Source organism: Lactuca saligna, chromosome 9 (assembly GCF_052625555.1).
Source record: "Lactuca saligna cultivar CGN05327 chromosome 9, ASM5262555v1, whole genome shotgun sequence".
NCBI lineage: Eukaryota > Viridiplantae > Streptophyta > Magnoliopsida > Asterales > Asteraceae > Lactuca > Lactuca saligna.
This window is the reverse complement of record NC_136425.1, coordinates 58,921,557-58,993,645: the sequence shown is the minus strand read 5'-3', so window position 1 is coordinate 58,993,645 and position 72,089 is coordinate 58,921,557. Positions and strand designations below refer to the sequence as shown.

Here is a 72,089-nt window from a genome sequence, read left to right as displayed (position 1 = left end):
TTTGATGAAAATGTTTATCTAATTATTGATGGGGAACGAAAATTGGTGAGGACGGAGGTAGATTGCGAAGTGGGGATACATTGTTTACCTATCTAGTCATTATTTTTTATTTTTTATTTTTTGTCAATTAAGTCATTTTCCCCGATTTTAAACGGTTTCCTGGTTAACTTTGTCTAGGTGTAAACAACTTTGATTTAATATTTAGTTTATGTAGTAAGTGGATTACACATAGGATTTGCTACGTCAATTAATAATATAAGACTCGATACTTAAACTCACTTGCTTCACCCGTCGGCGTGTGTTCTTCATTTATCACCAAAACACAAAACTGAGCTAGGGTTTTTCAAGGATATTTGTTGTTGAGCTGAAGAATCAAAGCATTTAGTGGAATGACACAACTGGACCCTAATGGACTGTTTGTGATAGTGGAACTCAACTATCAGAGAGTATTTACTCGAAATCCTTTCATCTTTGAACTATGCATGGTAACTCATATTTGTGTTTTAACGACTGTTTGTTTTCATGTTGCTTTAAACCCATATTTCAAAATCCAAATCTTCCAGAACATTGGTGGTATAAATTGATGTGGGGAAGACGGGAACAAATCCATATATTTCAAGAACAAATGATCCCAGATTTGAAATGTTGTTTCCAAAAATCTTGTTTGAGTTATTAGTTCTTTGAATGTATGTGTATGTGTTTTTCAAGAACAGATCCAAATCTTATTTGAAATATTATTGTTTGAGTTATGAATTTAGTTCTAAATCTGAAATCCTTTCCTTGTTCGAGTTTGTTTTTGAAATCTTGATTTTGTTTTGAAATCTTCTTTGAGTTCTGAAGTGTTGCTTGAATGTGTGTGAGTTCTCACATAAACCTTCTTAAAACTCTTGATGAAATTCGTGTGTTTTGGTTTAAAACGTAATGGGTCGGTGTTGGATTTGCTCAAATTGTTTTTATTCAGTCGGTGGGGGGAAGAAGAAGAAGGTTTGGGGAGATTGTTAGTGGGTTTGCATAGCGTTGAGGAAAGAGGAAAAAGTAATCAGTTAAGGGTTGGAAACCTGATAAAAGGGCTTAAGCACAAAACTTATAACGAATATCCGGTATTAGTAGACACAAATGTTCACCATAGGAAAAACCGAATATTTTTGGAAAATTTAAAGGTTTTTATAACATTAGCCCTTAAGCTTTCTCCAAATAATGGATGTTTGGTATTGCTTATTAACTTATTGTAACGACAAAAAATTTCAACAAAATTTAAACTTTTCAAAAACATCCCAATTCATTAAGTTATTACAAAAAGGTTTTCAATACATTTATTATCAGAGTATTCCCAGGTCCATATCATAAAACATAAACACGAGGAGTGGTACGATCACGCCTTTGCCTTGCCACAGTCTCCTGAAGAACCTGAAAAACATTAAACCACAACTGTAAGCCCGAAAGTTTAGTGAGATACCCCCAAAATACCAACCACATAAACCATACACGTAACATGCCATATCATATTGAATCACAGAACAACCATGCATATCGGGTCTACTGTAGGACTGGTCCGCCGTGTCGGGCCTTCAGTCCACTTGGTCCACCCTCCGAGTCCAGTCATGTCCCTCGAGTCTGCAGTGTGGTTGGTCCGCCCGCACCGGGCCTTCAACCCACCCGGTCCACTCTCTGAGTCTACAGTATGACTGGTCTGCCCGCATCGGGCCTTCAGTCGGCCTGATCCACTCTCCGAGCCTCGGCACGTCTGGTCCGCCCTCGTGGGGCCTACAGCCTATCCGGACTGCTCGCTGGGTCTTCGTAACAACCGGTCTGCCCTGGGTATCTTGGCCTACAGCACGAAGCAGGACCCGCCTCAACCCAACTCCAGTCCAAACAACCATGTGCACATAAACATACAATCACATAACAATTCATATTCAATCAAACCGATCTAGCAGATCATGTAACAAAATATACTCTAAGCAGGATACCGACCTAACCGGTCACTAGCATAGCATCATCCTATATACCAGGATACCGACCTTAACCAGGTCTCTAATGAATACCATCCTAACTACCAGGATGCAAACATATCAAAGCAATAACATAACAACAGATACCCGGATCTCAATCCGATAAAGGGCCGGCCTTGGTGCCTTAGACCATGTTGATATAGTGAGGATAACTCACCTCGAAACTGCTGGTTGAACGGATAACTCAAGCTGCTCCGACTACTGGTAGGATCTCCACCACTCGCCAACCACTAATACACTGAACTAAAAACAATATTCAATAATTACCAAAATGCCCCTGGAAATCAACTGGTCAACCCTTGGTCAAAGTCAAAGTCAAAGTCTACCCCTGACTGACTCTACTCGTCGAGTCAACCCGATGACTCGTCGAGTCCCCATACGCAGAACCTCCTTCAATTCGCGACCCAACTCGCCGAGTCATCCCTTGACTCACCGAGTCACAGCCCTTCCAAAAGAAACTTGGACCCTACGACCAGACTCGCCGAGTCCAAGAACAGACTCGCCGAATCTACGACTATCTTCAACCTACTCGCCGAGTTGTTCTTACAACTCGCCGAGTTCCAGGCCATCTTCATCCAACTCGCCGAGTGGTTCTTCCAACTCGCCGAGTCCACCCATGTGACTCGCCGAGTACCACGGGGTCTGAATCCGTACAGAGGCTTTCCAAGCCATGCAGATGATCCAAACCATAGATCTACCCCTCCTAAGGCCATCCATCACGTAAAGTGGTAATCTTTACGTGAATCCAAGGAGATCTAGGCATTTTCACTCTAGGGTTTGGGTTTTGGGACAAGATAGCTCCATCAATCACTCAAAAACAGGGACCTTTATGCATTCTAACCCTCCTCCATTCCAGATCTGAGGTAGCAACCTCAGATCTAACCTCTAAACTCCAATACATCAAAAGATATGATCTCTAACACCTCCAAAAATGATGAATCTAGATAATAGCAGCTCAAACAATGAAGTAATACCTCAAAAGGATGCTCCAAGAGAAGGTTAATCCGAATCCTTGCAAAGCCCTTTGATCCAAGTCTCTTCTCCTTCAAGATTGCTTCAACAATCACTTCCCCAAGCTCCAAATGCACTCAAATCCTCCACAATCACGTATCTAGGGTTTCTGGACTTCAAGGGAGATCAAAGAGGCTGGGGAGAGGGTATAATGTCCTTTAAATAGGGCTCATCCTCCGGATTTAGGGTTTTCTCCACTCAGCGCCTACTCGCCGAGTCCAGCCTTGGACTCGCCGAGTTGGCCACTTAATATGCGACCTGAGTCGCAACCCTACTCGCCGACTCCACCCATGGACTCGCCGAGTTGCCCTTTCAAAACACTTTTAACCCTTCAATTCTACTCTTGATATTCCGAGATGTTACACTTATAATATTGGTTTGATACAATAAGTTTTCAATAATATTACATAGTTTAAGTTTAATTTTAGTGCTTGGATGGATAAAAAATTACGAGCATTTATTGATTGTTTAACAATGAGTTTTTACTTTTTAATATTGGTTTCTTTTTTACCTTATCTTCAACCAAATACTCCTTATAATCATCGACGGCTTTTTTTGTTTCACAATTTTTTCCTTAACGAAAAGAAGGCAACGTCAACTTGCATCATCAATCGTAAAATACAGATTCCAACTTCATTCTCCTTCCTTTTTTTTTTTCAGGATCCTACTTCCTAATTCTTGATATTTTGTTAAGTTATCGATTCTTGGTTATTGGGTCACTTGCAAAAATTAATAATAGACAAAATTGCAAGAATATCCTTGTGGTATGTCAAAACTAGCAACTTTGGTCCAAAATGGGTTTGACTCGCAAGGATGATCCAATAGTTTCATTTCCTTGCAAGTTTGTCTAATTTGGTTTAAATTTTTTTGTAAAGACGATTTAGCCTTTATTGTTTAATTTTTTATTTTTGTTTTATTACATGTAATTAAAAAACAATTAAAAATATAACAAAAATAAAATACCTCTCTCTCTTTCTCTCTCTCTCTCTCTCTCTCTCTCTCTCTCCAAGAATCGACCTATTCATCTTCTTCATACACTTCCATTTTCTCTCGGATGTGATCAATCTTTATTCACCGGAAAATTGCACATCCACCGGAGACACGTCTCTTACCCTCAAATCTGACATCTCCGTCTTCTTAGTTGACTACCAAGCACTCATTACCCCCAAATTTGTCATCTCTATCGAAGCTTTCCTAAATGATCAAGGTGAAATCCATATTTGTTCATCCGACGAAAATGATGGCGCTGTCCACTACTAAAGACATCCATCCGCCTTCTCCGACGAAGGGTTTTCTGATTGCGCCATATTTGTTCGATCTACGTTTATGAAGGGTTGTAGCTCCAATATCCGATCTACGTTTCTGTCTCTTTTCATCTGCTCTTGTGTCTCTTTAAATCCCTCTACTAACTTCAGGTGGTGGTGATTATGCTTCAGGCGGCGGTTTCTAGATCCATAGCTCTCCTTATCGATTTCATTGATTGTTCATCTCTCTCCCAAGCTTTCTCATTCTCAGAGGGTCGGAAATCCCCAACTTTATTCGTCCAGTGGCTATCTTGAGTGAATGTGCCCGCAGAAAACAACTGAAATCGTGATCTAGGGTTGAGATTTGTTATTGCTATGTTTGTTATATTTCTTTCCTTCTTCTTTTTCTATCTAGATTGTTGTTGTTGGGTTTGTTTGAAAATTTTCTTGATTTCGATTCAGGTGGTGGTAAAGGGCAGTTCATCAGATCAAGAAAAATGATTTATGGGTTTGTGAATGTGATGTTCTTGTTCTTGAACTCAGAAAAAATGAGTGTTCTTGAGATCCATATTCATATTTGTGTGTGTATGTTTTTAGTTCTAATCGACTTCATAGCTAATGATATTGAGCTTTGTTTCCGTTGTTTAAATCAAATTAATCTTGATGTATGTGTAACTATGTATGTGTGTGTTTAGAGTCTGGAACATTTGTAAACTTAATCTAATAAATTGAACAAAATCGATAAAGTGAAGGTTCTTCGTTTTGCAAATCCACTTCCAGACATGTGTTAAATTTGTTTGTGTTTTATTTCAGATCCAAAATCAAGAACGAAGAACACCCATTGTGGATTTGGATTTGGTATGTTGGATGGTGGTGGGTCACGACAGGGGGAGGAGGAGGAGCTGCCACAGTCGACTGTGGTGACTCTCTTCGCCGGAGAAGTGAGAAACGAGGGAGATAGACGAGTTGGAGATGAGAGAGAGAGAGAGAGAGAGAGAGAGAGATTTTCTTTCTTTTTTTGATTTCTATAATAAAAAATTTGAAAAGGAGAAAATACCAAGGGCAAATTCATCATTATAAAATGTTTTAAAACTTTTAGATTAAACTCACAACAAAGTGAAACTATTAAACCATCTTTACAAGTCAAACTCATTTTGGACCAAAATTACTAGTTTTGATATACCGCAAGGACTATTCTTGCAATTTTATGTTAATAATATGAGAAACAATGAGCGGACCACCATTTAATTTACAATAACTAATTTCACCGACAAAATCTTTCAAGAATATTATTTTTCGTTGGCAAATTTTCTTCCTAAGTATGTGTGGGCAAGCGAGGGTACCACATAGTGGTTGTTTGCAACAATTAAACTCTTACAAAAGCTGCTTTGGGTATTACAAAAACACATTTTTTTTTCTATTATGCTTATCTATATTTGTTTCCACTATGTATAATTTTTCAAATTCTTTTTTAATAAGCATTTGTTCTTCCACCGTTTGATGATAGTATAACATTTGGAATATTTGTTGTTCTATATTTGTATATTTGTGTCCATGGTTTGAACTGGAAATTTTCAGTTTAACAATTTGACAACTTTACACCATACATTGTTTTTTAGCTTTGGGTAGTATTTGCCATGTGGTCGATTATAAATATTCATTAATGCTTTAAAATTGATGAGCACGCTATAGTGATGGGGATGGATTGTGATGGAAAAATATATGTAAATCTCATAAAACTTTGTTTTTTTGGGCATTTAAGGTTGTATATTTTGTCTTATAAAAATAGTCGTGTAGTTGCAAAATGTATTTTCTAAATATTCTTGGTAATAACTTCTATAAATAATATTATTATAAATGATAAATAAAAAAATAAAAAAATAAAAAAAAACTCTTATTAAAAAAAAAAGAGTCAATAATATGCAAGATGCTTTTTTCGATTATTTTACACCTATAAATCTACTTTGTCAAACACTTATGTTAATAATGTTATGACCTATAAATAGATTGATTATTTGTGTTTTTTTGATAACATTTAGATGTTTTATCATAATTCATCAAATAATTGTACACATCATTTTCTTATCTTATATCAATTATTTATATCCATTAACTTAATGAGCGTTAAACCAAAAAAAAATACAAATAATTTGATCATAAAGGTATTTTGATGATGCATATAGATTGTCAATATGTATACAACTTGTGATATTAGGAAAGAGGGAAAGAAGAATCTTCTTATCACTTGACCCAAACCGACCAAACCACCCCATGACAATTTTCTGCATTTCATTTTCAATTACAAGTTACGATAAATAAAAAATACATAGAAAACAATCATATATAGAGATTCTTTCCAAACATGTTTACTCTTATGATACGTCATACCCGTTATGGAAATTTTATCCGGACAATAATTGTTTGCAACAAAATACTAAGGGAAGTGATTCGTACACAACAATTTTTTGTCGTACACAACAATTTATGCATTATAGAGTTGTACAATATAACACTTTAAAGCACAAATTGTTGTGTGCGGAAAAAAAGTGTTGTGTACAAATCAGTTCCCAAATACTAAACATATTGTGTAAATTGAGTTTTAGTTAATTCGTTATCACATTTGATCATTTTAAATATTGTGTATATCGTGTATTTTTAAAACTTTAAATCTGTTTCCAATACAACATTATAAATTATAAACAGCTACAATATGTGGTTTGATATTCATAATGATATAAGTTGTATTGTCAATGTATATAGATGATATTTGTATAGATAGGTATAGGCCCACAATTGTATAGCTCATCTTGTATTTATTTGTATTAATATGCATATATTCATTACCGAAAAAAGTCAATAAGCAACATCGTATCGTATATGAATATATCTTTTAAACGTTACACCCTCCTAGTTTAATTCTAGACAAAGAAACGAAAACTAACTTACTAGAGAATAAATGATGAATGTTTAGAAACTAGAGAGAACCCAAAAATCGTACCTTTATGTATCTTGACAAAAAATGTGGTTATATATACTTGAATTAAATGTAGTTATTTAATGGTTTTAATGCAGTCACCCCTAGGCCCTTTAATTTATCTTTTCGGGACCAAATCAATCTTATCTAAATGTACACTCTACACCATCTAACTTATATTAGAATACAAATAATAATCTAATTTAACATAGGTATTAATTTCTATTTCGCCTAAATGTCTTGTGACATGAAATCACAACAACATTGTTAATTTAGATTCTTTTTATCCATCAATCATCCATAAACTCTTTTTCTTGTAATGATTCTATCATTATGATCGACTAACAAACAAACAAACATTATATAATTATATAATCAATCGTGAATGTGTATTTGAAATGACCAAATATCATATTAGCTTGATTGCAAATTTCAACATCAATCCGGTTTAAAGATTGTTCACCCACAAATCTTGAATCCTACGAATGTGTAAACATCTTGAAAGAATGGCAAACCATATTTGACATGTAGTACACGTACTACCAACAATGCACAAAGTACAAATCTTGGAAACGTAGACTTGTGTATATCGACGTGACTAGATACGTTGCACGCTTGTAATCACACGCATACCATCAATATTATAAATAAAACACCAAAGAAAAAAAATGATGAAGTCATATTTCACTTTGTTTCTTTTGTTCACACTTTCTTGTTTCTTCTCCACCACCTCCTCACATGGCTCAGGTAATGATCTCTAATTTCTTCATTTTCGATCGGAATTTCTTGGATTTTTGTTTAAAGTTTTTGTTTTTCTGCATGTTTGTTGAGTAAACAGAAGGTGGTGCTCAAGGTTCTTACGATGACGGATGATAAAACGAAGCAGAAAGCCATTGAAGCTGCTGCTGATATCTATGGTAAATTATCTAAATCTCTCGCTTTTTCTCGATCAAATTGAAATCGGAAATGGGATTCGATTGATAAGAACGATGAATTGAATGATGAATGTTAACAGGGGTGGATTCGATTGCGGCTGATCTGAAAGATCAGAAGCTGACGGTGATCGGAGAGATGGACACGGTGGCGGTGGTGAAGAAGCTGAAGAAGGTAGGGAAGGTGGACATAATTTCAGTTGGACCGGCGAAAGAACCCGAAAAGAAAGAAGAAAAGAAAGAGGAAAAGAAAGAAGAGAAGAAAGAAGAAAAGAAAGAAGAGAAAAAGGAAGAAGTTAAAGAAGAGAAGAAGTAATCCAACCTTTTTTAATTAATCCTTTCGATTCATATTCATAATCTTTATCTAAATCAAATAAATTCGATCCTTCAAAAAAAATGATCGTTTTCTAGAATTGGTTAAACGGGTGGAATGACTCAGAACTGAGTCATGAGCAGATGATGAACTCGATCCATATGAATGCACATTTACTTAGCTTCATTTGCAAGCACTGAAACTACTGTATCTTTAAATGTTATTTTATAATTATTTCTTTGTTATTTTCTGTGTTTTAATCTTTGTGGGGTTTCGAAGTCTTTAACTTTCTTCATCTTTCTTTATTTGATAGCCACCAACCTTCAACAGACAAAACAACATTTGTTACTTTTGTCTGAGGTATAGTAAACCCACAAAAGTTTCAGCAGGGTATATATATGTCGATTTAACATGATCAAAAAGAATTAAAGATTCTATTTGAAGTCATTTTTCTTATGTTATGCATGTGTTCTTGTCGAGAATATACAGTGAAAATGGACAAAGTAAGCGAGCCTTTTGTCAACTTTCAATATCCAAGATTGAGATTCTTGTAGTTTAACTCTTAACCCTAGCATACAACAACCTTTGATACAATGTCATTTGGAATATATTGACATTGTTAGTTTGTTACTCCCCCAAGTGAATTTGACTATCATCATTGATACAAAAATTGTAATTTTGTTGACATGACTTGCTATAGATTTGTTTATGTTCAAAAGACGTGAGCTAGCTCTTCTTATATGTATCATCAAGATTTTTTTTAAAAGAAAATTTGTTTAATTCGGTAGAAGCCGGTGTCTGATTATGTCCTGTATAACAAACACAATCTAGGTGACCTACTTAAAATGAAATCGACCTATATTGGTATCCTACATAAGAAGAAAAGAAGAAAAAAACAAAGAAGGAAGCATGAGTCATGAGATGATCATGAAGGTGTCTATTCTTTAACTAATCCCAAACACCAAAGGCCAAATAGATCTAATATAACCTAGAGAAGTAATAAGAAAAAAATATAAACAAATACCCATATCCATTGATTCCTCCACTCGATTTCTTTTGATAGTGACTTATCTACGCAAACCATAACGACATGCTCCACGCAATAAGTCAAAATATAGTATAATAGTGCATCTATTGCAATAAAAAATTTCCACAAACAGTTAAATAAAAATGAGTTAAATATTAATCAAACGTCTAAAACAAATTTGAATATCCAAAAGTCCATATTTCCTTTCGTAATCCGAATTTAGAAATATCTAAATCTGGACTTTTTTTCTGTAGAATATAATAATATATAACTAATAATATATTTTTAATAAATGATAGAATTATTAAAAAAAAATTTAGACCAGTATGTTCAATTATTTGTAAATAGATAATGCTTTGACAATCAAACAATATCATTTAAAGATGTGAAAAGGCAGAGACAGATAGAATTGATATTTAATTTAGTAAAATGTCTTTAGCATGAGTTACCATTTAACAACCACAATATCTCTATATTAATATATGAACAAGTTAATAATGTTTTCTCGAAGATTCATTGATCAACAACCAATTGGCATCAACCTTTGACATCTGATTATCACCCATAAAAAGAATATATTAAAAATATAGATTAAATTTTGTAGAGATGGAAAAATATAGTTGAGCAGAAATACAAAATAGAGAGAAGGCATGAATGTTACTGTTTTTTTTTTTTTTTTTTTTTTTTTGTCTCTTCTTGTGCAAATGTTAGAATATGTATAAAAATTGAAAAACAGCCAAAATCAAATTTTATAGTTTTAAACCTAATATATAATTTTTTTTAAAAGTTATGGACTAATTTTATTAAAAAAAAAAAAAAAGAGGGGAAGCGGGGCGGCCCCACCTGACCCTATACAAGCCCAATGATCGAGTCTCTAGTCAAGCATCATCTTGAATTTATGGAAGATGATAAGTATTAACTATGTTTAATTATAGGTTCATTATAAGCATTCGATATGTCTTTATAGATAAAGTATTCTAGAACTAGAGCATGAATCATTTCCACATGATACGGGTGTTTGACACAAAGTTTTTGATAGATTTTAATTTATAGCTTTTAAGAAAAAGCTCCAAAAAAGCTTTGTTCGATAGTATAAACTTCTTTTATTTTAGACAAAATCTTATAATCCAAAAGCTACTTCAAGTAGCTTTTCAGAGCTTTTACCTTTGGGTTTTTAATTTTACACATTTAAAAACTAACATCTACTTTTATCATACAATTCAACACAAATAAAACATACAACTTCTGGCTATCAACTAATTTTGTCAAGCACGCCTGATATATAACATAGTAACGTGTATTACACAAGTTTTGCGTATAATAGCAGCTTACTTATAATCCTTTACTCAAATAGCAATGTACTTATATTTGTTTAACTTGTTGAAATGCTCATAATACATATGCCAATATTATCAATAGGGAAACCATTTAGAAAGTATGACAATATTAATTATCAGTCGGCCGAAAAATTCCATGTCTACCCAACAAATATTCACACGACTACACTTAATAGCTAATTAAAAACTTGCTAAATATTTTGATTTCAACTATGAACGAGTAACATCCGAAATCTTGAAGATAAATTGTTGAGAATAACCCTATTTCTAGGTCAACTCGACGAGTTGGAGGGACTAACTCGATGTATTGAAGATGGAAGAATCGCAAGAATTAATTGAACCAACTCAACGAGTTGGCAACTGAGAAGGAAACCATAATTTTTAGGGTCTGCACCATATTTAAAGGCCTTAAGTCTTTTTTTCTGGCCTCCCTATCAGCCTCCATTGTTATCAAAACCCTAAAACAAGTTGTAGCCTCCATTATTAAGTTTTTGAGCCTTGAAAAGAAGTTTGGTGTTTATTTTGTGCATTGTGGAGGAATTAAGAAGATCTTGAAGTTTCTAGCTTGGAGAATGAAGTCTTGGATCCAGAAACACTTCATTTCTTGCAGTCACTTTAAGGTATAAGTTCATACCTTGATTTGTAGATTATTATATCTCCTCATTTTGGGTTTTGTTATGCTTTGGCCTCTTTTGGGGGATGATGATGGAGTGAAGTCATTTAAGGGGTTGTTCTTTCATATTTGAATTGGTTTTGGACTTTTGGTACCCTTGAGCTTAAAGGTGCAAACTTTATGAGGATTTTGGTGGCATGCATGCATTAAGTCAATTCTAAGCTTAATAGCTTCATTTAGACATGCATTAGTGTAAAATTGGCAACTTTACGTGGTTTTCCAGCTCAAGGAAGTCATGCCTATGTTTTGGAGTCATGTCTTTATAGATTAAGTGTTTAATGTATTAAGATGTGGGTTTTGAGCGAACTCGGCGAGTGTAACGCCCGTAGATCCGGGCTAGTTAATTTAGAGACGATAAGCATCAAAAATGACTTTTTGATGGAAGATTATTTAGAAGGATTAATCTTAACCAAGTTGTAGTATATGTCACAAGGTTTCCGTGCATATAAAGAACGCCAAAATCCGAGTTATAACGAAGAAGTTATGACATGTCGAAGTTTCGCGACAGAACCGGCACGACACAACGTAACGTAAATAGTGAATTTATTTTAAGAGTGATATTTATCCAAAACAATCTAAATGAGAATTGAAGATCTCATCGATAGTAGTCCAACGATAAAAAGACAGACGTAAACGGAGTTCAGATGAAGGAGTTATGAGTTTATAACGGAGTTTTCCTGTCCCGACCTACTAAAAATAATATATAAGTAATATAATTATAATATATTAAAAATAAAGTCAAAATTAGCCAATGGAGTCTAAACGAGAGTTGTAGAGCATAATCTCACCTTCGCGTCAATATAAAGAACGTCGAAAACGGAGTTCGTATGCGAAAGTTATGAATTTCTGAAGTTCGGGGCGCGAAACCCCAAAACTGTCAGAGACCACGACGTGGCAAGTCTCCTGACACCTCCGGGAGTCCCCCAGATGCAACTTGGGATGATGCATGCAGTGACGATCAAGCCCACGACGTGGCAAGGGCCAGTTTTGCCCTATAAATAGATTTGAAGGGCCAGCTGAGTTTGGTTGCTCATTCTCTCATCTCTCTCCCATATTACATCGATTTATGTGCAAAGAAGTACCACCCAAAAGGGCTGTAAACGAACCAAACGAACACGAACAAGGTCTTGTTCATGTTCGTTCGTTTAAGTTAGCCGAACAACAAACGAACACGAACGGATAAACGAACGAGATTTTCTTATTCATGTTCGTTCGTTTAACAAATTACTTTGTTCATGTTCGTTCATTTATGTTCGTGAACATCCTAAACGAACATAAATGAACAAACATAGACGAACAAAGAAAAAAAACACAATTAAACATATATGAACATATAATATAGCAATATAATAAAAAATAAATGAATATAGACGAATATAAATAACCTTAAACGAACGAACATAAACGAACGTAAACAAACATTATAAACGAACGTTCACGAACATAAATGAACGAACGAGACCATTGTTCATGTTCGTTCATTTAACTAAACGAACGATAATTTTTGTTCATGTTCGTTCATTTATTAAATAAACGAACATAAACGAACTTCCCGCCGAACAGTTCACGAACGGTTCACCGAACGTTCAGTTCGTTTACAGCCCTACCCCCGAAGCCCCGGTATCAATCCCGAGACCCGAAGCAAGTTCCGAAACCCGAAGATCCCAAGAAGAAAAGAGTTTCCGAGCCGAAGCTCTGCCTGCGAGAAACCCGGTGTGTGAAGTGATCCCGGTTTCACCGAAGAATATCTACTTGAAGAGCCGTAGTGTTGTCTGATCATCTTCTGATCAAGTGAGTGTGTAGTCACTTTCATCTTACACATTGATATGAAGTATTTTATAAAATACGTGCTATGTGTATATATATTGTTGTTTATACGTGTGAGTGTGTGGTCACTTTCTTCTAACATATATATATATATATATATATATATATATATATATATATATAAAGTATTTGCTATGAAATACGTGCTATATGTTTATATATTGTTGTTTATTTGAGATGAGTGTGGAATGGATGTTTTATATAGGTGTTAAATGAGTTAATATGTATATGTATCTTATATCTACAAATATGTTGGGTAGAACATGGGTAGATGAATTAGAGGATGTGTGATGATAATTAGGTGATGAGGAATATGTGATAATAATTAGGTGATGATAAATAGGTGATGTGAGATGAGAGGAGATACCATAACTTCGACCGGCGATGTGGCAATTTGGAGATGTAGTCATCTACCAAAGTATAGATGGCGACCACGGACTATTCTAGATGACCCTGTGGAAACACCAGCAGACTCATAACCTGTGGGTGATGGATTACGAGTCCAAGCGATGTTGTGGCTACGTATTCATGCGATTATACTCTAACCCTTACTATGATTTACGAGTCCAGGTGATGTTGTGGCTACGTATTCATGTGATGATAGACTAACCCTTACTATGAATTACGAGTCCAGGCGATGTTGTGGCTACGTATTCATGCGATGATAGTCTAACCCTTATTATGATTTACGAGTCCAGGCGATGTTGTGGCTGCGTAATCATGCGATGATACCCTAACCCTTACTAGACATATATTGAGGGAGTGATCCCCTAATTAGTATTGTCTATGCAATGTAGGCGATGATCCTTAGGAAAAGTTCTTAGGAACAAGCATATAAGGATATAAGATGTAAGGAGTGTTGGATTAATGTCTAAGTCCATAACTATAATTGGTAAAACTTGACCCGACCCGGCATGGTCCATTTGGGTTGCATGGCATCATGCACTTGGATAGACTAAAATGAGAGAAATAACACTTAAGGTTTATTAATATATTATAAGTTCTAATATATTAATAAGGTTATTTAATTAGTATTGATCAAGAATTAATTAAGTGATCAAAAGGAGACTAGTTAAATATATGGGTTGATTGTGTAAATCATTCATTCTTATATATGTGGGTTTGTGATCCAAGATTCCTTATGTTGGACTAAGTCCATGGGGTGACCCATGGATACTCCATGGAGGTTAAAATCCATGGAGCATAAGGAATGGGTAAAGTCATGAATTACATGGTGTAACCCTAATAGCCACCATATAAAAGAAACCCATGGCTCAAGAAATCGACACTATGTGTGAGGGTGAGGGCAAAACGATTTCATGAAGTGTTCTAATTTCTCTCTAAGTTATTCCAAGTGCTTATGGTGTTGTGTGAACCATTTGAGGTGTCACACTTGGGGCACTAGGCACTCAAGCTTCATGAAGACAAGCACCAACAAAAGGTATGTTATTCTAACTTGTGTTATTCAAAGTTTTGTATGCTAGAATAGTACAATACCTTGGAAAGTTGATATTTGCATGTATAATAGAAAAAACATAGATCCAAGGTATTTAGGGTTGCATGTACACTTAGGAGTGTTAGATTGCTCAAAATCCAACAGTGGTATCAGAGCCTAGGCTTGTTTTCTTGTTGTACTTGCTTAAACTGCTTAAAAATCGACTTTTGGTGCTATCTGCCCAGCAGACTCGCCGAATCCATGAAGTGACTCGACGAGTCCAAGGCAAAATGCATCCAACTCGCCGAGTTTGTTCATGCACTCGACGAGTTGGACCCCCAGACAGCATATTTTCGAGTTTTGGTGCTGGAATTGGTCTAGAATCATTACCTTTGACTGTTTTGGGCTTATAAAACTTGTTTTGAATGTGGTAATGATTATGTTAAACCAATTTCAATGCCATAATAGAAGTTTCAAGTTTATATGTGTTCATGTTATTCTTGAAAATTGTTGATTATGAATAATCATGCTTATAAGTTTTGCTAGATCATAGGAATTGTGTGCAAATAGTTTGTTGATATAATTCATGATCTTGTTGAAAATTGTATGGAGTTCATAACTTGTCCTCAAGTTATGAATTTTTCAAGAATTTTATGTTTCCTTGATTTATGAGTTAGTTTAGATTGATAATGAAAAAAGTTTATGTTTTAGTTGTTTTCAATCCATATTAGTCTAAAAGAAGTTCATAAAATATGTTTTTGTAACTTGTCTTCAAGTTATGTGAAAAGTCATATTTATGAATCTTAAAAACTCATAAAAGTTTTGTAGGTTACATAAAATGTAAGAGTTTTTTCCATTAAATAGTTTAATGACTCCATAACTTGTCCTCAAGTTATGGATGTTGAAGAGACACTTCTTTAAAGTGTTTTTAAAGAATAAGGGGTTACATTAAAAATGAAGAGTCTTCATTTTAATGAACCATTAATCTCATAAGTTATGATTTAAAGAGTCTTGAAATAGTTTCAAAACTTGCCCTCAAGTTTTGGAATTTGAAAAGTTACTCTTCATGTATACTTTAATTCCAAATTGAACATTGAAATTTTAAAAGGTTTAAAATTCAACCCTTATACTATTATTATAATTTTAATTATATAGATATGTATAAGAGGAAGTCAATCTTACCGTTAATAGACCTCATTCACGAAGCCGGTTTATAAGGGGGGTATAAGGTTACTGCCTATAAAATGGTAGTTTAATGGGTGTCCACTCTCACCCACCGCTTCCTTGACTGGTGGAGGGTCGTTAGCCGAACGGGTAGGATACGACTTTAAATATTCATTAAAAGTATAATGAAAAATACTAAGTAACTAAACACTTATAAATTCCCAATCTTAGTTACTTAGGAAAATGTGAAAAGGTGCTAGCCCATAAAATTACACTTTGTACCTTACCAAGTCGTTAGTGGAGCGTGTGTGGTTAACCGGCACACTAATATGGACTACTAAGAATGGCAAAGGGTAACTTGACTTTATTATAGATCGGTGGAGCGTGTGTGGTTAACCGGCACATCGATTAGGTGATATTGTTAAGGGTACCAAGTCAATTTGTATGGTTATTCACACCTTGTTTTTGATCCTCGGCATCCCAGTCACAAACTTGAGAGGGCACAATCGAGATTCAAACATGCCATTGAAAAGTTCAATGTATCTCAAAAGATCTAGGAGTTTCAAAACCAATAAAACCTAATAATAAAATATTTCGTTTTCATGGTGGAAATTGGTAAATCGTCATTTGCCTACCTTTAACTATTTTATAACTTGGATTACGGCATCCCTCTTCCAGTTATAAATAGGTTATTGGGTCCTAGCCTTAATATTTCATATTGGGTGTTGTATTAAGGACTTTAAATCAACTAACTTGAATTTCTCCCATTATAGATGTCTAGTTTAGACAGCTATGGTCTTCCCAAATCTTTAGGAACATGCTTCCTAATGAAGATGATATCCCTAATGGCAATGAAGGTGAAAGATCAATCCCTTTGTTCGGCATTTGTGGGACCAGAAATCATACTTCACTTAATCCACCTCCTCCAATAAATCTCCCTATCCTACTAGTTTTAAGACTTGATAAGTTCTAAGTCACTCAATCCCTATTGGCAAGCAAAGTTTATATGTGCTTAGATCTTGGGGATTAAGCCACATATTGACAAGTCGGGAGAGTCGGGTGTCGAAGTCTCGAGGTAGCTGGCTGCTGACTTGGTTCTTCAGTCACTCCCTGATGACAGGTCGCGACAAGACCCTTAATGATCTTACCTATTTGCTCGATGATGCTAAATCAGCAATGATTTGGAGCATTAGTAAAGCAAATTGGACTGGAAGATCTACTTTCCAAATCTATTTGGACATTGAAAATGGTGACATTGGAGGTCTAGGAAAAACTTTCTCTTCCCAATGGAAAGGGATCGGCCATAGTCAACTTGGTTGACCAAATGGTAAAGAGAAAGGTTAAGTCTGTGATAGTTCCATGTACGTTTCCAAAGAGTCCATATGATTCTGTTGCCAAAGGAAAGATTTTGGTTGCGAAACTGCTAAATTTACCTGAAACATCTTAAGGATGGTAAAGTCAATAGGTTTGACTCTACTTCAGGTAAAGTCCATTGTCTAACTCTATTAAGTTTCTATTCTGAGATTCTTATTGCATAATGTGACGAGGTCACATGTTGATGTTTTAAGAATCAAAGAAAAAGTGAAGAAACTTAAAGGAAGTATATGTTGATTCTGATCGCGAAGATGGATTTCGATCGCATGGTTCGGTGATCAGAATTTTGAGCTGTTACTTAAGAGTTATGATATATTGCTTAGGAATAGATAACAACAAGTTTTCCATATGGATTGTAAGGATTAATTTTTCCGCGAAGTTTTAAAATAAAAGAAAATGGTTTTGATTTTATTTATTTTAAGTATCCTTACAATGTCATTTGTGAAAAATTGTTGATTATATGTTTCCATTGATAAGCAATATAGGAAATGGATTTGATTCTTTCATTTGTGGTAGTGTCATAGTTTACCAAATAAGGAAAGATTTTCATTACTCAAGTTTCAGTTGGATAGAAACTTGGAATCATGCAAGTTGTATTGTGTGATGAATGAGAATTTTCATCTTTGGTAAATTAAGACTAATTCCTTGTTCACATTCGCATGTGAGTCAAGTGAAGGACTAAAGGATTGGGTACACTTGGTTGTGTGAAGGTCAGGTCCACCACAAAGGTTGATAAGATTTACTAAAGTTTAGTAAATATGATTATGCTTACAAGTTTAAGTGTAATTCTGAAACATTGGAAAAGTTTCAATGTATGGCAGAATGAAAAAGAAGAATCAAATAAGGCAGAAAGATAAAAGTTTCTCCAATTTGAAGAGATGGGAGAGTACTTGTGTATTTTGTGTTATGATTATCTTAGTGATTATGAAACCATGTCACAATTGATCCTCTGAGGACACCTTAGTTCATTTTGTTTGACTAAGGAGAGGAATCGTGAATTGTTGAAATGGTTAGATCAAAAGATAAATTATACTTCGTTCCAAAATTAAATCTTAGAGTCATACTCCAAGATTAAGCCTTGAGTGACATAATCTTAAGAAAGGTTTATAAGACTTGTTGAATGTAGAGTAAAATGTGTTCTTACTCTTGTACATTTGAAATTGGTAAGTTGTGATGTTTTGGATAAAACAAAGACCAACTAAGACCAATTGTGAGAAGTGTTTAACTTGATAAGAATCTACACTAACTCTTGAATATTCGTTTTTGTCAAGGAATTGTTCTTGACAAAGAGAGTCTTATATGTCAAGAGGTCAGTGGGAGCCTTAAAAGGATCTTAAGATAGATTCAAGAACTAATCAAGAGTTTTGTTAATCACTAGACCACGACTTGAGGTTGTAACCTATCGTGTTGACATATTTTGTGCCCATTCCAGTTAAAGTTGGTTTTGCATTGGAGTTCTAAGAGTTTTCAACTGGTTGCATAACAACTTGGAAGCAATGGCAGGCCCTTGAGCTGCCAGGTGGCAAGAAATTAAGACTGCTCAAGTTCAGTCCATATGAATTTGGATTTGTCATTAACCTTGTAATGTGATTATAGTTATGTCAAATTCACATGGATAGGAACACATACACCATCAAAATCTAAGTGTCATAAGGTTTCTCTCCGATTCATGATAATGATAGTGAGGAAACTCTTTCGTTAAGTAGATTTAAGTGGATAGCAAGTGTGAAGTTTGCATTCTCATGTCGTTAGTGGAGCGTGTGTGGTTAACCGGCACACTAACTAATGAGAATGGAAAAAGGTTTAGACTCACATGTGAGCTATCTAAGGAAGGGATTAGACTCCAGGTGTATGATTTGATAAAGTCTTATCAAGGCAATCTAGTATCAGAAATCTGACTGATTTCTAGGTTCATGTCAAAGCTAGTGGGAGCATAAAGTGTTATGCTAGTTAGATAATAATCATTATGTTAGTGGGAGCTTGATGATTATGTTGCAAGTTAGCAATGTTAATTATAGAAAACAAAAGTTTCAACTCGCTTTGAAAAAGATGTTTTACTATAATTAAGGGAGAGAAATTTATACTTCATTTCAATTCTACAAGCTTAGATTGAGATTTTAATCAACTTTAGTCAAGAATATATATGAATGTTATGTTGGAATGGTTCAACATAAGGAATTTCTATATATGTTGCTTTCTCAAAATTCGATTATGATTACGGCATCCCTCTTCATAGTTCAAATTATGATAACATGGCAAATAAAAATATTATAGCATGAATCGTATCCCATATGCTTCGGATATAGGATCGATTGCATGTGTTATAATATTCATCCATTCTAAATTTTCCTAATGCTTAGGGCGTTAAGAAGGGAAAAGGGATTAGAACTGGATATGACTAAGATGATTAAGCAATTGTCGAGAACAATTTGCGGTTTTCCAAAGTTTGGTTACTCATGGACAATTGGAAGTATAGAGTAAGGATCTTATTGACATATTTTGGAAAGAGGCAACTCTTGTTCAAAAGTGATGGTCAAGATGGGAATATGGAATTGTTTCCATAGGTGGAAGTTATTCTTTGAATCTATGCAAAGAAGGATGTTCAAAGGAATGTACTTTGGATTTGAGACTTCATCTCCATGGAATTGCCTTCCATTGGAATACTTTGTAATGTTTGTTGCCAAGTCTTCGTGACTTGTGTGAATATCATTACAAGAGGATCATTGCGTAGATTACGGTAAATGACAAGAACTTGGTATTCTTACATTTACAATAAGGATTGGGATTGTGAAATGAGAATCATAGAAGTCATGTTCAATTGATATACATTTCACAAAGAGATGACCATATGTAAACATAGTGTGCATACTTGGAGTATGGCATAGCTATTGTTTAGAGAAACATAGTATGCATGCTTGGAGCATGGCATCACTACTGTTTCAATTCAAGTATTAAGTTGATTAATCGAAACATGAATAATGAGTGATCAATATGGTGCTTAGATAAAAGGTGTTTTATTTACGCTCAAAGTGTTGAGGCCATATAGGACTAGTATTATTTATGTTTCACTTTGCATGTTTTGACTTCCAGAATAACTAGGTCATTCTCCCGATTGACCAAGTTATTCAAACCATCCACAGTCGGTCATATGTTGGAAGTAGATATGAATCAAGACTGTCGTGAATTTGGCTTGTATGATTTGTCTAAAGTGCTTTAGACAATGCAATAGTTGCTACAACATTCATGAGTACTCATAAGGGCTGAGTATTGGATTCAACCCACGCTCATTTGGATTCACTTCATGGATTTTATCACGAGTGAATCATGAGACGATAATATCTTATATTCTTCAAACCTAGAGATATGAGTTGTTGACTATGAGTTGGTTATACATTGATTGCACGTAAACGCATTGGTAACTCGATGTTATAAAATGTGCCTTTGTGTATGATTCAATAAATAGTTAGTACAAGCATATGAGTCGAAGTTTATCCATTCCTTTTACCTTCGGGATAAAAGTGATATCTGTGGGCCCCTCGATGATTTGATGATGACAAATGGAAGTGCTCGGTCGGGCCAGGATTGATTTGATTTGTTCAATTAGTTAGTCGTCATAAATCAGAAATCGGGAAACAACAAATGGACAGAGAGAATGATTATAATCCATGTCTCAGTTCATATGATATCTAGAATGGAGGAATATATGATCCCTTATCTAATGGACAAGTCATTGACAAAGGTCAGAGTTCATCTACAAGGTCAGAGTTCGACAGAAGCTTTTGAGAGCTACGATTGCTAGTCGGGTTTTTGAAGTCATACTTGCAATAATAGTTTTAGACTTATCCAAGTGGGAGACTGTTGGATTAATGTCTAAGTCCATAACTATAATTGGTAAAACTTGACCCGACCCGGCATGGTCCATTTGGGTTGCATGGCATCATGCACTTGGATAGACTAAAATGAGAGAAATAACACTTAAGGTTTATTAATATATTATAAGTTCTAATATATTAATAAAATTATTTAATTAGTATTGATCAAGAATTAATTAAGTGATCAAAAGGAGACTAATTAAATATATGGGTTGATTGTGTAAATCATTCATTCTTATATATGTGGGCTTGTGATCCAAGATTCCTTATGTTAGACTAAGTCCATGGGGTGACCCATGGATACTCCATGGAGGTTAAAATCCATGGAGCATAAGGAATGGGTAAAGTCATGAGTTACATGGTGTAACCCTAATAGCCACCATATAAAAGAAACCCATGGCTCAAGAAATCGACACTATGTGTGAGGGTGAGGGCAAAACGATTTCATGAAGTGTTCTAATTTCTCTCTAAGTTATTCCAAGTGCTTATGGTGTTGTGTGAACCATTTGAGGTGTCACACTTGGGGCACTAGGCACTCAAGCTTCATGAAGACAAGCACCAACAAAAGGTTGTTGGGTTATGAGCATTCTAACACTCTTAAGTGTACATGCAACCCTAAATACCTTGGATCTATGTTTTCTCTATTATACATGCAAATATGAACATCCAAGGTATTATCCTAATCTAACATACAAAACAATGGATATAACAAGATAGAATACATACCTTTAAGTTAGTGCTTGTCTTCATGAAGCTTGAGTGCCTAGTGCCCCAAGTGTGACACCTCAAATGGTTCACAATCATCAAAACACTTAGAATAACTTAGAGAGAATTCTACACTTCATGAAATCGGCTAGCCCTCTTCAAGAATAATACTAGTCTCTCTAGTGGCCGATTTTCCTCAAGAATAAGATGCTTATATAGTTATACAATTAGGGTAAACCCTAATTGTCATGACTTTCCATTTCCTTAGATCCATGGGTTCAAATACACCATGGAGCATCCGTGGAGCATCATATGGGTTTTGGCCCAACTAGATAATCCATGGAGCATTATCCCACTATACAAGTATGGGTGATTTACACAATCAACCCATATATTTAATTAGTCTTCTTTTGATCACTCAATTAATTCTAGATTAATTCTTGATCAATACTAATTAAATAATCTCATTATTCTTATTATTAATATACTAGAACTTATAATATATTAATAACCATAAGTGTCTTATTTCTCTCATTTAGTCTATCCAAGTGCATGATGGTATGCAACCCAAATGGACCATGCCGGGTCGGGTCAAGTCTTACCAATTATAGTTATGGACTTAGACATTAATCCAATAGTCTCCCACTTGGATAAGTCTAAAACTATTATTGCGTATGACTTCAGGAACCAACTGGCAATCGTAGCTCTCAAAAGCTTCTGTCGAACTCTGACCTTGTAGATGAACTTTGACCTTTGTCAATGACTTGTCCATTAGATAAGGGATCATATATTCCTCCATTCTAGATATCGTATGGACTGAGACATGGATTATAATCATTCTGTCTGTCCATTTGTTGTTTCCCGATTTCTGATTTATGACGACTGACTAATTGAACAAATCAAATCAGTCATGGCCCGGCCGAGCACTTCCATTTGTCATCATCAAATCATCTAGGGGCCCACAGATATCGCTTTTATCCCGAAGGTAAAAGGAATGGATAAACTTCGACTCATATGGCTTGTTCTACTACTTGTTGAATCATACACTAGAGACGTTTTATAGCACCGAGTTACCAAATGCGGTTTCGTGCAATCAATGTACTATCAACTCATAGTAACAACTCATATCTCTAGGTTTGAAGAATATAAGATATTATCGTCTCATGATCACTTGTGATAAAATCCATGAAGTGATTCCAATGAGCGCGGGTTGAATCCAATACTCAGAACTTATGAGCACTCATGAGTGTTGTAGCCATTTGTCCAACACCTTAGACCTCTACAAGACAACCCATGACAGTCTTAATTCATATCTACTTCCAACATATGACCGACTGTGGATGGTTTGAATAACTTAGTCATTCCGGAAGAATAACCTAGTTTATTCGGGAAGTTAAAACATGCAAAGTGAAACACAAGAATAATTGAATCCAATATGGTATCAAAACCTATGATCATAAATAAAACACCTTTTATTTATCACCATATGATTACACATTATTCATTGTATATTGTTTCAGCTATCAACTTTATTCTTGAATTTAAAACAGTAGTTGTCCCATGCTCCAAGCACGTACACTATGTTTTCTAAACACTAGTCATGCCATACACCAAGTATGCATACTATGTTTGTCTATGATCTTTACTTTGTGAACTAGATCAATTGAACATAACTTCAATGATTCTCTTTTCACACTCCCAAAATCCTTACTGCAAATGCAAGAATTCCAAATTCATGCCATTTACTGAAAACTGTTAGATTCTAAACTTATATGCATTAATCCTCTTGTAATGATTATGCACAAAGTCAGAAAGACTTGACAACAATCATTACAGAGCATTCCAAAGGAGATCAACTCCTTGGAACCATCCTTCTTGCATTAAGTTTCCTTAATCTTACACAGATTGAAAATTCTAACTTTGAAACCTTTCCATATTCCATTTTGACTTATCACTTCTGAACAAGAGTTGCCTCCTTACAGATTATGTCAATATGGTCCTTCCAGAATTATCACTATACTTCCAACTATCCTTGAGCAACCAATCTTTGGTAAACCTTAGATTGTCCTCGACAATTGTTTAATCCTTTTAGTCATATCCAGTTCTAAACCTTTTCCCTTCTTAATGCCCCAGGCATTTGGAAACTTTTAGAAAGGATGAATATAGCACATGTAATCGATCCTATATCCGAAGCATATGGGGCACGATTCATGATGTCTCACATAAAGACTAAACCAGTCTTTTGCTATAACATTTCCATTTCTATTTGCCAAGTTCTCATAATTCAGATTATGAAAAGGGATGCCGTAATCATGATCAAATTTAAGAACGCAAATAATGGACTCATATACAGAATTTCCTTATGTTGAGCCATTCCAACATGAAATTCATATATATTTCCTTGACTAAATGATTAAAACCTCACGATCTAAGCTTATAGATTTGAGATGAAGTATAATTTCCTCTCCCTTAATTATAGCAAAACAACTTTTTCCCAATTGAAACCTTTTGTTTTCTATAATTAACATTGCTAACTTGCAATACTTATCATAATTATCATGCTCCCACTAACATGATGATTATTAGCATAACACTTATGCTCCCACTAGCTTTGACATGTACTCAGAAATCAGCTGACTTTCTTACCAAAGTTCAGATTTCTAATACTAGATTGTTTTGATAAAACTTTATCAAAATCATACACCTTCCTTTAGATAGCACACTCGTGTGTCTACACAATTATGAAGAGGTATGCCGTAATCATAATGGTTAGACCTTTTTGCCACTTCTCACAAGTCCATGTTAGTGTGTCGGTAAACCACACACGCTCCACTAACGACTTTGAGAATGCAAATATCACAATTGCTATCTGGCTAAAATCTACTTAGTGAAAGTGTTTCCTCACCAACATTTTCATGAATCGGAGAGAAACCTTATGACACTTAGATTTAATGGTGTATGTGTTCTTATCCATGTGAATTGTCAAAACCATAGTCACAAGACAAGGATAATGACAAATCCAAACTCATATGGACTGAACTCAATCTTAACTTCTTGCCACCTGGCAGCTCAAGGGCCTGCCATTGCTTCCAAGTTGTTGTGCAACACATTGAGAACTCTAAGAACTCATATGCAAAGCCAACTTTAACTGGAATGGGCACAGAATATGTCAACACGATAGGTTATAAACCTCAAGTTGTGTGCTAGTGAGGAACTTCAGGTTTCATTCTTGATTAGTTCTTGAGATTTTCAAGACCTTTAAGACTCCCACTGTCCTCTTGACCTATAAGACTCCCTTGTCAAACATCCAAGAGATAGTGCGGATTCTAATCAAGACAAACACTTCACACAATTGGCCTAAGTTGGTCTTTGTTTTATCCAAAACATCACAACTTACCAATTTCAAATGTACAAGAGTAGGAAACTTTTACTCTTACATTTGATAAGTGTTTTAAACCTTCTTAAAGACATGTCACTCAAATTACAATCTAGGAGTATGACTCTAAGACTTGTATTGGAACGAAGTATGACTCATCTTCTTGATTTAACCATTTCAACAATTCAAGATCCCTTCTTCTTAGTCATAAGAATGCACTAAGACTTCCTTAGAGAACTAATTTTGATATGGTTTCTTAATCATTAAGATGATCACAAAACTGATACTAAAGTACTCTCCCATCTTTTCAGATTTGAGGAACTTCTATCCTTCTACCTAATTTGATTCTTCTTATTCGCTCTGCCATGCATTGGAACCTTTTCCAATGTCTCAGAGTTACATTTAAGCTTGTAAGTATAATCATATTTACTGAGCTTTAGTAAACTATGACAAATAGCCTTATATCTTTTGTGGTGGACTTAATCAGTGCACATGACTATGTACTTGATCCCTTAGTCCATTACTTGACTCACACATCCATGTGAACAAGTAATTAGTCTTAATTTTTCCAATACTTGAAAGTTCTCATTCATCATGCTATACAACTTGCATGATCCAAGTTCCGGTCCAATTGATACTTGGGTGATGAGAATCTTTCCTTATTTGGTAAATTTAGACATTACCACAAATGAAGGAATCAATTTCATATTTCCACTCTTGCTATTAACGGAATCATATAAGCAACAATTTTTCCTCAAATGCAATTGTAAGGATATTTTAAAATAAATAAAACCAAAAATTTTCTTTTATTTTAAAACTATGCGGAAAAACTTATCCTTACAATCCATATGAAAACTTGTTGTTATCTATTCCTAAGAAATATCTCATAACTCCTAAGAAGTAGCTCAAGAATCCGATCTTCACACTACGTGATAGAAATCCATCTATGCGATCAGATTCAGCATATTCTTTCTTTAAGTTCCTTCACTATTCTTTGATTCTTAAAACATTACCATGTGACCCAGTCACATCATGTATCAGGAATCTCAGAATAGAAACTTAACAGAGTTAGATTAGTGGACTTTACCTGAAGTAGAGTCAATCTTATTGACTTTAACATCCTTAGGTAAAATTTTGCAGCTTTGCAACCAATGCCCCTTCCTTTGGCAATATAAACATATGGACCCTTTGATAATGGTACACGGGACTATTACAGACTTAGCCTTTTCTCTTTACCATTTGGTCAACCTAGTTGACTACGGTCAATCCCTTTCCTTGGGAAGAGAATGCTTTTTCTGTATTTCCTGTGTCACTATTGTCAATGTCCATTAAGTTTTAAGGAAGTTGATCTTAACAAATAGATAAGATCATTAAGGGTCTTGTCATAGTCTGTTTCATAGGTGTTCCAAAAGAACTCACTATGTGACTTAGAAAGTAGTTGAACCACCAACTTTCTCAAGACTTTGACACCCTTCTCTCCCGACTTGTCAATATGTGACTACATCTCCAAGATGTGATCACACCTAGACCTTGCCTTGCCAATAGGGTTTGAGTGACTTTGAACTTGTGGGTTGGGAGAATAATTTGAGGAGGTGAAAGAAGTATGATTTCCATGGGACATCATCTTCATTTAGGAAAGCTTGTTTCAAGAGATTTGGGAAGATCATAAATGTCTAAACTAGACATCTTTTGGGAGATATTCAAGATAGATGATCTTAAAGTCCTTAATATGACACCCAATATGAAATATTAAGGCTAGGACCCATCAAACTATTTTATAACTTAGAAGAGGTATGCCGTAATCCAAGCTATAAAACAATTTGAAGGTAGGTGAATGACGATTCACCAATTTCCACCAAGATAAACGAAATGTATTATTAGGTTTTAATTGGTTTTGAAACTCCTAGATCTTTTGAGATTCATTGAACTGTTCAATGGCATGTTTCAATCTCGAGTGTGCCCTTCAGCTTTTGTGACTGGGATGCCGAGGATCACAAAACAAGGTGTGAAGTAACCATGCAAATTACTTGGTACCCTTAAGTGTTTATCCCTCAATCGATGTGCCGGTTAACCACACACGCACCATCGATACTATGATAAACATTAAGTTACCCTTTTCCTACCTTGTTAAATACGAGTTAGTGTGCCGGTTAACCACACACGCTCCACTAACCGACTTAAACAAAGTGCAAAGTGTAATTTCATGGATTAGCACCTTATTCACATTTTCCTAAGTAACTAAGATTGGGTATTTATAAGAGTTTAGTTACTTAGTATTTATCATTAATACTTTTAATGAAGGGAGAATTATAGTCCTGTTAAACCCGTTCGGCTAACGACCCTCCACCAGTCAAGCAAGCGGTGGGTGAGAGTGGACACCCATTAAGTTGCCATTTTATAGGCAACAACCTTATACCCACCTTATAGACCGGCTTCGTGAATAAGGCGTACTAGCGGTAAGACCGACTTTACTCTTATACATATATATATATATATATATATATATATATATATATATATATATATATATATATATTATTAACTTATAATATTATAAAGTATAAGGGTTGAATTTTAACTTTTAAAATTCTAAGGGCTAACTTGGAATTAAAGTATTCATATGAGAAAACTTTACAAATTCCAAAACTTGAGGGCAAGTTTTGAAACTATTCAAAACTAATTAATTCCATAACTTATGTATTTAAAGTAGTTTTAATCCAAAAAACTCTTCAAGTTCCATAACTTATGGAAGACTTTAAACTAATAAAAGAATTAACTTTTCTTTATTTTTATAACTTATGGAATTAATTAAGGTTACATTATTATTTATTTATTTATTTATTTATTTATTTATTTAATGAAGAGACTCTTAGTCCTCCATAACTTGAGGACAAATTATGGAGTCATAACTCCAATTAATTAGAACTAGACTCTTCATTTTTGTAACCTTTGCCAACTTTTATGAGTTTTATGAAACTTAAATGTGACTTTTCATATAACTTGAGGACAAGTTACAAAAACACATTTTAGAATCAACTCTTAGATTAATTTGGATTGAAAACAACTTTTCCACTCAACTTTTCTATTAATCTAAGCAAGTCATAAGAACAAGATAATTCAAATCAAACTTTTTCATGTAATTAGTCTAACCTTTAAACTAATACAAAACATGAATCTATTGACAATTATCTTTGACAATGGATTAGCATGAACATTACCACATTAAAAACAAGTTTATAAGTTCAAAAACAACTTAGGGTAATGTTCCTAGTCCATTTCTAGCCAAAAACCTCGAAAATATGCTGTCTGGGGTCCAACTCGTCGAGTGCATGAACATAACTCGGCGAGTTGGATGCATTTTGCCTTGGACTCGTCTAGTCCCTTCATGGACTCGGCGAGTCTTCTGGGCTGACAGCATCAAAACTCGATTTTTCAGCTTCTATTGCAGGTATAACAAGAAAACAAGCCTAGGCTCTGATACCACTGTTGGGTTATGAGCATTCTAACACTCTTAAGTGTACATGCAACCCTAAATACCTTGGATCTATGTTTTCTCTATTATACATGCAAATATGAACATCCAAGGTATTATCCTAATCTAACATACAAAACAATGGATATAACAAGATAGAATACATACCTTTAAGTTAGTGCTTGTCTTCATGAAGCTTGAGTGCCTAGTGCCCCAAGTGTGACACCTCAAATGGTTCACAATCATCAAAACACTTAGAATAACTTAGAGAGAATTCTACACTTCATGAAATCGGCTAGCCCTCTTCAATAATAATACTAGTCTCTCTAGTGGCCGATTTTCCTCAAGAATAAGATGCTTATATAGTTATACAATTAGGGTAAACCCTAATTGTCATGACTTTCCATTTCCTTGGATCCATGGGTTCAAATACACCATGGAGCATCCATGGAGAATCATATGGGTTTTGTCCCAACTAGATAATCCATTGAGCATTAGCCCACTATACAAGTATGGATGATTTACACAATCAACCCATATATTCAATTAGTCTTCTTTTGATCACTTAATTAATTCTAGATTAATTCTTGATCAATACTAATTAAATAATCTCATTATTCTTATTATTAATATACTAGAACTTATAATATATTGATAACCATAAGTGTCTTATTTCTCTCATTTAGTCTATCCAAGTGCATGATGGTATGCAACCCAAATGGACCATGCCGGGTCGGGTCAAGTCTTACCAATTATAGTTATGGACTTAGACATTAATCCAACAAAGGTATGTTATTCTAACTTGTGTTATTCAAAGTTTTGTATGCTAGAATAGTACAATACCTTGGAAAGTTGATATTTGCATGTATAATAGAGAAAACATAGATCCAAGGTATTTAGGGTTGCATGTACACTTAGGAGTGTTAGATTGCTCAAAATCCAACAAGGAGATGAGCGGTAAATATGATATAGGAGATGACCCTTAGGATAATATCTTTAGGGAAGATTAAAAGAAGATAATGGGGATGGGTAATTGGGTTGATAGTTTGATAATTAAATATAATAATTATATTATTGTGAGTTGAAAACCCTATATGCTCACCAGGCTACCAAGCCTGACCCACTCAGTTTAATTGTATCATAGGTATCGATATGAAGTTGCTTTGCACTGAGAGATTAAAGGAGATGTAAATCAGTAGAGTAAATGAATGTATGTTCTGTTTATGCTTATGTGTCTATATCGGAACATGACATCTCGAGGTTTTATTATTTAATGAAAATACATTATCTTTGAGAAATGTTTTGATAAGTTTTTATCATATCTTGTTTTTGGAACAAATTCCGCAACCGTTTTCTTTAAACGAATACTCTGATTTATAAAACAAAGCATAAACAAATCGGTCTTTTCTGGCTGTGAAATTGGGGACATCACAACGAGTTTATGGATAAACTCGGTGAGTTGGCTCGACTTTTCCCGATATTTTCAGATTGATAGAGGAACTCGGTGAGTTTGTTGGTCAACTCAGTGAGTTGACTTGGTTTTTCCCGATCTATGAAGTTGATGGAGAAACTCAACGAGTTGAAGGATAACTCGGCGAGTTGGGTCAACTTGGACCGTTGACTTTGACTTTTGAGTTATGTCTTTAACCAAGTTTGTCCCAAGGGGTACTTAAAGTAATCTGAATGGTAATAAGAAAAATTATGAGCTTAGGATAAGGCCCATATGGGGTTGGGCCCAATTTGGAAAATCAGGCCATTAGTGGGCCTTTGTGGATCTTTTGGTTGTGGGCCTCAATTTTGGGTGATGTTGGGTCAAGGGTAAAATGGTCATTTTACCCTAAGTAAGGATTATAGATTATAGCATTGAAACCTAATTGCTAATTGGGTGTGTTGTTGGTATTGATATCTCAGGAAGCCAGCAGGGCAACACGTTGGGATTTCTTTCAAGGAGCTTCTACACTCGAGGTGAGTTTTCCTCATTGTATTTATGGGTTAAAGATACCAATGTAGACCCTTTGGATTTTTATCCTGGTTTATCGTATGTTTGAGTACTGTGGTGATCTGTTAGATCTGTATCCTGGTAGATAGGGTGCTGTTATGCTTAGTGATCTGTTAGATTTGCCTGTTATCTGTACGGGTAATATGTTTTCCAATAGCATGTATTGATGTAGTGTGGTTGTGTTGAGACTACATTTCTTTGTGTTGTCATTCAACAAACTCGGTAATGTTTATATCAATACATTATATGTATGCTTATCTATTATGTATATGTCGACATGGTTTGTGTGTGTGGCTGGATTGAGGCGAACCTGCTTTATGTTGAAGGTCAATAGACCCATGTCGGCTCGGATAGACTAAAAGCATGGAAGGCAGACTAGTTAGGCCGAAGACCCAAAGAATGGTCTAGATAGGCTGAAGTCCCGGTGAGGCGGTCCAAACATGCTGAAGGTTCTGTGATAGGTCCATATAAGTTGAAGGCCCGGTGAGGCAGTCCAGACATGTTGAAGGCTTTGTATGTATCTTGTTACTTATATATGTTGTATGTTTGGGTGTTGGTACTTTGGAGGAACTCACTAAGCTTCGTGCTTACAGTTTTTGTGTATGGTTTCAGGTACTTTAGCGGATCGTGTCCAGGTGAAGGCGTGACCGTACACATCCTCATGTTTTGGACGTATAATTTATGGGAAACTCTGATAATGTGAATGTTTTGAAAACTATGTTGAAAGTGATTCTAATTTTTAAATAATGTTTTGGGAACAATGGTTTCTGTAAAAATTCTTTAGAAAAAGGGTTGTTTTGAAATTTTAAATTTTATGAATTTTTATGAATGTTACAAGTTGGTATCAGAGCCTTGGTTGGAGTGAATTGGAGGAACACTCGTGTGAGTCTAGTCTCAAACTAAGGAAAAAGGTTTTTAAAAACAGTTTTCAAAATAAACAAGGAAGATGTAATGTGTACGATAAGCCGGAGCCAGTAAGTTGACCCTAAAATTCCACACAATTATTTGAGATTATGTTATGTTATGTTAGAACAACATTCTAGTGATAGGATAGGGATGTTCATGAATTGCATGATAAAGTTGCCTGATTATGTGATGCCTTAGTTCCTATAGATTTACCTTGTTTGGTTATTGTGTGACTCTTTCGCGTGTGATCTAACTATTGAGTGGATACGCTAGGTCATATGCTACATGGTTTACAGAATCTTAGGCTGAGGGGTTTAGTCCTGTTGGGCAGCTCTTATCTGAGTCCAACCATTATGGGACTGAATCTTTTAGCCTAATATTGTTTAAATTGTAGGGTATGTGATTGTATTCATGCGATAGTCGTCTGGCATCAATGAAGAATCGTGTGGCAATTAGTGGTATGGTGAGTCGTATGGGGTCATCCGACCATTCGTGTTATTGGATCTGCAGGTGATGGTATCCTTAGAAGGGGATCAATTCGTAGCGGATCAGCGCAAGGAATGATCGACCACTCTTGAGAAAGTAATAGCAAGGTGAAGGTGCACTACGATGTTGGGAGTTTGAGATCGAGGATTTTGTAAGAGGGTCCATCATATTTTATTGCATTTAATGTCAGTCGGCTCCTCTGCATGAATGTTCATTGCTTTGTGCTTTGTGGAACTCTTGAGTGATGTGAGTTAGCTATTAAGTGAATATGTAAAGTTACATGTGAGAAAGGTTGGATAATCTCATAGTGACGGATTTAACCCTGCTGCGCAGCTCTCGTCTGAGTCCAACCGTTGTAGGGATGAGGTTGTTACTCAAAGGATTATCTTAGCTTTATTACATATGAGTATATTCATGGAATAGCTAATTGACATTGTGAGGAGTTCTTCAGCAGCTGATGGCAGAGAAGTGTGGAACGCTAGCCTAGGGAGTATTTTAGTGCAGTTGATTCGATGCCAGGAGTATTTTATGACTAGGTCTTAGATGAGTCGAGATGATTCTTGAGGAAAGTATGGGTAGGTTTGGAAGGTAGTATTGGGCCCGTACTATTGGAAGCACAGGATCCATACTCGATTCAAGGAAGATTTCGGGGATTCTAAGGGCTGGTTGGGAAGATAGCATGGTTGGATACCTCTGTTTGTGGCAGTGTTTCCATATCTGTCGATCTTTTGGATTTGGTTGCTCAGGGGAGGATGAGTTTTTTGTTGTTCATGCCCCAGTGGCGATGACAATATGGGTTGCGTGGTTCAGACCCAGATGAGTATGTTGGTTGGAGGTCGTGGAGGTTTGGCTAGAGGTCGTGCCTTAGGCCTCGAGGCATAGGGAGGAAGCGGTTGATATGATTGGTTTGGAAATTGCATCTAGGATTTAAGTGGTAGATTGTCAGATTAGATTGTCGTTATATGTGGGCAAGGCTTGCCCTACATATTTTCGAGTTCGAAGGAGTGGGCAAGGCTTGTGACCTCCCGAGTTAGGGTGAATTCTTAGCTCGAGGTATGTTGGTTGCGATGGTTAGCGACAGTATGTCAGCACTGGTGTATGCAAGTGGTTTGATGTGGCACGAGTACCTTAGCGATGCGAGCAAGGGCCGTATTCTTGGGATATGGGAAAGCCAGGTGCCAGATTTTCATGTGGATTAAAAGCAAGGGGTGTATGTTTGGATCGTAAATCGGTAGTTGCCTATGCTCTGTAATTGGTTATCATTGGGAAATTCAAAGGTCTTCAGCTAGAATTCAGGTTTCTCTTAGGGTTTGTTGATCCATATTTAGAGGACTATTCTGTGTATGTTATTCGTTCAATGGATAAGTATGGTGGTACCTGGTTGGGCGTGTTAAGTTATGTTTTGGTTTCATCACTAGTGGGTGGTGGTTCGAGTTCTAAGTGGGAGAGGACCGGGATTCTCAGGTTGAGCGTCATTCGCTGAGGGTTTTGTTAATTCGTCGTTCGAATTGTTGCTATCAGTTTTGTGGGGCAGATGTTGATCAGAGAACCCTTTCAAGAAGTGGGTATGTTTAAATACTGGTAGGTTTTTGGTCCTCTGGTTTAGGTATCAAGGTGTTCTAGACCATTGGTTGTTGAGTTCGTCTTTCTGCGGGAATTCTATGAAGGATTCAAGTGGTGACAGTTTAAGAGCAAGGAATGCGTCACCTACCCTCCAGTGTCGTATGTATATTCCCTTGGTCCTTGGTATGTTTACCCTCAGTGGTGAAGTGGAATTCTGATTCGTATCATACTCAGGTTGTGGTAACTTATAGGATCATCTTGGAGATCTTCATGAGCTAGTGGTGTAGTGATGGAATTCATTCAGTCTCAAATAAGTAAGGGGTCTTGTTTGACCGATTATGAGGATGTTTTCTATTATTATTAAACTGGCCTTTCGATTATCTCTGGTGTTTATTTCCTTTTCGGATGAGATTATGGGTTTCTTAAGTATGTGTGGGGGTACTCCTTGTAAGCTGGGCAAGAGGGATTTGGGGCTCTTGATTTGAATTATGTGCATGGTTGTCTTGGGTTCCAACTTCTGATTTGGATCAAGAATGCAACCGTTATCCAATCTGCAGATCATGTGCAACTTTGTTTTCGTAAGGTTTTTCTTGGTATCCATTTTGTGGTGCTCAATTGGCATTATAAGGGAGTCAATTAGGTCCCTTCAAGGTAATGGAATGAGGTAGGTATCTTCAGCCCCGGAGTGTTGGGCGAATGATGCGATGAAAATAGTGTCGGTGTGTTATTAGGAGCATTCCAGTCATAGGTTGTGGGCCTAGTGATTATGATGGTTTATTTCTTCTATTGGTAGTGCTTTCGGTGTTGGCTCATTAATGGGGGGTCTGGCAAGTCATAAATTTGTTGGTTAGATAAAGGGAAGCAGTAAGGATTGAGGGAAGTATCAGTCAGGTATCAGAAAGTCTCGGCAGGTTGTATGCATTATCATTCCAGTTGTTCGCGAATTGTTGTTGATTTGTGATCCTCAAGTTGGGAATTGATTATATAGTCGTAAGTCATAAATTTCTTGGTGATTGTATCAAGTGGATGCCTAGGTGGGGGTACACCGGAACCGATAAGGGTTGGATGTATCACATAAGTTGATGGCTTGATCGTCGAAGCAGTGGTTGGTAATTCCATAGCAAAGAGTCAAGGGTTGTCAAGATTTTGGGTTCATGATGTGGTTCGGTTTTGGGCTAAGTTCGTGGTCGGTGTGTTTGAGGATCATTCTTCATGGTTCTGGTAATGCCCCAATTAGGGACTAGGGGTAGCTTCAATGGATGTGCATCAGTTTAGGGAAGGTTCCGTGAGGAGGTATCATGGGTAGCCATATTTGAGTAGTTTTTTTTTTTGTGAACTCGTGTTGGGAGTCACAAGTGGGTCCGTGCAAGGTCTGTATCTAGAGCGGAGGAGGTTAAGAGATCTGTATATCAAAGGCATCAGTTGGAGGATTCAGAATCTAGCTTATGTGTCTGCACTCTAGGGTGGCTCCATCTTGTGAAGGAAGGGCAAGTGATGGGGTTTCGGGCTCTTAGCAGTAGTGTATCAGCCCGGCAGTCGAGGAAGTCTGTATTTTATATCTCTTGTGTGTTTATGGAATTGTTATTATCAAAGGTTAAATAGATTGTTTGATGGATAAGTGTTATGGTTTTAGCAATCGGTTCACTTTGGGAGGTCTATCAAGGAGTCAGACCAATTTGATACCCAAGTTCGGATACATAAGGTTGGGTCTTTGCATGGGATTATGGGTTGTTCTTCTTCTGGTTGGCAGTTTCTATTTGGGTTTGAAGAGAAATTGTTGAGAATAACCCTATTTCTAAGTCAACTCGACGAGTTGGAGGGACCAACTCGATGTGTTGATGATGGAAGAATTGCAGGAATTAAATGAATCAACTCGACGAGTTGAGGAGCCTCAACTCGACGATTTGGCAGCTGGGAAGGAAACCCTGATTTTTAGGGTCTTGCACCCTATTTAAAGGCCTTAAGTCCTTTTTCTAGCCTCCTTATCAGCATCCATTGTTATCAAAACCCTAAAACTAGTTGTAGCCTCCATTGTCAAGTTTTTGATATGTTTGGTGTTCACAAAGGATTTAGTGATTCTTCATACCAACGAGAAAAATATGGGACCACGATAAATACAGATGCTCCGAAAGATGAATGAGATCATCGAGAAGAAATATTTGGATTAGGACTATTGTATCGTTTTTAAGTTTTAAAATTAGGACTATCTTATTTTTTCTGTTAATTTTTTTTTTGTGTAATGATATTTTTTGTTTTTAAATGTTATGTTTAATTTAGGATTTAATTAAATTGCATGTTTTGTTATTTTTTTTTATAAATACTATAACATAAATAAAAAAACAAAAACCAAATTGGAAAAATCGAAAATAAATAAATTGAAAAGGAAAAAAAATCGAAAAAAAATAAAAATAAAAAAGAAATGATGACATGGAAATTAGTGGGTGTTATAACATATTGTTCCACTTGGTGTACCATACGATGACATGAAATATGAGATGTGATAATACCCTTTAGCTAATTATCCACACACTCTTGCATGGAAATTTGGTCATTCTAGATGAACAACAAAAACACAACGTTGCTATTATGAGATACATATTTTGATATTTTATTTGTGTAAGTTGCTCAACACCATCAAAGTAGAGGTCGTTACAGCATTATACTTTAAGTTAAAGAAAGATACCACGTTTAAATACCTTATTAACGAATTGAACCTTAAATTACAGATAATCTTTCAACAACAAATTAAGTGACTACATGGATAATGCTTCAACCTTATCATAAGAACATATTAACTTTGAAAGGGTACGTTTGCTTTACATTCATTTAAAATAATAGCCTTGGGTAAAAGCGTCTTTCCACATCCATGTAGACCACAGAACAGAGCTCCTTTAGATGGTGCCATACCAAATTTCTACTGATGCTCCACTGGGAATTGAACAGTCTTGGAAAAAAATGGAAGGGGCAAAGTGGTAATTTTGCAATTTCATTACCAAAAGAAAAATATATATATATATTTAATTGCAAAGAAAAACCACATAAAAGGTTCTTGCTTTAACATATAATAAGATGCTGTAAGCTGACATATAATCTAGTGTTTCAGGCATTTCATCAAACACTTCATGTGCATATAAAAGTACAAACATATTGAAAAGAAATTCCACAAATAAAAAGGGCTACTGAATCTGTACAACATATGAACAGACAAATAGAGAAGATCGTGCGTTCAACAGCAATGGCAGATTGAGATTTTTTTGAAAAAATGGCAATTTTCATTTCTTTTAATGTATCAAGTAAGAACAATAGTGAAGTATAAAAAGTCAAAAACAAAATGGGAAAGTTATTACATTACAATTACACCCCTAAGACATGGCTTACCAGTTACCACATTAGCACCTCTTATATTTCTTAATCCTCTTAAGAAGATGACCATATTGCCCTTTTTCCACCATCCCTTTAATCACCTCATTAGCTTCAAAAACCTTTCCAGCATTCTTCAAAAAACTCACTAAAGTTTTATACACAAGAAAATTCGGATTACACCCTCTGGATTCCATTTCCTTAAGCATCAAACACGCATACTCAAATTTTCCAGCCATACAAAGCCCACGTATCATTGTATTATATGTATAAACATTAGGAATCTTCCCATTATCAAACATATCTGAAAACATTTCTTCTGCTTTTTCAAACTGCCCCCCTGCAATATGTGCATTGATCATCACAGTGTACGCCACCACATCAGGCTCGCACCCTTGTTCCACCATTAAATCAAAAAAATACTTACATGCATCCATGTTTCCAGCTCGACTTAATGCATCTATCAAATTGGTAAAATGAAGAACATTTGGCTCAATTCCAGCTTCTTTCATCATCGACAAATGCACAACAGCTTCAGCTGGTTTGTTTGCTCGTCCATAAATGTGAAGTAAGATGTTGAATGTATGCAAATCTGGAGGGAATCCGTTTCTTCCCATTTCATCAAATAAGCTATGAAACTGATCTAATCTCCCCAATCTATATTTTGCGTACATTACGATGTTATATGTTAATGTGTCTGGTTGCCGACCATCTGCCAACATTTGTTGATACACCCAATCGATGAGATTATAGTGTTTTATAGCATGAAGGGAATGTAAGATTGCATTGAAGGAATGCTTAAAAGGGCGAAAATTGAATGAATTTGACTTTATGAATCTTTCTACAACTTTCTTGGCTATACCCGCTTCGCCACATGAGCATATAAAGATGTTGAAAGTTCGTGAGGTTACAGGGTATCCTTTTTCTGTCATTTCATCGAGTAATCTCCACATTGCTTTGTATTCTTGTGATTCTGCAAAGATTTGCATGATTAAATGGTAGGTGTTAACTGTGTGATTGTAGTTCTGTTTTTGGCCTGACCATATGAAGAATTTGTAGCCAAGTTTTACACATCGGTCTCTGTTTGCTTGATTGATGTTCTTCAAGATTCCTATAAGAACTTCTCTCACGAGTAAACCTGAAACTTGTATTTCTAGATTATCCAAAGCTGATCTTGCGTCGAACCCAGGACCATCTTGTTGGAGAACTTTGAGCGCCATGGCTGCTGCGTTTTTTGTGTTTCTTAGAAAGCTTGATCTGTTGAATACATATTGTTGGTGATGTTCTTCTTCTTCTTCTTCATATCTGCCACTTGTGCCAACGGAATCAACTGACTCTTCTTCTTGGTTTTCATCTGATACGGTATCACAGTTCGAGCTTTTACGATAATCAATTAAGTATTTCTCTATTCGTTGAAACCCATCGATGAATCCATTACTAGTGCTACATATGGAACGTGAAATACCGCAAAAACAAAAGATGCTCTGAACAAATCTGTGATCAATTTGAGCAATTGAGAGCATGCCAAGAACCAAGCTTGGGCTTTTAGTAATAGGGTCAAAATGACCACGACCAACTTAGCCGATATCTATATGACAAATTGAATCGAATGTGATTCAGATATAATAGTTTGAGTGTAGGAGTAGAAAATTTGAACCCTTTTTTATGTAGACAGATCAATTCAGTAGCTTGTAGTCGTAGAATTTGTAGCTTTGTACCCAGTGCCAGTTGAAGAAATGGATAAAAGGTGAAGGGAAGGATGAAAATAAAATTAGGGCAAAATGTCCCTCGGAGAAATCTAAGTAGAGATGTGGGTTTAAGCGACGGAAGACGGTGATCGATGGTGGCCGCCGGCGACGGTGAGATGTGGACTGCGTGAATCGGAGGTTGAGCCGTTGTGAACTGAAGGACTGTAGACGATTAGGGTTATTTGCAGGAAACGCTTTAAAATCAAAACGATGTAGTTTTTAATTTAGTGAGTTACATTTTCGGTCCCTGTAATTTTCCACTCTATACAGGCTGTAACTATTGAAGACACATTCCTGCATTTTGATTCTTTTGCTGTTCCCATCATCTTCTTTTTCTCCGGTTGTTAACCAATCGATTACTGGTATTATTTGAAATGTACTTGCTTTTGTTCTCTAGAAAATGCCTCGGACTTTCCTTTCATGGAGTTTTTCCTTTCCATAAACGTTGTTGTAGCATTTGTTGATCAATTTTTGTTGCTACTAGACACTTGATAACAAGCATATACGTAAGTATGATATGTTTTCTTAGGGTGGGCAGATTTGAGCATATTTTGCAACGGGTTCACGGTGGTACTATCGACTATACTGCCATGAGTTTGTATTGTACCGTAAAATGTGTAGATGAAATGGTTATTTAAATCGTTGGAAATCTTGTTCTTTCTCTTTTTTGTGATCATTCAATGATTACTTTTTTTTTCTCAAATATTTTTTTAATCATCAATATAAACAATTCACCACTCTAAAAATCATCCATTTATTCCAATTTCATTACAACCGTCCCCAATTTCATTCAAACCCTCTACAATTCCATTCACACTCTCTCAAATTCAATAGGTTCGTACTTTGGTTCTGATGAGCATCCCATCAAGAAAATGCATTATGTAACAAATCCTTATTTTTCATCCTCATCCGACGATGAACCAAATAAAATTAATATTTTGTCAGCATCTCGAACTACACAAGCTCTTATTCAGAATACCGCAAGTTCAAGCATAGTTAGGAATGCGATAACTCTTGTTCGGAGAGATTGTGAAGCGGCAGAAAAACAGCCAATCTGATATTACTTTGTAAAAAAAATGCAATCTTTAGGGACGAACATTTTCGTACCCAACAATGATACCTAAATTTGTGGCCTCACAACATAAAGTTACTCAATCCGAGTAAAAATCCCACAACAATCATTTTAATATGTTAACCATTTTAGTTCTTATCATTTTGCAACCTTATAATGGTATTTAAAAGGTGTTGATTACAATGTTGATTGTCTTGAAGTATTAATAAACCATAGCAACCAATCAAAGTAAGTACATATCTCCTGTGATTATGCTTAAGAATGTTTTGATATTACTTATACTATATCTACTCTTATTTTCTATGTGGCATTTATGGCATGATTTTACTTTGCATGAATCACATTTCGAATGTGTTTTAAAGTATAAAAGTCTATATTGATTTGAAACTTTGCTTAAGAATCCTTATTATCCATCACATATATGATGAGTTGTTTTGAGAGTTCGAGAGGTCCTATGGATTAATTTATTAGAATTTGAAGGATTAATATTATAGATTTATAAGCAATATCTCTAGGAGTGAAATGTACAACTCCATTCTATGGGAAATATGGTAAAGATTACATGATTCTTTAAAATTTCCAAAGGCTTACTTCCTCTTATATGACCTTTGTGGTCATAATTGACGTACTTGTTATGTTAATGTCAGCGAGTTGATTTATGAAGTAGATTCAACGTGGGAGAAGCCATAGACCATTTTCGACTCTAGAATGAAAGAGCATTATTCAAGAATATAGAACTTGGGTTGGGGTTTATGTAATGTCCTATTTTTACAACAAAAAATTTTCATTTTTATTTAAGTAAATCCTCCTAATTATAAATCCAGTATTGAGAAAACGTTTATTCAGATACATTTATTAAAATTCAGAGTAATAGTAAAATGCGAGAATCTTCATTGTTGTCGATGAGTGTGTACAGTCACGCATTCACATTCCTATGATGACCGATGATACCTAAAACAATAAAACAACTAGGTAAGCACATAACTTAATAAGTTTTCCCCAAAATACCCCATACAATAAACATACAAGCATGCATAACGGCCTACAACCTCCCGATTGGAATGCCTAGGCACATAATACATGCAAACATCAACCATACAACACTACCGCCTACAAGTCCTCTTACAACATACAATCCCACTACCAACTAACCTCAATTAATTGTGTAACCATAAGTAGCCAGAGGTGAGATAGTTACCCGGACAGGTGGTCCTACTCTAGTACCACAACCAAACAAGGAACAGGTAAGAGAGCCTAGACCAAGAGTCCTCAGTCTATCCTACATGACTATATACATTTCCTAAGGCGTCCTTCTACTAACAGGTAACCAAAACTAGTGAGCCATCATTGGTGCCTTCGACCCACGGTACACTGAGGTGAAAGTCACCTGAATCAAAGAACACTAAACACTGCGATACGACCCCTTTTCAGCACTGCTTGCTCCTGCAAATCCAATAACACTAGAACCAGATATAATATCAATCAATAACCCAAATCCTCAAGTTTGACCCAAAGTCAAACTTGGTTAAAAAGTCAACAATCAGCAGACCCTCACGACGTGACCATTTATGGATCACATTGTGGGCCACTACAGGACAAAATACTCGAGTCTTACCACCCTCACGATATGACATGCATCTCCTCACGTCGTGAGGACCGTTTGAAAGTCGTATTGGTTCAAAAACCTCTTAATCCATTAAGCCACTAATCCATCTATTCCAAAAGGCTTCTTAACACTCCAAGGATCATAAAAATCGATGCTTTAAGGTCTTGTATGTCCAATCCAAGACTTGGGATCAAATTAGGTCATTCATGGAGAAAAAGAAGATAAATCCTCATGCATTAACTGCAACATCATTCAAACTTTTACATATAAGCATCTAGGGACCCTAAGGACCCATAAAGTTGCCAAATTTATGGAGTCCCAACACTCTAACTCTTAAGATCTTGGATAAATATGCATAAAACCTTAGATCTAGCAATAAGGAAACATAAAGCTTGGATCTTGATTACTCACATTGGTCCAGTGTGTGGCTAAAGGTTGCAAATGAAGCTTCCAAGCTGCAACTATGCTTCCATAGTGATCTCTTCTTCTTCAAACCTCCAAAACTCCACCAAAAGCTCAAGAAACACAAGGAAATGATAGGTTTAGGGTTTTACTAAGTTTTGGGACGAAAGAGGCTGGTTTGTAAACCTAAATGAAGTTTTGTGGGGTTTAAATACAATGAAATTCTAAAAGATCGTAGGCTTGGGCTGCAGCATACCTCACGTCGTGAGCTTTTATTGCTCACATCCTGAGCTCAGTTAAATCAGAATCTTCATTAAATCCTTTCTCACGTCGTGACCCTTCAATGGTTATGTTGTGAGCCTTGGGTTTTCCCAAAAACCATGCATTTTACTCCTTGAAGCCCTAAATCGTCTCGATCTGGAAAACCGGGTGTTATAGTTTAGACGCATATGCGTTTGCATTGTCATGATCTTAGTAAACTTTATCTTTTTTTTTTATTCATTTATTGACAAGTGGTGAAAATATTTTATAAATGTTTTGGGAACTTGGGAGTTGGTTCGTTTCCACTAACTAATTACATTCCATGGTCTAATTTTGGTATTACTCACCTTGCTCTTCAAGCCTAACATTATTATTTTGGCATCTACTCAAAGATGAGGATGCGATCTATGGTTAAAGACAACTTGGAAATTTAGAAGGTCGTGATTTGTTTTGGTTCATTTTAACTTTTATAATGATATCTGATTGATCATCATCGGATTTGAAACTACAAACTTTTGAACTTAAACTGTTTAACTGGGCTTTTGAAACCAAATTCCGCAACAATGACTTTTTCACTAAATCTTTTTGTCGATATGAAGGGGGTTTCAACTTTTCACTTAATCTTTTATTGTACTATCTAGGTTTGACTTCAAAATTACATGGGCATAATATCAAGGTATAAAATAATGGTATGTTAATTTCCTTTCTACAATATTAGAAAAAGTCCTTCATCTCTTGCCTTTAAACATCGTGTACTACTTACCGCACAACATGACTTCCTTAGAATGTCGGCTTTCATTTCTTATATTTCCATGGTGGGATCTCTTATCATCCCCCACACATAGTGTTTTGTAAATCCACGAATGAGAAACTAAGGACCCAATATCGAAATTTCTTGGACATCTAAGCTTATCATTTAAAGATTCCATTTGGAAAGTTGTTTCATTTATAATCCAAGAAGTACGCAACCTATAAAGACACTCACTTTCTTTCCCACAAAGTAGTAATAACCTCTTATAATCACTTTTAGCAAACTGTAATAGTAACCATTTCCTATTGTATAGTTCTTAAAACAAAATTTTAGTTATTTGGGATTCTCATATCTCTCCTCTAATTCAGATTTCATTTTTTATCCAATCAACCATAGGCTTGTGAATATTATATTGGACCAAAAATTCTTAATTTTATTCATCCATATTTTTGTCCAAACTTCTAAAGTGGAAATAATCATTAGATAACTCTTCTTCATACTCATCCCCTTAATACAACTCTAATAATTCGCCATCTTCCTTATGACGAGGGTATAACAAGTACGATAAAAGGATATTTTACTATGTTCATGATAGAAGGATAAACATCTTCCTCGTTTTGGACATCTACAAACATATTATATTCTATGTCAAGAGATACAAATCTTATGGAATTAGTGTATGTAGAAGATGCAAAATATTCCTCATTTTCATTATCAGTGAATCCTTCACTAAGGTTATTTTTTGAAGGCGAAAACATATGTTTTACTAATAATATACACTACAAAAAACACTTCAAATGACAAAAAAATCACAAATTCATGCATAAAATAACAAGCGTTTAAAAACACTTATCTACTCTAATAAATGCATGTTTTTTTTTTGCCACATGACACGCTTTCATTAAATTTGTTAAATGTTATTTTGCAGTTATTTTGAATTAATTTCTTTTCCACATGTTATTTTATGAGGTTTTTTTTTATTTCAATAAATTACACATAATGCTTTAATGTAATGATTACAATAAATGTAGTAATAAATAAATATCAATTTCATTAATGGACTTATCTTCTTATTTCAAAATTCTTAAATTAAAACTCATTAGTTTTTTTGTTTATTTATTTAAATTTAAAAGATAAAAAAAAAGTTGATTTTAATAATTCATTATTTTTCTTATTTGCTTATAAATTCAAAGTCTTAAATATTTAGACCTTTATATTTAATTTTTTTAATTAACTCATGTAATATATAGATCTTACACATAGTAATAATAAAAAATCACTAAAAATGAGAGTAAATGGATTATTCAAACAATTTTAACCTTTTGTTACTCATAATGTAAAACAAAAAACAAAAAATATATAATACCTGTTATTGAGAGATGTCAAAGTAGTGGGTTGGACTATTGAGCCCTACCAAGGTGAGAAGATGTCGAATTCTACAACCGATTTCCCTCTATTTTCTTGATTGTGTGTCAAAATGTTGAACCCTACATATGTTTTCCTCCCTTTGTTGTTTAGAATGTGAGAACCCTATTTTCTTTTGCTTTTAAACTAGGAAATTATAAGTTAAAAGATAGGGTTAATACCATAAAAGCCATAAGTTTTACACCCCAATTCTAAATTAGCCCTAAATGGATTTTTTGTGTCTAATTAGCCTAAATAATTGTGACCCCGTTTCAAAATCGTTTTATCAGTCGGTTAACAACAGGTCAAGTTATGCAGCCAATCACCACTCTCATATACTACTCGATCGTTCTTACACCATCAAATATCACCTTTCACATAAACATCTTGCATCAAAAAAGGGTTTCATGTAGTTGGTCTTAGGAAGAAGAAGGGTTTGAAAAGGGTTTCTTACACCATTGTTGCATGCAAAAAAGCTTCTATTTTGAAGTTGAAAATCACTGAAGTAGAAAGGTACATGGGGTGCCAATAAGAAATTGATGTGTATGTGTGTTCTAATCTTACATAATCGAGTTCCATAGTGTCACTTACAAGTATAATTTTTCATTTTGAACAGATGGCTTCATCATCTGGAACTAAAAAGGTGAAAGGGCCTGAAAAGGTTTATGTAAGGGACGAGGACTCTGATGATGATCTCATAGATTTCTCTTTCCTGGATTTTGCACCAGAGACCTTTAAACCAACCTCAAACCTGTCTGATGACCCATTTCTTAACATATTATGTGATGAAAATATGCTAAGGAGGATTCTTGATGGATTGGGAGATGATGATCAGGAAGTTGGTGTTAAGGATCTAGAACATGATCATGTTGATGATCAAAATAACGGTGAAGTAGGTGTAGAGTACAGGGTTCATGATCCAGACATACATTGGAAACAAATGAAGCCTGTAGTGGGAGAGTGTTACGAGTCCCCTTCTCAACTCAGGTTTGCATTAACTAACTATGCAGTAGCTAATGGATATCAGTTATGGTTTATGAAGAGTGATAGGCATAGAGTGATTGCTAGGCATGGGAAAATATATAAAAAAGACCCATATCCCTTTAGAGTTTATGCTGCTTGGAAGTATAATGAACGAAAATTTCAGATTAAATCTATATGTGACATACATCTATGTGCTAGAAATTTTAATTTTAGAACTTTGGTTAGTTGTAATTGGTTAGCCAAACATTACCTGAAGGATATTATTATGAAGCTAAAGATGACATTAACTGAGATGAAGGAAGATGTACTTAGGATGTTTTCAGTAAATGTATCTAAGGGGCAATGTCACAGGGCTAGGACAAAGGCAAGAGAGATGATAGAAGGTAAGTTAGAAGAACATTATGCAAAGGTATGGGACTATGCTGCAGAATTCCTCAGGTCTAACCCATGGAGCACTTGTAAGGTGGGAGTAGATTCTAATGCAAGTGGCATGAACTATTTCAAAAGGTTTTATGTGTGCTTAAAGGCTTTTAAGGATGCTTGGAATAGGGGTTGCAGACGTGTGATAGGTTTGGATGGTTGTTTCCTAAAGGGTCAGATCAAGGGAGAACTTTTGACTGCTGTTGGAAGAGATGCAGACAATCATGTATATCCAATAGCATGGGGAGTGATTGGTGTAGAGAACAAAGATAATTGGACTTGGTTTATTGAGCTGTTAGTTGCTAATCTTGACCTTGATTGTCGTAGGGGTCTTGTGGTTATTTCCGATAAGCACAAGGTAAATTATACTGTAAATTTGTTTAATTATTATACATTGATAATAATTTTGTTTATTCAATGCCAGGGTCTACTACAAGCTGTTACAGAACTACTTCCATATGTTGAACATAGACAATGTGCCAGGCACATCTATGCAAACTTCAGGAAGAAATACATTGGGTTAGAGCTCAAGAACCTGTTTTGGGAAGCTGCCAAAAGTATTGTGGAGTGGGACTTTATAGCAACAATGAATAAAATCAAAGACATAACTCCCAGTGGCTATGAATGGCTGATGTCAAACAAACCACATTCTTGGTGTAGGGCATTTTTCTCTCATGGATATGCTTGTGATGCTATAGAGAATGGCATATCAGAGTGTTTTAACTCAATGATCATTCACATCAGAAAAAAATCAATTCTAACAATGCTTGAGGAAATCAAGATTTATTTGATGAATAGGTTTTATCATCAAGCTGCTACAGTTTCTTAATGGAAAGGTGACTATGACCCAAACACCTTAGAGAAGATTAAGGAGTTTGGAAAGCATATGAGGTATGCTTATTTGATTTTAATTGTGATCTTAAGTCTATACATGTACATTACTAATTACTTATAATTTTAGGTTCTGGATAGTAATACCAAGTGGAGGGGCATTATTTGAGACAAGGCATGGATATTCAGCTTACAAGGTGGATTTAGATGCTTATTCTCATGCAGATTATGGGAGATATCAGGGTTACCATGTGTCCATGCTCAAGCTCCAATCAATTTCACACATAGAGATCCAACTGATTTTATTTCCTTTTGGCTCCATAAGGACAAGTTTATAGAGACATATAGGGACAACATCTTACCTGTTAATGGAAGTAATATGGCCCTATACTGAATATGTGAAGCCCTTACCACCCCTTATTAGGAGAATGCCTGGAAGGCCAAAAACAAATAGAAGAAGACATGCCTCAGAATGTCAGGATTCTAAGAAGACATGCCTCAGTATTGTGGAGTGGGACTTTATAGCAACAATGAAGAAAATCAAAGACATAACTCCCAGTGGCTATGAATGGCTGATGTCAAACAAACCACATTCTTGGTGTAGGGCATTTTTCTCTCATGGATATGCTTGTGATGCTATAGAGAATGGCATATCAGAGTGTTTTAACTCAATGATCATTCACATCAGAAAAAAATCAATTCTAACAATGCTTGAGGAAATCAAGATTTATTTGATGAATAGGTTTTATCATCAAGCTGCTACAGTTTCTCAATGGAAAGGTGACTATGGCCCAAACACCTTAGAGAAGATTAAGGAGTTTGGAAAGCATATGAGGTATGCTTATTTGATTTTAATTGTGATCTTAAGTCTATACATGTACATTACTAATTACTTATAATTTTAGGTTCTGGATAGTAATACCAAGTGGAGGGGCATTATTTAAGACAAGGCATGGATATTCAGCTTACAAGGTGGATTTAGATGCTTATTCTCATGCAGATTATGGGAGATATCAGGGTTACCATGTGTCCATGCTCAAGCTCCAATCAATTTCACACATAGAGATCCAACTGATTTTATTTCCTTTTGGCTCCATAAGGACAAGTTTATAGAGACATATAGGGACAACATCTTACCTATTAATGGAAGTAATATGGCCCTATACTGAATATGTGAAGCCCTTACCACCCCTTATTAGGAGAATGCCTGGAAGGCCAAAAACAAATAGAAGAAGACATGCCTCAGAATGTCAGGATTCTAAGTTCCCTACTAAAAAGGCAAAGGTTAGCAGGACTGTTAGGTGTGGGAAATGTAGGGAACTTGGTCATAATAAGCTGTCTTGTAAGAATGGAGAAGGTCCAAGTGACCCTGTAACGCCCGTAGATCCGGGCTAGTCAATTTAGAGATAATAGGGGTCGAAAATGACTTTTTGACAAAATATTATTTAGAATAAATAATTTGAACCAAGTTGTAGTATATGTCACAAGATTTCCGTACATATAAAGAACGCCGAAATCCGAGTTATAACAAAGAAGTTATGACCCGTCGAAGTTTCGCGACGGAACCGACACGGCACCGGGAAGCGTAAAAAGTGAATTTACAACAGAGCGATATTTAGCCTTAGTGATCTAAACGAAAGTCATAGAATATGTTAAACCGAGAAAATCCATAAAAAGAACGCCCAAATCTGACTTCGTATAAAGAAGTTATGATTTTTCTAAGATTCGGCTTAGCAGTGTACAGCCCGAAACTTGAATTTTAGTTCGAGCGGTTTTTGGCTTATGCGACCTAAATGAGAGTTGAAGATCTCATTAATAGGAACTCAACGGTAAAAAGACAGACAAAAACAGAGTCCGTATGAAGGAGTTACAGATTCTTCGCGGTCATTTAACAGTTTAAACGCCTCGTACTGTTAAATTTAAGATCGGTCAAGAATTAGCCGACGGAGTCAAAATGAAAGTTGTAGATATTATTTTTACCTACGCGTGGATATAAAGAACGTCAAAAACGGAGGTCGTATGTGAAAGTTACAAATTTTAGAAGTCGGAAGTGTGCTGTGCCAAAATGGTTGATGTGGCACAATCTTGGCCATTGCTTTCTCCCCAAGTCTTGCCACTAGATGGTGACATGTGGCACCAACTTCAGCCATTTTCACCCTATAAATACCACCTCTCCCCCCCTCATTTTCTTCACACCTTTCCCATTCTTTCTTCTCTTTACTCTCTCTCTAAAACCTCTCTCTAGCCCCGAAATCCCCCGAAAAGTCTAGGGAACCTCCCTAGCACGAGGCGGAAGCCCCGGAGTGCTCGACGGCTCCGAGAAGAAGAGATTTCCGGCTCGGAAACGCTGCTCCAAGCAAAGCCTGGTTTTCTATAAAACCCGCTGTAAGTGAGCTACGCCTACGCTATTTTTAATATAGTTTTTATTTAATTATATTAACGTTATTAAGAACATATAATAAATACTTGGGCTATTATTATGGGTTATATAATTTTTTTAACGCTTATATAATAGTAATAATAGCTAGACTATTAATTAGTCTCGGCGAATAATAGACTAAAATCTATTGGTGATAATACTAGGTTTCGTCGAAGGAAATTATTTTAAAGTAAACGAAGCGCTGTCCGAGTACCGAGTCACCACCTTCTCAGGTGAGTGCATGGTCCCTTTCATCTTACACATAGATATGAAGTATTTATTATATAATTTACGTGTTGTGAGTGCATAGTCTCTTTCATCTTACACTTAGATATGAAGTATTTTAATATAAATTACGTGCTATGTGTACATATTGTCTGAATACTTGCTGTCTATGCTGAGTAAAAGATTTTTATACATGTTTTAAATGATTTAAACTGTATACGTATTTTATATCTACAAAACGTGTTGGGAAAAACATGGGTAGATGAAATAGTTGTTTTGTGATAACACGATGGGAGACATCAGTGTTGTCAGTGATCCAGTCATCTAGTGGAGTATAGATGACGACTATGGACGATACTAGACGGTCCAGTGGAACGATAGCAGTTTCGTAACATGTAGGTATTTTTGAACTAGGTGCTCATTAGGTATTTTTGAACTGAGTGTGTTCACTACGTATCTTTGAACTGAGTGTGTTCACTAGGTATTTTGAACTAAGTGTGTTCACTAGTTACTTTTTAACTAAGTGTTTACAAGATGTTTCGGACTACGTGTTCACCAGATATATTCTATAAGCCTTGATAATGATGGACTTCGTGTCGATTCCTTAGGATGATCCTTAGGAATAAATAAACGAGGAATAGCGGGTTCTTAGGGTAGATCCTTCAGACTAAAGAAGATAATGGGGATGGGTAATTGGGTTGATTGTTTGATTGTTTAAACATAATAATTATATTATTGTGGGTTGAAAACCCTATGTACTCACCAGGTTTCCCAACCTGACCCACTCAGTTTATGTATATCATAGGTGATGAAATGAAGTGACATTACACTGAGAGATTTAAAGAGATGTAGATCACTAGTGTAAACAATTGTAAGTTCTGTTTATGCTTATGTTTATGTATTAACGATGACATCCCAAATGTTTTAAGATGAATAAAAATACGTTTCTTCGAAAATGTTTTAATAACGTATTTATCGTGTTTTTCTGGGAACAAATTCCGCAACCTTTTTATAAAATGAAGTACTCTGATTTTCATAAAGCATAAACAAAATCGGTCTTTTCTGGCCGTGATTTTGGGGATGTCACAGTTGGTATCAGAGCATTAGTTTAAGCGAACTAGGAATATGGATTTATTTCTAGACTTAAACTTAGGATGCTAAGCGATGATTGTGAGGTGTGAGCACTTGCTTAATTTAGGAATGATGCCTAAATTACTTTTATGTGCTAAATGATTTGTTATGCTATAGTTTGATCGGATCTATGGTCTGTTGCCGACCGGATCTGGAAACCTTATGTGTTTAGGATTCTAAACGTACGAATACGATATTAGAACTAGCATATAAACGTTTCGGAGCGATAAGGATGATTTAAACGTCAATCCTATGTAAGGGTCTAGATTCACCTTATTCGGTGTATAGATCAAGATGGCAAGGACCCGTAGCGGAAACGTGAATGCAAATGAGAATAGGAACCAACCCCCAGTGGTTCAGCAAATACCTGTTGTAGAAGAAGTTGCACCTGAGCCAGTCACCATGGCTGGAGTTCAAGCCATGATTCGGGTTATGCTAGCTGAACAAAGGGAAGAAATGAGGCGGATGTTGAATAGGGACGAACCAACTATGCCCACTGAGCAACACGAGCTGATTCCCGAGCAATCGGAGGAAGGAAACTACAGCCGCCAAGTGAGTCAAGTGGGGACTCAAGGTGATCAAAGGGATGGCCCGGAGAGGAGAAACGACAAGGATGGGCGAATGTACAAAAATTTCTTAGGTGCGAAACCACCAAGTCTCTCAGGAAGCCCAAAGCCTGTTGAGATTATGGATTGGATCTCCGAGATGGAGATGGTGTTTGAGAGCTGTGACTGTAGCGAGAAACAGAAGACCATCTTCGCTGTAAGACAACTAAAAACTGGAGTTTTGAGCTGGTGGAAGCTATTGGCAGATACGATGCCACGAGGAGAAGCCTTAAGGATGTCATGGGAAGAGTTCTTGGAACAGTTGAAAATGCAGTACTGCTCAGAGATAGATCTGATAGACCTAAACAATGAGTTTCAGAACCTAAAGAAAGGGAAGATGAGTGTTGATGAGTATGCCACCGCATTCACCGAGAGGATGAAGCTATTCCCCTACTTGGTGCCTACTGAAATCTCCAAGATTGATAGGTTTGCTAACGGATTACCCACTGACTTTGGCCCAATGGTCAAAATGGCAACTACCTTGAAAACAGCTGTTAGGGCAGCTAAGAATGTAGAGGCCCAGATAAGGGAAAAGGGTCTAGAAAAAGATAAGGCAGGAGAGAAGCGGAAGTTTGAAGGATCTTCAAGGTCCAACCAGGAGAGAAAATTCTCGAAGCCTGGAGGAGGAGGTGAAGCAAGATGGTGTGATAAATGCAAGAAGAAACACTTTGGAAAATGCGGCGAAGAGGTGACATGTTTCAAGTGTGGAAAATCTGGGCATTACGCCAATGAGTGTACATCCAACAAGAGGTTGTGTTATGATTGTAAAGAAGGGGGGCATATTTCAAGGAATTGCCCAAAGAAAAATAAAGTAGCAAGACCAGAAACGCCACCGAGGCCAAGGGCATTCCACATGATCCTCGACGAAGCAGAAAACAATGCAAGGAACCAAGGATGAGGAATTCATACCCGAAGATCAAGCTATGAGGTAGCCAAAGAGATAGAACCATATGATGTAGCCTATTAGAGGCATAGTCTAGGGTGAACTTGAACACCTATGTAATAGTTTCAAGAAATAATAAAATCTTCGTTTTGTTACCTGGTGTGTTAAACTGTTATGTGATTTTCTTGAATGATGACTTGGAAAACTACGAGACAATACTTGGGACGAGTATGAGTACGTGTGAAAGGTAGTAGATGCATATACTACCGGAAGCACAGGACTCACGCTTGGATCAGGGAAAGTCACAAGGTTACCAAGAAGCTAGTAATTGATTTCGTTTTATTCAAGTATGCCATTACCATTGTTTCGGTAATAACTAAGAAAATTGTTGTTATCCCGACCCTAGTGGTCATATCACATTGAGTCCGACTACGATGAGTAGGTTACGTGGTTCAGAGAACCAAGTTTGATGTAGTGTCCGACTTAAACCAAACGATTGAAATCAAAGCGATCAATAGAAGTATCGCGCTCGTTGTTAAAAAAAGTTGGTAGCTAGAAATTCTACATGTTAAAATGTGATTATATCACATTAGACCATGAAGGAAGACATATTTCATTCCGGAATTTGACTCTAAGAGACCTGAGTCTACGCGTTGTTACGTACGATAATAGGTCATTAGAATATGACACCTCGATCAATTGTAGAAATCAAATTAACTTATCCTAAGAAGAAGAAGGTGTCTCTGATAAAGAATGAGCTTGTGACATGAAGTTCATGATTGAAAGTCTAACGAGCAGGTGCAAGACTAAGCACCACCTGCAATCAAGGAGTCCAAGAGTTAGATACCCGTTCGAAGCAACATAGAAGTTACAGTTATTACCTAGGATGAAGAGATAATGTATGGAGTCATTACACTGCCCTGTTTCGTTGATGATTCCGGGACGTAATCATCCTAAGGGGGAGATAATTGTAACGCCCGTAGATCCGGGCTAGTCAATTTAGAGATAATAGGGGTCGAAAATGACTTTTTGACAAAATATTATTTAGAATAAATAATTTGAACCAAGTTGTAGTATATGTCACAAGATTTCCGTACATATAAAGAACGCCGAAATCCGAGTTATAACAAAGAAGTTATGACCCGTCGAAGTTTCGCGACGGAACCGGCACGGCACCGGGAAGCGTAAAAAGTGAATTTACAACAGAGCGATATTTAGCCTTAGTGATCTAAACGAAAGTCATAGAATATGTTAAACCGAGAAAATCCATAAAAAGAACGCCCAAATCTGACTTCGTATAAAGAAGTTATGATTTTTCTAAGATTCGGCTTAGCAGTGTACAGCCCGAAACTTGAATTTTAGTTCGAGCGGTTTTTGGCTTATGCGACCTAAATGAGAGTTGAAGATCTCATTAATAGGAACTCAACGGTAAAAAGACAGACAAAAACAGAGTCCGTATGAAGGAGTTACAGATTCTTCGCGGTCATTTAACAGTTTAAACGCCTCGTACTGTTAAATTTAAGATCGGTCAAGAATTAGCCGACGGAGTCAAAATGAAAGTTGTAGATATTATTTTTACCTACGCGTGGATATAAAGAACGTCAAAAACGGAGGTCGTATGTGAAAGTTACAAATTTTAGAAGTCGGAAGTGTGCTGTGCCAAAATGGTTGATGTGGCACAATCTTGGCCATTGCTTTCTCCCCAAGTCTTGCCACTAGATGGTGACATGTGGCACCAACTTCAGCCATTTTCACCCTATAAATACCACCTCTCCCCCCCTCATTTTCTTCACACCTTTCCCATTCTTTCTTCTCTTTACTCTCTCTCTAAAACCTCTCTCTAGCCCCGAAATCCCCCGAAAAGTCTAGGGAACCTCCCTAGCACGAGGCGGAAGCCCCGGAGTGCTCGACGGCTCCGAGAAGAAGAGATTTCCGGCTCGGAAACGCTGCTCCAAGCAAAGCCTGGTTTTCTATAAAACCCGCTGTAAGTGAGCTACGCCTACGCTATTTTTAATATAGTTTTTATTTAATTATATTAACGTTATTAAGAACATATAATAAATACTTGGGCTATTATTATGGGTTATATAATTTTTTTAACGCTTATATAATAGTAATAATAGCTAGACTATTAATTAGTCTCGGCGAATAATAGACTAAAATCTATTGGTGATAATACTAGGTTTCGTCGAAGGAAATTATTTTAAAGTAAACGAAGCGCTGTCCGAGTACCGAGTCACCACCTTCTCAGGTGAGTGCATGGTCCCTTTCATCTTACACATAGATATGAAGTATTTATTATATAATTTACGTGTTGTGAGTGCATAGTCTCTTTCATCTTACACTTAGATATGAAGTATTTTAATATAAATTACGTGCTATGTGTACATATTGTCTGAATACTTGCTGTCTATGCTGAGTAAAAGATTTTTATACATGTTTTAAATGATTTAAACTGTATACGTATTTTATATCTACAAAACGTGTTGGGAAAAACATGGGTAGATGAAATAGTTGTTTTGTGATAACACGATGGGAGACATCAGTGTTGTCAGTGATCCAGTCATCTAGTGGAGTATAGATGACGACTATGGACGATACTAGACGGTCCAGTGGAACGATAGCAGTTTCGTAACATGTAGGTATTTTTGAACTAGGTGCTCATTAGGTATTTTTGAACTGAGTGTGTTCACTACGTATCTTTGAACTGAGTGTGTTCACTAGGTATTTTGAACTAAGTGTGTTCACTAGTTACTTTTTAACTAAGTGTTTACAAGATGTTTCGGACTACGTGTTCACCAGATATATTCTATAAGCCTTGATAATGATGGACTTCGTGTCGATTCCTTAGGATGATCCTTAGGAATAAATAAACGAGGAATAGCGGGTTCTTAGGGTAGATCCTTCAGACTAAAGAAGATAATGGGGATGGGTAATTGGGTTGATTGTTTGATTGTTTAAACATAATAATTATATTATTGTGGGTTGAAAACCCTATGTACTCACCAGGTTTCCCAACCTGACCCACTCAGTTTATGTATATCATAGGTGATGAAATGAAGTGACATTACACTGAGAGATTTAAAGAGATGTAGATCACTAGTGTAAACAATTGTAAGTTCTGTTTATGCTTATGTTTCTGTATTAACGATGACATCCCAAACGTTTTAAGATGAATAAAAATACGTTTCTTCGAAAATGTTTTAATAACGTATTTATCGTGTTTTTCTGGGAACAAATTCCGCAACCTTTTTATAAAATGAAGTACTCTGATTTTCATAAAGCATAAACAAAATCGGTCTTTTCTGGCCGTGATTTTGGGGATGTCACAGACCCTGTCCCTAAAAGGAAAAATGGTAGACAAAAGGGAGATGAGGGATGGAATTTAGCTGTGAACATTGTAAAGACACCAAGGAAAGTAGATAAGGGAAAGAAGAAAGTTGTTGAGGGAACATCAAAAGAAGTAAATGAGGGACAAAATAAAGTTGTTGATCATACATTAAAAGAAGCAAGTGAGGGAAAGATGAAAGCTGCTGAGGGCACATCAAAAGAAGCAGGTAAGATGATAAATGTTGATCAGTCAATTTCTCCTTTGAAGAGAATGAAGATGATGGCAAGGAGGGGAGGTAAGATCAAATATGTAGGGAGAATAGGGGTTGTGCATGGTAGTATAAGTCAAAATGTGGTAGGTTTTGATGAAGTTGTACTTACCTGCAATGAAAAGCTCGACCATGAAGATTTTGAAACTATTAAAGATCTGCAGGCATCTGGATATGATCATGGGGAAATTGTTGAAGCTTTTAATACGGTGTGTAGTTATAAATTTAATTATTAACACAATTTTCTTGAACATTATGTGATAATATGTTTATGTTAATTTCTTATTCACAGTTGACAAAAGAGAGGAATGAGATGTTGGTTGAGAGTATAGTTGATGAAGAGACCAGTCAAGAAACACAAGATCCGTTGGTAAGAAAAAGGAAGCCCTCAGAAAGAATTATCAAGATTAAGTTAAGAAAAGAAATACATGATCCAGATGGAGGTGGTTCAACAACTGAGAAATCACTTACATTGGACTGATGTTGTTATGGGCGGGGGGTTAATTGGGCATAAATCTTTTGATAGCCCTTTTTTGTGAAAGCATCTTTTGGTAACAAGCTTCCAATTTGTTGACAACATGTTATCTTTTGACTGTAAATTGTAGTAACATTATCATTTTGGGAAATCATATTTTGGCTTGTAAACATTGTTGTAAAATTGGAAGTTTGGTTCTGATTGTTACCCTCCATGTATGTATTTGGCTATTATGTTTATAAAGATTGTGGTTTGTAGTAAGTTCAAATTTCTATGTCAGTTTGTAATGGATAGTAAATTGTCAATTTCTGGTTAATGCTTTTCATATTAATTGTCCCGTAAGACTATGTATTACAAGGGTATCCATATTACAACCATCAAAATGTTTTCAGATGCTATTACAACTGTGCCAAAATACGCATCTAATACAATTTCACCTAACCAATAACTTCACAAAAGACTAAACTTAACTTCCTAACTTCTTATAATCTCACCAGCAATACAGTCCCTGTTACCAACATCACTACAAATAGCATGACCATGATGAACATAAGCTTCATCATCAACATCAACCTCCTATTTTGATCCACATTCACCTGTTCCAACTGAGCATTACCATCAGCCATACCAACCAAAGCTAAATGCATTTGGTACATGAGGTTTTTGTAATCTTCACTAGGCAAAGGTGGGTCCAACCACATGAAGAACTTACAATACCTGGAAGGATCCTGCACATTTTTATGACAGATTTGCCCTTAGTCCCATAACAAAACTTTATACTGGATCAAAGAGTGAAGAACATACCTTGTAGTTGGTGCATCCCCTAAATTTTCTTCCAGGATTCTTGTCCGTCCACGAAATTGAGAAGCTAGCCTCAACACCACAACGACACAAAACCATGGGGTTGTTTCTGTTCCTGAAATTGACATTAACATTTTGAAATCCTGAAGTCATTGACCCTGTAGACCCTGTAGATGAACTAGCCATGAAGAAGTTGATGTGTGGAAGAAGAAGTCGGAGAATGTAGAAGTAGGAGGTGGAAGATGGGTTTCTAACGGTAAAACCCTTATTTGTAAAGGGGTAACCGGCTGAAACCGGGGAAACCGGCTAACAGGGTTTGAGGCAAAAGTCAACACATACATAATGGCTAATTAGACATAAAAAAAATCCATTTAGGGCTAATTTAGAATTGGGATGTAAATCTTATGGCTTTTATGCTATTAACCCTTAAAAGATATATATGAATAACCGGCGTGAACCAAAAAAATGAAATTAAGAAGTTGTATAAAAATAATGAGGTACAAATTAAAATAAAGAAACCATATACAGGGTAAAATCGTAAAAAAAAAAATCACAATCAAAGAGTTTTTTTTTTTTTTTTTTTTTTTTTGAATTTCACTTTAAGGAAAGCTGAAAACCGGTAATTAAAGGAGTTGAATGAAACTTAGGGCTACAAACAAACCGAACAAACACGAACAAGGACTTGTTCATGTTCGTTCGTTAAGTTAGCCAAACAAATGAACGAACATGAATAGATACACGAACAAGTTTTCTTGTTCATATTCGTTCTTTTAACAAATTACCTTGTTTATTTTCGTTCGTTTATATTTGTGAATATGTTAAATGAACATAAACGGACATAGATAAAAAAAAACACAATTGTATATATATGAACATAAACGAACATATACTATAGTAATATAATAGAAAACAATCGAACATATATCAATATAAATAAATTTAAACGAACGAACATAAAAGAAAGTAAACGAACAATATAAAAGAATGTTCACGGACATAAATCAACGAACGAGACCATTGTTCATGTTCGTTTAACTAAACAAACGAGAAATTGTGTTCATATTAATTCATTTATTAAACAAACTTTCGACCGAACAATTCACAAATGATTTGTTGAATGTTCATTTCGTTTACCTCCGTAGGAAATTATATGGTAATTAAAAAAAAAAACAAACAAACAAAATAAATCTTTAAAATGTTTCAAATTTAAATATCTTGGTGACAATATTTCTAAATAAAAATCAAATATTATTATTATACAAAAAAAAATAAAAAAATAAAAAAATAAATTAAATTCGTGTGCATCAAAATTCCTTACTCCTTTCCTTTTTCACATATGGGCGCCAAATTGGTACGAAAACATTACGTTAATGCCTAAGAAACCGACCTCTGTGTAACCACCCTCTATTCCATCCTGTCAAAGCAAACATCTCTGAGTCGCAAACTGATTCACTCTCCGGCATGAGAACTCGCTTTCTTACCGACTTTTTCAACTCCTCCGCCACTTCTCAATCCTTACAAACCCTAGATTTCCTCCGATTTCCACCTCCTCAGCTCCCTTCACCCGAACTTTTCAACTTTGACAATCTCTCCTATTTCGATCAAGTCACCTCTGTTAACATCTCTCCTGAAATCGAGAGATTTTCCGTCAATGAATCTCTTAGTAAATTCTTCTCCGACGTCCTTCCTCAATACATCAATTCCGATATCGATCAGCAAACTGCAAGGGCTGTAACATCAGAGGTAACGACCGGGTAGCTTTAAGTCACTTTGTTTGATCATCCATTATTAGTTCGTTGCTCGCAATGCGTCTATGAGCACCATATTAACTTCTGCTGAAGTTAACTTGCATCTATTGGTGGAACATTTGTTATTCAGACTGAAATTGTTTTATGGATTCTGGAATACACCTATTCGTGATGTTGATTTCAAACTAATTATTACGAAGGTCGTTTGCTGTGATATCTGGTATAACTGCAAGACGGAATCCAGATTTTGACTTTAAGTTAGTTATTAACAAGGTCATTTTCTATGGATTATGGTATAACTGCATGCAGGATTCCGTTTTGCAAGTCTACTATTTGAATTTAGGAATTCCTAATTAAATAGTATTAATGTGAATTCTGATGTAAAAAACTTTAACCTTTGCCATTCATAGAGCTAGTGGCTTTCAGTATCTTTGTGTTATAAGTTTTATTAGCTGATACTATTACAATTCACAGCTACACTGGATGTTATAAGATTGAAATTGCCAAACAGGTTTAAAATGTATTATCCGATACTATCACAACTACGAGTCTCTTATTTTAAAGTTTCTAAACTAATTATATGAAGAGAAATATGAGAAATATCATTGCATTATATGATATGCCATAGAGCATAGGTTACATACACTGGAATCGGAATACAACACATTTGGATTCAGTTTCAGATATGGACATCTTGTTCTTCATGATTGCTAAGTTTTGCATTGAAAACTTCAGTTGTTGTATTTCTTTAGTTTACATTTCTTTTTGAGTTTTATGTGATGGGAATAACTACGTGAATCAGTGATATTCGTGCTGGAAAAGCGTGAGAAACCAAAATTCCCAATAGCTTTGAAAGATTTTAATATCTTATCATTCATTTCACATTATTTTATTTGGGCTAAGCCTTTTCACTCATTGTATATGCTTCTGCAGGAGAAAATTGATGGCTGTTTAGATGGTGCTTCTAACACCATCTCTACATTAATTGAATTTGAAACTCCAGAACTTCAATTATCTTTGGTAAGAAACTTTCTCCAATCACAATTAACTTGTGTTCCAACCACTTAAGGATGGAACTAGTGTTGTACATGTAACTATATATCTTATTCTCAGCATAAGTCTGTACTCTGTCACCTGCAGAAAGATTCTTGTGTTTTGCATGATGAGAAGATGCAGCTTTTCTTTGAAATTGCAGATGAAGAAGTTAATCTGGTACAAAATTTACTATAATATTCTTCGTGTTGAAACTTTAAAGCCACTTTCTTAAGGATATTCATTTTTTTTACAGGATCTGCTTGATTTTTCACATGAGGTGCAAAAACTTCTGGATATACAGAAATCAATTTTCCATATAGAAGATTATCATCTAGAGTTCCAGGAAGATCATAAGTCTGATATCTTTGACAATGGCAGTTTGATTGAGGGCCAAATATATTCCACTCTTAGAACATTTCCTCTATTGGAAATAGACGAGACAAGTCTGGGAATTAACAGCAATATATCTGAAGACAAACATATCATATTTGAAAGCAATGAACCCCAACAATGGATCCAAAAAGATGAATTGGCGTTTGATGACAATGATCATTTTCTTTCTACAGAATTCAATTTATTGGAACATCTTTTAAACCACCCTCCAGTTCCATGTCATCAATTTGAGGTATCATGTGTGAAGTTTGATCCAGAGTACATCATAAATGCCATTGACCATGGATATTCCTCTTTAACATTGACCCCACTTGTATTTGAGCCACTCAAATTCTTTGATACAAATACTTCCCATTTTTCTCAAGTGTTTTCTAACACTGAAGTTATAAATGAAATAGAACATTGTGAACAGATGTTTGGGGACACAACCTTGATCACTTTCAATGGCTTAATTGTCGAACATGAACTTACTCTGAGAGACGATTCATTCAAATCCCTACCTGTTCCTATTTTTTCTGATCATGAAAAGATTCTTTCAGTACAAGAAATCGTTGAGGAAATATTTCTGAAGTTGAAGCTGCAACCTTCCTCTAGTTCAGATGATATATATTTGGATTGGCATTTATTAGAGGAAGATATTTCCAATTCCAGTCATAATATATCCACTTCCTTGAAAATGTTTGAGGATATAGACACTTACAGTGTGGATGCAAACATGAAATCATGTAACATTCAGATCCCGATTTTGGAGTTTGTTTTATTTGATGAATGTTCAAATGAGCAAAAATGTAAAGAGAACATTGAGGTGCTGAAAATACAAATGAGTGGAAATTCGATGGATTCAATTCCTCATGATGGAATTGCTTCAAGTAAGTTAAATGATATAAGCAAGAAGATGGAAATTGGAGAAGCTTTAGTTGACAATAAGGTGAACAAGGATCCTCAGTTTGTTGAATCAATGTCAGAGTTTAATGATCTAGACTTCTTCTTAAACTCCTTAGAGGATACTTTTGTCAAAAAACAGAAAAAAACAACAGATAAGAAACCTGAAATGGATCATGCCCTTCCTGTGGTTTCATCTAAGAGTCTACTCGAGACACATGATACCACCAAAATACCGGAATTACCCTCAGCTATGGAATCAAAGAAAATCAACACAAACACGTGTTCGTTACCTGATGCCATTATAATTGTGAACACCCAAAATGTTGATACAGAAATGATAATTTCAAGAAGATCCACATACCAAAAAATCCTTGCAATGGAGAAACAAGGAGTACAAGTTGTTGAAAGGGATTTAAATCTACCAGTTGATGTTATAATTAGTGCTGCAGTTTGTTTAGTGTGGTATGACATCAAAAACATTAGAACAAAGACATCTTCAGATAGTGAATGTTCTTCATGTGTTGAAAATATTGCAGCAAATGTTTTGACATCAATTAGTTTCGCTTTCAGTGGCTGCATTCTGGTAAGTATCATATGATATCAACCTCAAACTCAAAAGTCAAAATCACATTCATTTATTAATTTAAATTGACGTTTTTGAAAAATAATTTTTTTTTTATAGATATTTGAAGGAGAAGTTGGTTTCCTTGGTGGTATAATGGAATCATCAGCTGAATTATATGTAGCTGCAGCAAGTCTAGGAATTGACTTACAACTCTTTTGTTCATATTCATGTGATACAACTGATGAGATAATAGTCAACTGTATTTCACATGCTGTAAAGTCAACTAAAGGTCTATATCCCAAAATGCCTGAATCAGAAACATTAGCTGAATCATTTCTATCCAGATTCCCTTCGGTTAATCCCCTCTCAGCTCATGCAATACTCTCATCAGTCGGATCACTCATTCAGTTTCTTGAAATGCCACATCAGCAAAGGGTTTGTGCTGTAAAAAAATACCTTGTTCCTGAATCAAGCATCATATTGTTCACTGCTTTGTGTAAATATGGAGAAAGAGAAGATTCTAAATCAGGAATGACAGATTGCTGTTCTTCAGTTTCTTCTGGACATGATTCTGGACATTGTTGTCCTAAAATTGACCATGAGTCAAAGAAAAGAAAGTACATTGACATGCCCATGGATTACTCATTTAATGATGTTACGTGGGATACTCCAAAAATCAACATGGACTTTGATGAGATGTATTTTGGTGAAAAACAGAGATCTAAAGGTCTGCAAGAAGGGTATAAAGGTCAAGTTATTGACATTAGTGATGATGACATGGCAGGTGAGGACTTCACCTTTGGGCACACTATATCTTTTCCAACAAGAAGTGCTCCAGACAATTATGGAACTAGAAAAAATGATTGGTGGAGTCTTCCTAGTTTTCCTACAGCTGCTGAGATTACACTGAATTCACAAACAGATTTAAAAGCTTCCTCAATAGTGAATTCTCCAATGAATTTTTGTAAAGAGAAGGGAGAATGTAAGAATGATGAGACACCATTATCAAAAGCTATTTCATCAGCTCAACCACAGAAAGGGTCACCATGGACTATAGATTTTTTAAACAGAATTAAGGAAAAGAGCAGGATTCGTCAGCAATCTCTTCCATTAATTTCATCTGCTCCTTGTTTTGGACACTCAGGGAATTCATCAAAGTTTAGAAAGAGAAAAAGTCCATCTATACTTGACTTTTATAGGTACAAAAGCAACAGCAACAGCAAAAGCAACATGCAAAACATGGAACACAAACAAAAGGGAACAATTCAATTATCAAATTCATCAAAACCTGTAAAGTCATCATCACCTTCACTGCCACAAACATGGACACCAATTGACAAGAGAGCAAAAAGGGTTTGTTATTTTTATTCATACTTCTAATATTCTAATATTCATACTTCTAATGCGTATAAATCTTAACATGAAATTCTTTTACTTTGTTACAGAAGCTAACTTTTGCTACAGATGGAATCAAGGGCCAAAGCAAGCTAATTTGGAGTGATAAGACTGATCAAACTCTGAAAAGAAGATTGTAATGTTGAGGTAAAAGTAAAACCCCACAGAGTATGTTACAGTTATTATTATTATCTACTGTAGTCCTATTTCTTCTTACCATTTCGAATATTTCTCAAAGTCATTACCAGTTGTTGTCTTTCACCTTCCACCTCAGCAAATCTAAGACTTATTTCTGTATATTTTTCCTGCATCTCTTTCAGCTCACTTTCCATATGTTTGTTCTTTTCATCCAATGATGATATTTCACTTAATAATTTGTTCACCTTCTGCTCATCATGTTTGCTAGTGCTCACATCACAATCTACTTTACTTTCCTGTAAATTAGTCATCTGATGAGTTATTGACCTTTTATCGTGCTATTCAAGTAGATTTTAGAGTAAATTACAAAAATGCCCCCCTGAACTTTCTGATTTTTGAGTTATTGACCTTTTATTGTGCTATTCAAGTAGATTTTTGAGTAAATTACAAAAATGGTCCCCGAGCTTTCTGATTTTCTACCATGTAGTCCAAAAATGAAATCTTCTTCACTTTTGGTCCTTATTACAAGGTTTCATATCGATTTTGGTCCTTGGAATCTTGTAATAAGGACCAATATGTGAAGTCCCAAGGACCAAAACTGGACAATGCTTCAATTGTGGATTGAACATGGTAAAAATCAGAAAGCACAAGGACCATTTTTGTAATTTATTCTTGAACATCCATAATCATTGACCTCTTCAATAGTTTTTTTTTTATTCAATTTAACTAATTTATCTTCATGTATGTGAAATGTTTTAGAAAACCTGCTTATCTAAAGATAAATCTAGAGTCCACATTGAACATTGTTATAAATAAAAGATAAAATTATTACGTATATATTTATTAAAATAAAAAAGAAAAAAAAATGTTATATCATTGTTACGAATTTAATTTGCAATATTTACCTGGAATAGTTTCAGATGTTTTGGCTGATCTTCCTTCTTCCTTAAGTTATGCTCTAATTTAGAAACTTCTTTCCTTAAGTTGACTTTCTCTGACTCAATTCCCAATAATCTTTTTTGCAACTCATTGTAATCATCTCTTAGCATTTTAAGTTCTGATTGCAAAGTTCTAATCATAACATTCTTTTCACTCATCAAACTTGTCCAATTTGTCGACTCCTTCTGTAGTTTTTCTGTTTCCATCTTTAAAGACCCAAATTCCATCACCATTACTTCTCTTTCTCCAACTTTTTCAAGCTCTAATAACATTTCCTTAATCTGTTCTTCTTGCATATTCATTTGATCACAAAGCTTCTCTACTTCTTTCTTGTGTGTACTTTTCATCAACGAAAGCTCTACATTTGAGTTCTCAACTGCTTCTTGCATTTCTCTCATCTGTTGCTTCAAACTTTGATTTTCTAACCTTGCGTTTCTCAAATCCTCATCTGTTTCTAATTTGGATTTCATCAAATCTTCCACATCATCTTCAAAATCACGCCCTTGTTTCTCCAATTCTTTCTCTAATCCCTTAATATGCGTTTCATATTCACTAATCGTATCAAAAGATTGTGAAATTTCCAAAGCTTGATTCATAACCTTTTCCTCTAATCTCTTCACTTGGATTTCATACTGTTTAACCATGGTTAACGAATTTGAATATTCATTCTCCACATTCTCTAATTTCAAAGACATGTCTTCATTCTCTTGTAATAAAAACTTGTAATCGAGGGTAATATCGTCAACATGAACCTTCAACCCCTCTTTCTCCCTCTTTTCAACCTCTAGTTCACCATACAACTCCTTCATTGTAGCAATATCTTTTTTCTTTTCCTCTTCAAGTGCTTCTTTCTCCTCCTGAAGTTCAGTTACTTTCTTCAACAGATCTTGTCCTCGTTTATTCTCTTTAAGTATTTGCTTACGAAGAGATTCCAACTCCAAATCTGACATTTCCACTTGCCTTTCCAACCTTGAAACATTACTTTTCAAAACTTCAACTGCATTTCTTGATGCTTCAGCATAAAGTCTCTGATCCTCATTGTTTTGAATTTGATTGTTGTGCTCTGGGCTGTTTATTAAATCAGCCATACTTCTATCTGAAAGTGAACCCATTGACCAATCTGTGCTTGATCTTTGTTTTTGATGCTTTTCAACCTTCTTATTCACAGGTTTTGAGTTCCTTGAAACAGTTGTATCCTGATTAACATTAAAAACAATCCATAAGAAAAATCCAGAATATTGTCTTTAGTAACTAACATATATTTATTATATAATGTAATTAATCTTACTTCAGCAAAATCAAGGATATTCCCGTTTTCACTGCTATCACTTAATTGATTCTTCAATCTGAGTGATTCAGACCTCAGAGACTCATTCTCTTCAGACTCCCTGAAACTACCCCCAAAAAGTCGATGAATATTTTTACACTGATTCATGTTAAAAAAAAAATTTTAAATTGATTATTAATTAATTACCTCTGTTCATCCGTTCGTTGCATCTTTTGGATGAACACCTATCCCATTTCACCATTTCATAAGTATCAGTAAACAAAATATCAACAACCTTTATATGTTATATATAAAAAAAACTTACATGTAAAATTGCACCAGACTCTGAAGCTGTTAAGGGGAGAGAAAGTTGTAAAGGTTCAGTTGCCTCTGCAAAATTAGCAAAATCAACCCCAACTTCTCCAATAAAACCTGATTTCGAAGATCCCTGTATGTGATAACCCAAAAACACATTACGACAGAAAATAAAATGATGCGAATTTTAATTTTTTTTAGTAGTTACTGTTTACCCACCGTTTGCACATTGAAGAAATAAATTTTCTCTTTATATGTTTCGGTTTTCTGATTCTTAACCAATTTAACCATCTCATAAATAGGATCTTCCCATGTACAAGTCCCTTCAACAACCGGAGCTTTCTCTAGTTTCGCTGTAGGCTTCCCAATATCCCCTGGGATCAAAGATATCATCAACCCTTTTCCTTTCACCTTTGGCACCTACAATCAAAAGGTAAACTTTCAAAACTCAAAACCATAATCACATTACAGTAACTAAATACTAAAAACTAAAAAACTAAAAACATATAAGTATATATATACATTACCTGTGTTGCTTGAAATTGCAACTGGAACATGACTTTGATCTTGCTGTTTTGGGCCTTCCATCTTCCCGACTTGAACATATCTTTCTCACAGGTAAAATCACTCAATGCCTCTGTTTTCTGTTGTTTTTGTTGATTTGTTGAAATGTTTGTTGTTGTTGCATTATGTGTTGTGCTTTGTAGTCATGGCATAATGTACATAGCTGGCGTAGGTGGAAGAACAATAAATGATAGGGTAAGGTAAGAAGCCTTTTTCTTTATCACCATAAAAAAAAAAAGTTAAAAATAAATTATAATCCCAAATAAATCGATTAAAAAATGTACTTTAAGTAGACAACAAGGTAGGTAGCCATAGCCATACTATATACTAGAATATAGTATTGCTCGATGTCAGAGTAACGTTCGAATTCGAATCCTTCAAAACCCGATCCTCCATGGTTTCGGGTATTAAAAACGAAGGTATGATAATTGAAGTGGTATTTTAGGTTACTGAGGAAATATTCGAAATTAGGATATATGGAATTTAAGGAGTATTATTTGGGGGACCAAAAACAGCACCAAACTTGGGGTTCCAGCTATATGGATGCTTTTATGGAGGCAGTCCCATATACATTATTGAAACATATGAAGTGGATGATGCCCTATTATCATTGACTGACGTGTATAACTTCCAACCCTGTTATTCAATAAATGCGTCTACCCATGTGAGGCCCATGTGCGTTACAACGTCTATCATGGACTTAATTATCATCTTTAATCTCGCAACCTTTATTAAATCAAGGATTACTGCATACTAAAATACTATCACAATACTTAAAATATTTTATGATACTGGTAATTTAATCAACTGATTATCTTTTCGTCCATAACAAAACCGGTAATTAATTATTCTAATTGTCAATCGTGAGATTCTAAAATAAATCAAGATCTGCTACTATTGGTTTTTTCTAAATTTATATTAGGTGATTTATGTTTTAAAAAAATTGAAGTAGGAATTTTTTTAGGTTTCTTTTAATACATGTTTGACATAGAGCGTTTAAAAGCTTCTAGCTTTTAATGTTTGAAAAAACGTTACGTTTTAAACAAAAAAACATTGTTTGGCACTATAAGCGTTTAGCGTTTAGTTTAACCAAAACATTATCGGCTCCTTGCTACAACTTGTTTTGCCCGGACACGTCAATCAAGGTTTTCTATTTTTCTATTTCACAATATGCAATTCACTAATTGCAAAAGTGGTGATATTTTTGTATTACGATTGAGAACGGTCTAAAACATTTTTTAATAAAGAATTGTCACAAATTGGAATCTGTTAAATACAATTATATTAATCTTTAGTGCATTTTCAACCACACTTTATTTTTAAAGTGTAAAAATAAAGTGTAAAATAGAGTTTATAATTGTCTATTGGGAAATCTCCAATAAAGTTTTAAATTTTTTACCTGGTTTATGTTTTAGTCATAAATTAATTTTTGTTTATGAAAAAGTCCTAAAAATCGGCAAAAGTTTGCATTTTGATCCTTTTTGACTGGTTGGAACCGGTAACAAATTAATTTGGGACTATTTCATAAATTGATTCAAAATATTGGGATTTTTCTACAAAAAAAAAAATATTAGGGTTTTTCTGCAAACAAAAACCTTGTTATTATTATTATTATTATTATTACATTAAAAATATAAATAAGTATATTATTTTTTAAATTTGTTATTATTAATGTTGTTAATAATACATATAAATACATTTAAATAAAAAAATATTAAAGACATTTTATAAAGGTGAAGGTTGAGCGGATGATAATGTTTTAAGCATTGAAATTATGAATGTCTTTTTGTATATTCTAACTTTGTATATGATCATTTCACATTTGTTATTCTTAGGGATGAGCAAAAGGACCGAACTAGCCGGAACCGGCCCGAACCGGACCGGAACTGGGAACCGGCTTCGGCCAAAATCAAGAACCGAACCGGCCCGACGGTTCTATCGGTTCCAGTTCTACCGGTTCCTACCGGTTCTTGTCGTGTCTTCAAATGTTGGAACCGATCCTTAAAAAATAGCATCATACGGTTCCGGTTTTTGCCGGTTCTACCGGTTCCAAAAATCCACAAAAATAACGTCCCGGTCCCGGCCCGACCGGTTCCATCGGGTTCCGGTTCCGGCCGGTTCCTCGGTCCATTTGCTCATCCCTAGTTATTCTTGTTTTAAATTCAGAATATTAACATTTAACAATTTAAAAGAAGCTATTGATTTTTCAAATTGTTTACAAATAGTGAAGGTGTGATATGCATGTATGTCTTGTGTGTAAGTATTTGAATTACCAACATTTGTGTTGCACTTTTTCATTACTTTATCTTTGTGGTTTTTTGGAAACATAGCAGATATAGTGTGATAAAGCAAAACAAAATATATTACTTTCTATTAAACAAGATCTTGTAATTAATATTTTCAAATATTCATATGGGCCACCAATATAAATATTTATTGTAGATCTGTTGGGTCTGAAAAAAAATCATTCTACCTTAATAAATTTTATATACAAAGTGAGAAATCCTTTTATCTTAAGAAATTTATACACAATTTTACAAATAGGCAACTTCATGATTTCATTGCTTAAAACATTACCATCACCACCACCATCATGTTTAAATAATTTCTTTAATATATTTTTTTATTTAAGTGTATTTATATGTATTATTAAAAATATTAATAATAATGAATTTAAAAATTAGTATATTTGTTTATATTTTTAGTATAATAATAATAATAATAATAATAATAATAATAATGTTTTTGTTTGCAGAAAAATCCTAATATTTTTTGTAGAAAAGTCCTAATATTTTGGGTCATTTTGTGAAATAGTTCCAATATTTTGTGTCAGTTTATGAAATAGTTCAAAATTAATTTGTTGACGGTTCCAACCGGTCAAAAATGGTTAAAATGCATATTTTTGCCAGTTTTTAGGACTTTTTCGTAAACAAAAATTAGTTTAGGACTAAAACGTAAACCGAGCCAAAATTTTAGGATTTTATTGGAGATTTTCCTTGTCTATTTTCAATCTCACTCTAAATTCTATTTACACTCGAAAAAATAAAAATAAAATGTAAAGTTAGAATATGTAGAAGATTTGTATAATTTACATTCCTACTAGAAAGGAACCTATGCTACGTATGTGGCAGAATTTATTGTTTGAAAATATTTATATGTAATAGTGGTCTAAATATTCAAAAATGTGTGTTTGTGATAGAACACACGAATTTTGGCTTCCTTGTGACATAAACACACAAAACATACAAAATGTGGGTCGGAGGTAACAACATGCTTTTGAACTTAAATTTCAGAGGAACTCATGTTTGGATCAATTTTACAATAAGTGGCGGAGAGAATGGGGTGGCATGTCGGTGCTCTGTTCCTGCCAACTTTTTATTTGACCACCAAGGTCCTAGAGACTAAATGCAAATACGATATAATATTTGAAGTGTTAAATTCTATTTAAAAAGTTTATATATATATATATATATATATATATATATATATATATATATATATATATATATATATATATATATATATATATATATATCTGGTAAGAAATTTTTTTGGTAGGAAGGTAACAAGTCTTTTTTCTACATATTTTTTTGACGAACAAAAAAAAATGAATCACTAGTTGATTCATTTGTAAGATAATTCACAAGAAAAAATTCTCAAAAAAACATCTTTATGATTCATTTTAAAGTAAATTAAGAAAAAATTTACTTTTATGACAATTTTAATGAATAACAACAAAATCATTATATAAATGAATCATCAAAATGTTTTTTTGAGAATTTTTTCTTGTGAATCATCTAATGATTCATTTTATTTGTTCGTGAAAAAAATATGTAGAAAAAAAAACTTCTTACCTTCCTACCATAAGTTTTCTTCTTATTTGATCTTGACTCTCTCTCTCTCTCTCTCTCTCTCTCTTTATATATATATATATATATATATATATTGGAAAAGTGAATATATCGTTAAGGTATATAAGCTTAGGTACTCAAACACATAATACTACGTCGTTTTTTTATCATATATATACATTATAATTATCCAATGTTTTTATAATTCAACTTATAACTTGATTTACTTCCAATATTTTTATAAATTTCATATTTATCTTACTCTTACATAATTTTTATTTTCAACTATAATATATATAGCCTACTAGGTGTTTGACAAAAAGACGTGATGTAAAGGAAGATAATAGTGAAATTTTGAAAATCTTAATTGTAAATCAAGTTAGAAATTAAAGTTAAAGAGCATTATAATGAATATATCAAACAAAACGACGTATTATTGTGGGTTTGGGTACCTAAGCTTATGTACTCTTAAAGGTATATTCACTTTTCCATATATATATATATATATATATATATATATATATATATATATATATATATATATATATATATATATATATATATATATATATATATATATTAGATAACGAATTCCAATATTGTTCACGTTACAACAAATCTATCATGCTTAAAAAAATAAGGATGGACTATTTTTTCTTTTAAATCGCATATATATTATACATTCTAAAAATAAAATAAAAGTTGCATAAGAGAGATAGAAGAACAATAATATATCTTACAAAAAATAGAAATTACAACTAGAATATATTTAACAAATTATTTAAATTATATTAATTATGGTTTGTAATCATCATCATTGAATATATATATATATATATATATATATATATATATATATATATATATATATATATATATATATATATATATATATATATATATATATATATATATATATATATATATATATATATATATGACTGCATATTCTTTTGATCCTCTACTATCTTGAATTCCATATACGATAATCAAGCACGTTGTTGTGCTCTCCAAATCTAAGATTCAAGAATTAAGAAGAAAGTAATCTTTAACTTCTTATTACACATTTAACTTTTATGTAATGTGTAATGGTTATTTGGCTTCTCATAACGAAAAGAAGATTTTTATGACATACAATTGTATTGTATTACTATACTATTATGGAATGTTTAATAATACATGATTACAACTTTAAATGAATAGTAATATCAAAGAGTAATTAACGTCGAACCAACAATATTAATCCTACCTTTGCTCCCATTATTCTAAAATCATAGCTTCGTCCCTGTTTACAATGTTATATAGACTTGTATACTTAAAAATATAAACAAGGTATGGTTTTGCAGAGAGTTACATGTCCCTTTTGTGCTAACTATAAGGATGAAGTTGTCATTTTTCGGTCAACAGAAATGTCACCGTGTGATGGCGTAAGATAAAATTAGTATCTAACTTCCATGCAAGATGACACTTGATTAGTTTTGTGAATGTAAAATAGAATGAATGTTTAAAAAAAAAAAAAGAATTAGATGGCACAAAGACTCCTAAAAATGCTAACTCAAAAGTACCAAAACGGAGAACATGAAGAGCAAGTCGAGTTAGCACCAATAACTTTGAAGTCTACCTTTCCCGCATAACTTGCAAAGACTGGGTTATGTAAGGATTTTTTTAAAGAATAGCAATGCAATTTTAGTTCTTTTCCAAAAAAATAACAAAATACTTAGAATAGTTTACATATAATAATATATGTAACCTAAAACCAAGGTTCTAAATGGCGTGAGACGTGACGTGACGGCAAGGCCAAACCTCAAGCTTAACGAGTCATGGCGAGCCATGATGTTTTTTCAAGACGTGATGTAAGGCAAGAATTTTGTATTAATTTAAAATTATATTACCACATAAATATAAATTTATATTAAATATAACTACTTTTAGCAATATTAGTTCAATAACTAATAACAAAAAGCTAACAAAAACCAAAATACTTGTATCTCCGATTAGAAAAGACATAAGAACTAGCAAAAAACTGTGTCTCAAACGAAAAAACACGCGCCATAACACGCCATGGCGCGCCATATCGCGTCTTGCCACACGCCACGCCTAACACCAACGTTATAAAGTTTTTCGTAACGGCGAAGCCACGCCTCACGCTATGGCGCGCCTTGGCGCGCACCATGACGCTCCTTTTAGAACACTAGATATCAGAAAAGCATAATAGGAACATTTATTTACCATATATAGCAACATATTTCTTCTTTTTACAAAAAATAGCAACATGGTGTTCATTCCAATTTAAAGTGTAACTATTCATTTCTATT

General features: G+C 34.9%; 5 protein-coding genes across 7 annotated transcripts; 3 read left to right on the top strand and 2 right to left on the bottom strand.

Annotated features, from left to right (window-relative positions):
* The first annotated feature begins 7,874 nt into the window (after positions 1 to 7,874).
* Positions 7,875 to 8,731, top strand: LOC145018741 (Copper transport protein family). The gene is made up of 3 exons (XM_078976594.1): positions 7,875 to 7,988; positions 8,080 to 8,158; positions 8,257 to 8,731. The coding sequence occupies exons 1-3, from the start codon at positions 7,980 to 7,982 to the stop codon at positions 8,487 to 8,489; spliced, it is 321 nt and encodes a 106-aa protein (XP_078832720.1). The 5' UTR covers positions 7,875 to 7,979; the 3' UTR covers positions 8,490 to 8,731.
* Positions 8,732 to 36,945: 28,214 nt separating this feature from the next.
* On the bottom strand, positions 36,946 to 38,992 carry LOC145018188 (uncharacterized). Its single transcript, XM_078976093.1, has one exon. The coding sequence runs from the start codon at positions 38,583 to 38,585 to the stop codon at positions 37,092 to 37,094; it is 1,494 nt and encodes a 497-aa protein (XP_078832219.1). The 5' UTR covers positions 38,586 to 38,992; the 3' UTR covers positions 36,946 to 37,091.
* Positions 38,993 to 44,922: 5,930 nt separating this feature from the next.
* On the top strand, positions 44,923 to 46,539 carry LOC145016384 (uncharacterized). Its single transcript, XM_078974717.1, has 2 exons — positions 44,923 to 46,068; positions 46,135 to 46,539. Exons 1-2 carry the CDS (start codon positions 44,923 to 44,925, stop codon positions 46,537 to 46,539), a joined length of 1,551 nt encoding a protein of 516 aa, XP_078830843.1.
* Positions 46,540 to 58,029: 11,490 nt separating this feature from the next.
* SHOC1 (shortage in chiasmata 1) lies at positions 58,030 to 62,849 on the top strand. Its single transcript, XM_078974716.1, has 8 exons — positions 58,030 to 58,422; positions 58,472 to 58,647; positions 58,902 to 58,938; positions 59,361 to 59,447; positions 59,541 to 59,639; positions 59,716 to 61,323; positions 61,423 to 62,658; positions 62,751 to 62,849. The coding sequence occupies exons 1-8, from the start codon at positions 58,141 to 58,143 to the stop codon at positions 62,838 to 62,840; spliced, it is 3,615 nt and encodes a 1,204-aa protein (XP_078830842.1). The 5' UTR covers positions 58,030 to 58,140; the 3' UTR covers positions 62,841 to 62,849.
* LOC145014686 (uncharacterized) lies at positions 62,575 to 66,441 on the bottom strand. Of its 3 annotated transcripts, none has more exons than XM_078973119.1 (8): positions 66,208 to 66,441; positions 65,887 to 66,086; positions 65,579 to 65,779; positions 65,370 to 65,492; positions 65,252 to 65,289; positions 65,066 to 65,171; positions 63,744 to 64,973; positions 62,575 to 63,134 (listed from the first exon to the last, which is right to left on the bottom strand). In XM_078973119.1, exons 2-8 carry the CDS (start codon positions 65,962 to 65,964, stop codon positions 62,904 to 62,906), a joined length of 2,007 nt encoding a protein of 668 aa, XP_078829245.1. In that variant the 5' UTR covers positions 65,965 to 66,086; positions 66,208 to 66,441; the 3' UTR covers positions 62,575 to 62,903. The 3 variants fall into 3 exon arrangements, with proteins under 3 accessions (XP_078829245.1, XP_078829247.1, XP_078829246.1); XM_078973121.1 differs by having other exon boundaries at positions 65,066 to 65,165; XM_078973120.1 differs by lacking the exon at positions 66,208 to 66,441 and having other exon boundaries at positions 65,887 to 66,165.
* Positions 66,442 to 72,089: the final 5,648 nt, after the last annotated feature.

What these genes read in the sequence shown, in the direction of transcription:
- LOC145014686 (XM_078973119.1), bottom strand. Translation starts at nt 65,964, where the DNA reads ATGTTCAAGTCGGGAAGATGGAAGGCCCAAAACAGCAAGATCAAAGTC. An exon ending in AGTCTGGTGCAATTTTACAT is followed by an intron (nt 65,290 to 65,369) that starts GTAAGTTTTTTT and finishes GAAATGGGATAG; the next exon opens with GTGTTCATCCAAAAGATGCA. An exon ending in CAACGAACGGATGAACAGAG is followed by an intron (nt 65,172 to 65,251) that starts GTAATTAATTAA and finishes TTTTGGGGGTAG; the next exon opens with TTTCAGGGAGTCTGAAGAGA.
- SHOC1 (XM_078974716.1), top strand. Translation starts at nt 58,141, where the DNA reads ATGAGAACTCGCTTTCTTACCGACTTTTTCAACTCCTCCGCCACTTCT. An exon ending in AGATTGAAATTGCCAAACAG is followed by an intron (nt 58,939 to 59,360) that starts GTTTAAAATGTA and finishes ATGCTTCTGCAG; the next exon opens with GAGAAAATTGATGGCTGTTT. An exon ending in CAGAACTTCAATTATCTTTG is followed by an intron (nt 59,448 to 59,540) that starts GTAAGAAACTTT and finishes TCTTATTCTCAG; the next exon opens with CATAAGTCTGTACTCTGTCA.
- LOC145018741 (XM_078976594.1), top strand. An exon ending in AGCTGCTGCTGATATCTATG is followed by an intron (nt 8,159 to 8,256) that starts GTAAATTATCTA and finishes GAATGTTAACAG; the next exon opens with GGGTGGATTCGATTGCGGCT.
- LOC145016384 (XM_078974717.1), top strand. Translation starts at nt 44,923, where the DNA reads ATGGCTTCATCATCTGGAACTAAAAAGGTGAAAGGGCCTGAAAAGGTT. An exon ending in TTATTTCCGATAAGCACAAG is followed by an intron (nt 46,069 to 46,134) that starts GTAAATTATACT and finishes ATTCAATGCCAG; the next exon opens with GGTCTACTACAAGCTGTTAC.
- LOC145018188 (XM_078976093.1), bottom strand. Translation starts at nt 38,585, where the DNA reads ATGCTCTCAATTGCTCAAATTGATCACAGATTTGTTCAGAGCATCTTT.